The sequence below is a fragment of the Rutilus rutilus genome (assembly GCF_951802725.1).
Source record: "Rutilus rutilus genome assembly, chromosome: 1".
In the NCBI taxonomy this organism is placed as follows: Eukaryota; Metazoa; Chordata; class Actinopteri; order Cypriniformes; family Leuciscidae; genus Rutilus; species Rutilus rutilus.
The window spans coordinates 14,059,044-14,131,132 of NC_140209.1; the positions used below are offsets into that span (position 1 = coordinate 14,059,044).

General features: G+C 38.0%; 1 protein-coding gene across 1 annotated transcript; it reads left to right on the forward strand.

Annotated features, from left to right (window-relative positions):
* The first annotated feature begins 4,456 nt into the window (after positions 1 to 4,456).
* LOC311290672 (uncharacterized protein) lies at positions 4,457 to 56,443 on the forward strand. The gene is made up of 6 exons (XM_084409293.1): positions 4,457 to 4,556; positions 5,479 to 5,554; positions 11,773 to 16,743; positions 54,041 to 54,112; positions 54,864 to 54,965; positions 55,614 to 56,443. The coding sequence occupies exons 1-6, from the start codon at positions 4,527 to 4,529 to the stop codon at positions 55,673 to 55,675; spliced, it is 5,313 nt and encodes a 1,770-aa protein (XP_084265419.1). The 5' UTR covers positions 4,457 to 4,526; the 3' UTR covers positions 55,676 to 56,443.
* Positions 56,444 to 72,089: the final 15,646 nt, after the last annotated feature.

The following is a 72,089-nucleotide window of genomic DNA, read 5'->3' on the forward strand; positions in this document are numbered from 1 at the left end:
TGAGGAGCCTATAGGTTACAATCTTCACATATTAGAAAATTATTTTAAAAAAAAATAAAAAAAAATTTTTTAATGGCTCGTCAAGGTTGTTTCAGATCAACACCTGCAAGTGACCACTAGGTATCACCGTTGAGACAGGTGTCGGATTGATTCGAAGCCTCGAAACAATATGGCACATTTGGTTCAACTGTTTCAATTGCTTCACGAGGCCTCGATCTGGCCATCAACTAGCCAAACTACACAAAACCATAAACAGGCAAAAACAGAGCAAAGAAGTGGTGTGACAACAACAAGGACTCCATAACACATACTAAACAGACAGGGTATAAATACACAGGTGAATGACAATGCTAATGGGGAATTGGCTGAGTGTAATAATGAGTGACAAGGGACAGCTGAGTGCAATGAAGAGACAAGGATCGTGGGGAATGTAGTTCAATTGTGACAGACACCGTGGGGAAGGAGGAACTCTAGTGGTGACCCAGGGAACAAACCCAGACACTGTGACAATTTTGATGTATTTTTTATAAATTATTTTCCCTGAAACCTTCCATTAATGGGGTACATTGATCTTCCAATTATTACTTTTAAAACATAAATATATTCCATTCTTCTGTATTGATTTAACTGAAGCCTTTTTTAATGTGAATGCGGGACACCAGAAACACAAGATCAAGTGACCTTCCCTGTGTTGTAGTTCAAGTTTAAAGTGTCCGTAGAAACTTCACATACTGAAAGTCTAGACTGACTTTAACTAGTGTTGAACTGAAATGTTTTATTAGAATTATCGGGAGCGCTTTAGATTCAAAAAAGTTCTAAAATACTAACAGTATAAATAATATGTCAAATCTCCTGGTTGTTCCCCATTTATTCCCAAAACTTCACATATTGTTCCCTTATACTTACACGCAAGGACTTTATAGGTACACTATAATTACTGAAAGTTACGCTGTAAATTCGTCATAAATACGCTATACTGAGAAATATCCAACATTTGGGTAATTCTTCTTGTACTTTGCGGGCTGTAATCTAAAGCGTTACCAATTTATCTGTCCTACATATTTCACTCAACCTGTTACTTCTGACATGATTTTCCTCTTTTAAAAACAGAGCATTTCTTAAAATTGTGACACTCAGGAAGTGACATCATCTGTCATCGGAAGGTTATGATACCTGATAAAAATAGTCACACTCGTGGTCTTCGGTCAAAAATGACCGACCCATAGGAAATGAATGGTAAATTTACAAAAACACAAAAATTCTCAGAATTTTTGTCTGTACAATCTACAAATCAGCCACGATTCTAAAAAAAAGTACACCGCAGTAAAGGGGTGACACTCTACAACATCAAGAGTGCAAAAAATTCAAATCCCCCCCCACACACACACATAGAAACACACTTTTATACACATACACACCAATAAATTCATATTACAAAAAATCTGTTTTGAATTTTTTTAAATCACAGCTTCATCGGAATGTTACGAAACTTGGTGACTTTTCTGGCATTAGGTATGTGAACAAAAAAAATTTGAGTTCATGATCCGAGCATGCTAAGTGGTTGTTAAAAAATTAGTCACGATTTTGGTGTTAGGTCAAAAATGACCCCCATAGGAAATTGACCAGGGGCGTCACTAGGCCCTTTTTAGGGGGGCTTCAGCCCTCATTTGAAACGGCGGCAAGCTGCGTCAAGTTTCGGCTCCTCCCCTTATCTGGGTCTGCTTGGATTTAGCGCATTTTTCAATCTGCAGTGGCGCCGAGCAGAGCGAACATCAGAGAGTACAAGGTGTGTCGTGAGTGCATTTATTGATAGATTGCTATGATATTACATCTGCATCGGTGCAGTTCTTTGTCATAAATGCATTGCAGTTTACATAATGTAATGTTACTGGAGCATTGGGAGCAACACGGGACGGTTCGGTTTCTCATCCAATACAATACGTTTCGCTGCGTTCACCTTCAGCCCTTATCACAGTGTGATAGTTGTTTTTTATTCCTACAAAAATGAAGCGATTAACACCCATGCAAACATACTTTAGAAAACGATCATGATTTATTTTAATTTACTTTTTAAACTTTTAAACATATTATTTTGTATTTCAGCATTACATTATGCTGCGATGCACATAAATGATTAAAGACACACATCATTGTCTGAAAGCACTAGATGGCCCAGAGAAACATCATTATTATTTTGGAGTTTTTTGGAGTTATTTTGTTTTGTATTAATAAATATAGTTTTGTATTCAGTAATAATGAATCAGGAGGAGTGTACATTAGAGTAAGAGTAGAGTAAAGGGATTTGTGATTTTCTTTTAAGTACTTGATTTATAGAAGTGGCAAATTAATAATTCATGTTGTTATTTTTAATAAATAGAAATAAATATAGAACAGATTAATCATGTTGCCAATAGACAGTTACATTAATACACGTTTAGCTGGTTAGTTAAATGATTTGAAATTAAATAGATTTTCAAGGGGTGACTTGATGAATAACCAACCGTATTGTTGATTACAAAGGCTAAAAAGCTTAAAAAATTAAATAATTTATATTTCATTGTAGATGGACTTAGTTACCTAGCTTTCCTGGTAGCTTTGTCTGAGAAAATGATTCATAAATCAACCTATCAGTTGACCCTATGTTTACTTTCTTCACTGACAGACAAAAATAAAAAGCCTATATCAGTCAAAGCTCAGCTTTAGGAGGGAAAAAGACAGAGCAAGAGACAAACAAAGAGAAAAAGAGTGTGATGAGGTGAGAAAAAAAACAGCTGCCCGCACATGGTTTTAAAGCTATTGTCATCCAATTTTTTTGGCCTTCAAAACATCTTAAAATGCACATATGTAGATCAGAGAAATCAAAATTTTCTTGGGGGAGCATTCCCCCGAACCCCCCTAAATACCTCACATTCGGTACCTCAGTGATTATAAAACCGTGCCATATGCATGTAACTGGATGAATGAATTAAACTACTTAATAATGAGTATTAGACCATAAACTAACTTTTTTTTTTTTTTTTTTTTACATCATACACTCATTGGGGGCTGAGCCCCCCTAAAATGAAAATCCTAGAATCGCCCCTGAAATTGACAAAAACACAAAAAAATTCTACAAATCAGCCACGATGCAGAAAAAAAAGTGCTCAGCAATGAAGGGGTGAAACTCTAAAACATCAAGAGTGAAAAACATAACATAATTAATAATTATAATTAATATATACATATATATATATATATATATAATTAATATAATAATTAATAAAATTATTAAAATAATAATTAATAAAATGTTATAAACCTTGGCAAAAAGTATTATTTGAGAATTTCTAAAAAAATACATTCAATCCACATCTTAAAAGTAAGTAATTTGGTCCAAAAACAACTAGAATTCACAAGCATCTCCATTTAGAGCTATACAGGCATCTAGTGGTAAACCCATGCAATAACATGATTTATTTAATTTCATGTTTAATAAATAGATTTTTTTTTTTTTTTCTGAAAGCCTAGTCTCTATTTTAACCGAAAATACTGCATAAAAAAAAAAAAAAAAAAAAAAAAATCATTATTTTCAATGGCAAAAAATGGATTATAAATATTGCATAAATATTAATAAGTTCAATCAAATTGTCTCAAAATACTAAATTAAAAAGAATAAATATTATAGAACAAAAATAAATTGCATTGTTTTTTACTGGGATGGAGGAAGTTTCATTTTTAGGTGTCCGGTCACTTCTGACCGGGAAGGCCACGAACGTGACTCCTAAACGAAGACCATCAGAGGATTAATCCTCCTCTGCTGAGATCTTTAGAGATTTAAACATCATTTATCTTGAGTTGATTTCATCTAAGGCTGTGGTTGGAAGTCAGTTGTAGTTCTTTCGTTTCTCTTTCCTTCATTGATTCTGATTGTTAACAGCAGGTGTTAATCACTAATGCTCAATACTCACTTTTGTTGAGTTGCATTTATTGACTGCAATGTATATCTACTTTTAGTAAACTCAACTGAAATAATTGCAGAGTACTCATAACTATTGGTTTTATAAACTTAATTGAATTGAGGCAATCAGTGTCCTCAAACGTAATAAGTTAGCTTAACTTATTGAATTTGACTTTGTGTGTGACGTGAGCTAACAGTAACTGCAAGTGCTCTGAGTTCATTTAAAGTTTGTTATTTCACTGTTTTTACTCAATAAAGTGAAGTTTCAGCTATATAAAGTATTTAAATGCAGTGTAAAGTTTAATTGTGTATTAAGAAATATTATTGTTTTAGTGGACTCGATTAAAATAAGTTCAGAGTACTCATAACTATTGTTTTAATAAACTTAATTGAATTGAGGCTATCGGTTTCCTCAAATTAAATGAGTTAGGTGGCGCCATTGACGTATGATCCAGCGGCCAATGGGGAATCTATGTATGTATTATGTCAATGGTGAACCCAACCTGAACATCCACATGATCATGTTCCTCAGGCAGTGAAAAGTGTTTTGTCACAAACCCTGCCCACACACAGGTTTCTTCCTGCTTTGATGAAGGGGATTACAAACATCGGCATGCAGGTAAAACTTTTACTTTAAATACACTCTTTTCAGAGAGTAGAATATAACGTAAATATGATATACAACACAAAAGGAAGATTTTAGTGTAATTGTTATGACTGTAATTAATAACCAGATGCTTCTCCTGCAGAAATCGTTGGTTTCACTTTCAAAAAAAACAAAACAAAAAACACACACACCTATGTAACTCAGATTATGCCTTGAGAATCATAAAATAATTTTCAGTATATTTTTTGTGCAAATGGAACAACTGTTATCAGTTGGTAAGAAGTGTAAATGTAGGCATTAAAATTACGATTTAAAAGATGTTATTGTTGTTTTACAAATTTCTCAAGTGGTTTGTTGTTGTCGTCAAGACAGTTGGTAAATTAGATAAGATATCTTTGAGAATATCAGTGTATGCTTAGATAAACAGAAAAACAATAATTTAGTTATTTTTTTCTTGTGTGTAAAACAAGCTCCCACACAACATATTTTGGATATCACTTTAAAATAAGGTTTCATTAACATTACAATGAACAATACTTCTACAGCATTTTTAAATAGTTAATATTAAGTTCAACATTTACTAATACATTATTAAAATCAAATGTTGTATTTGTTTACATTAGTTAACGCACTGTGAACTATCATGAACAAACAATGAACAGTTGTATTTTTTATTATCTAACATTAACAAAGATGAATAAATACTGTAACAAATGTATTGCTCATTGTTAGTTCATTTTAGTTCATACATTAACTAATGTTAACAACTTAGACCTTATTGTAAAGTGTTACCACATTTTTAAACAACAGAATATTAAAATATCCAAAATGGATAATAATAATATCATCAATATTAAATATTGTACATGTAGTATAGTAAGAATCTTATTACTGATGAAGTAAAATCAGTGTTATCTCTCGCCGGATGATGAAGAGACAGACATCAGGAGTTGGAGAAGATGATCCACTAAAGACTGAAGTTGAACAGAATATCAACATGTCCAGCAGAGGTCAGTAAATATCAGTCAGTCATTTCTGGTTGAGACCCAGCAGGCACAGGATATAGACTACAATGTCGGTCAGACGTTGGATTTTGGTTGAAAATGAAAGTCGGGTTGATGTCTAAATCCAATGTTTGTTCGACATCAAGCTCCAACGTTGGCCAGTCGTTGAATTTTGGTTGGAATAAACCAAACAAAAAGGTGAAATGCATGGCCGTACACTTATTACCAGCTTCAATTACAACTAACCAGATTTACTTTATTTAATTTCCGGTTTAATTAAATCATATTTTGTATTGTAAAGTCACCATGATAGTGGTAAGCGTTTGCTTTAGTTGTGCTCTTGACCCTTGACTCTGTTATATATAAAAAAAAAAATCTCTGACTGCTACAATTGTGTAGTCTGGAAATCCAGATCTAAATCTAAAAGATTAATGGTCTGGCGTCGACTAATGAAAATCGGCCAGCTCAAGGGGCGGCACTGAGCATGCATTTGAAAATCTCACTGCATGAAATTGGATAACACTACGACCAATCACCACAATAAACCCCATACGCTTAACTACCAGTGGAGCTAACTGGTAGATTAGACTCTTACGGTATCTGGTCAGCAAAACAGAAAAAACGTCCTTCTTGCAAAGGAATAATTCAAGCGGCGTCTTCTGTTCCTCTTTTAGAGAAAAATCCATGTCTAACTCATTTATTGTAGCGGCCAAAGCCGTTTCAAACAACTGGTGTTCATCCACAGCCATCTTGCAATGTTTACTAATGACTTCGACGTCACAGCGCTGTCGTCATCTGTTTAACTCGCCTCTGGCCCGCCTATATCAGATAACCTGATGTGATTGGTGCAGCTCAGATCAAGGGGCATATTTAATGAGCATCATTACTCGACACCAGAGTAACTCGCTGAGCAAATTCAACTTGTGCTCTCGCGAGAACTCTGGATTACCAGGGTAATAATTGTGTGTTTATAAAGCACAATTGTTGTAGCTAAAAAAGCCATGAGAAAATGAGCTCAGTTGATGTTGACTGTTTATTGATGATGATGATGATGATGATGATGATGGTGACGATACCATCATGTAATTGCTTGAATCCCTGATCTTATTCAGTGTCTAATGTTTTGATTATATAGGACTTGTGGTTTTAATATTGTTTTAGTCATTACAGAAGCCATTTAATTCTACAGCATATATAGCAGTGTTGTTTATCAAATAATAAACTTTTTTATTTTTTAAAGGGGTCATATAATGCCATTTTTGAACAAGCTAATATGATTCTTTAGGGTCTAAATTAAAAGTTTGTAATATACTTTAATTAAAAATTCTCATTAGTATTGTAAGAAAACACTAATTTTACCTGGTCAAAAACAGCTCTGTTTTCAGCATGCCGTTTCAGTGCATGTGTCTTTAAATGATAATGAGCTTTGCTCACCCCGCCCCTCTGTTCTGTGGGTACACCGTATTAGACATTCTCTGACCGTATCTAACACAATAACCACGTGTTATTCGTTATAAACGTGGGATTATGAATTATATTGAGAACGTCGTACATAGAAAACATGCCGTAATGTACCCTGAGTGTAAACCTTAGACGCATTCATCGTGAAGCCTGCAGCAAGGTTTGCAAATTTCGCAAAGATTAATATAAATACTAATATAAAGGTTAATAAAACATTACACTCACATCTTCTGGAGGTTCAGCAGGAACACGTTGGTACCGATCCGTTTTTTCTCGTTTGTGAAGCTGTCTGGTGTGAAATGATTCGCGCAAACATGAAAGCACAGACGTTCGTGGGGAATCCCCGTGAGGGAATCCCTGCGTCAATCCTTTGGGCATATCGCTTCAAAAACAAAACTCAGCCACTGCTTCTTCAACGGCTCGGATTTAGGAACATCCAAATGACTGCTGTGTTCCTTATTACATCTAAGAACAGAACACCACAATCGCTTAGACGCCATTCTACTCCAGCATATCAACAATGGCGGACTACTATGAGGACGGCTGTCACAGCTTGCTCAGGGCGGGTCTTGTGTTGAAACACGGCTGTCAATCACAATAGCGGGAGGGGCGTACGATCTTATGACGTCACAATATCGAACGGCTTGATTTCAGAGAGGGTCAAACATATAAGGAGATTAAAACAAAACCACTGGATGGATTTTTATCATGATAGGATTGTTGTGTACAGGCACTGCCAACAGACATTTCAGTGCAATCAACTTGTAAAAGTGCATGTACCATTATATGACCCCTTTAAAAACTATTTAGTGCACAAAAACCTTTCATTTAGGCCTAGGGCATTACCTAGACGCACACAGACATCAAGAAACAGCATATGAATCTCAACAATGGTGACAATCAAACAAAATATCCAGATAATCAGATCAACTCTGAGCATAAAACAAGCTATAAAAAATCCAGCTGCATAATTTATTAAAGCCGCAATGCATGCTGGGAGATATGGGTGAGTTTTGATTGGTGGTACCCAGCATGCACTGCAGCATGAAGCATTTCATTGATTGTCACCATTGTTGAGAGTCATACACTGATTCTTAACGGCTAAGTAATAATGTAGAGGAAAAAGTTTAATGCACTAAATGTTTTTAAAATCCTTTATATTATTTGATAAACAACATTGCTCTCATGCTGTAAAATTAGACAGCTTGTATTATAACACAACATTAATAATGCAAGTTCTATATAATCAAAGTATTAGACACTGAATAAGATCAAGGATTCCGGCAATTACATGATGATGAGTTCATCATCAATAAACAGCAAACATCACCTGATCTAACTTTCTCTAGATTTTTTTGCTACAACAAATGTGTTTTATAAACACACAATTATAGCAGCCAGAGAAAATTTTCCTACTAAAAAGTCAAGGGTCAAGAGTCCAACTAAAGCAAATACTGATCTCCATCATGGTGACAACAAACTTTATTATTTTCAATAAAATATCAACAACTAAATTTCTGTTATTTCTCAACAAGAACTTTTGTACATGTATGAAAGAAATAATGTTAAACTGGTTTGTAAACTAATTCACACTCAGTGTGTCTGGAAGTCAGTTGTAGTTCTTGTGTTTCTCTTTTTTCTGTTCTTGTTTCTCTGTCCTTCAGTGATTCTGCTTATCAGGTGTTCATCAGTGTCTCAATTCACTCAATTCATTCACTATGTCAAGTGGACTATATTAGTGAACTAATGTAGGGAATAGTGAATGAGTGTATAGGGTGTGATTGTGAAAACAGCCTCTGATTGTCGACTTTTACAGCAAGGGTTAACAGTGTACAAATCAACCCTCAACATACTTGTCTGGCCTTAAAATTTATAATACAGAATTTTTTTCGCTTCCACGTAGCCACGCAAACCGGAATTATCCCAACAACGCTTTATCTGTAGAGACGTAAAGGGAGGAGAGGGAGGTCTTCACAGGGGAGAGACTAGTTGACATTTCAGGACTGCGCTGTCGTCGCATCCAGGCACTGGTCCTTCATCAGATCTGGATATGGCCTGGATCCGGCAGACTGCGGTAAACCTGGGGATAAACAGAGAGACTAATATTAGCATAGACGCCATTCTTCTTATGATATAACACATACATCAGGATTTATGGGAAGTGTTCCCGGTCCTGGCTGATCTAAACTATGCAGCCTAACATTGACTTATAGATTATTGACTTATGTGTTATGTGAATGCTAGGGCAAAAAGATGTGTCTTTAATCTAGCTTTGAACTGACAGAGTGTGTCTGCTTCCCGGACAATCACAGCAAACACTCCAGTGTTAAATTAACACTCCTGGGAGTTCATATGAGTCCACATAACAATAATGATCAATCATCACTCAATTATTCATTTAATTATCTCATTAACTTTAACACTCTTGAGTGTTAATTTAACCCTCTGGGGACCAAAAACGCGCCCGCGCGTTTTGCTCGTTTTTTTTTTTTAGCAATGAAAATAAACACTAAATGCTCTGTTAATTTTGATCTTTCATTTTCGTGTAATACATCAATCGATCCTGTTCAGTTTCTATTTTTTTTTCTGTATACTCACAATAAAAATAAAGTGTTTTGCTTTTTGACAAATAAAGAAAAATTAAGATGATGCGATTTCTGCCTTCTCTCTGTCAGTAAACTCCCATTTGAAACGCGTTCGAAAATGATCTATAACTCCGCGAAAATTCAGTCAAACAGGGAAACAGACCCACGGGCATAAAGCTTGAGATCGCATCTTTTAAATGAAGTAATTTATATAAAAAACAAATATTCTTAGCTTCTGTAATCTGTACAAAAAGATAGCGACTCCAGTTGAGCTCATTACGAGCCATTCAAAAGTAATTTGACCACTCCCCGGAGAGCGCGTGCTATTCAAATGCAAATTCTGAGAACCATTTCAGTCTGTGAAACGCCCCCACATCAGCTGTAAACAAAGCGTCGCGAGTGAGGCATAATATAGCCTACCTTATGGAGAAAAGATTCCTCAGAACAGTGCTGATATGAGGAGCAATATCTCCTGATATGAGGAGCAGATCCCGCTGAGGAGTGAGGTAGGCTGTTTTCTTTTCTCAAGTGTGGAATAACGTTATGGAATAACGTTAGTGTAGGCCTATGCAAACCGCAAAAAGATGAATCGCATTTCTACAATATGACTCGCCTTTCTGTGAGATGAATGAAGGGTACATATTTGTAAAGACTGTTTAGCCTAAATATGAATCGCGCGTCTGTGTGTGAAAGAATAAACTGCTTTGCTATAGCCTACTGAGATGAGTAAAAATCGACTGGAATATGTTGAAATAAAATGTATTTGTATAAGCAACGTATTAAACTGCAAATTAGCATTTATATGCCCTAATATATCATAAAAACAACGTTACAGTCAGTCACTTGTTGACTAGATTTGGGTACAGTTTTTAGGCTACTGTAGAATATACTGCCACATCAAATAAGCTTTTGTTTAGCAATTTCTGCTCATATCTAACGTTATATATATATATATTATTTTTGTCAAAAATAAAGTCATAGACTAAGATGTTAGATGTTCCAATGTTGGCTATATTCAAACTAATGAATACATATGATAAAATGTAGGCCTATAATCTTTTTTCTTTTCTTTTTTACAAAGAAAGAGTACACTTGAAATATTGTTGAAATTGTAATTATTGTTGTAATTGTAACATTTTTAATAAAATAACAAAACATATTTACAAGAGAGATGTAAGCGAAATCTTAAATGGTCAATATAAGTCTTCTTCTAAATACATCTTTTGTCCTTGCATTGTGGCTCAATCAGTGTCACACCTGAATGAATGGCTAATTATGCAGAGTCATTATGCAGAGTGGGTGGGACATTGTAATCTAAGGTGTAAACTACTCCTCCCCCTCGCATATTGGCTTTCCAAGCAAAACCTGTTTTACACCATTTAAATCAATGTATTTTTTTTTTTTTGTGAACGATAAAGCAAGACTATTTTCACATAATTTTGAAGCTAGAACTCGAAGAGACAACATCCATTAGTCAAAAGTCTTGTGGACACATATTTAATATGTGTTTTGTGGTCTTAATTCAGCAACTTTCATTTTAATTTTTTCCAATAACCACGCATAAACATTATTCTCTTAAAAATACAAACATCTACATACACGTTGCTCGCATATTATGGTAGCCCTGTTTGTGCTATATAGAGTGAATTTAAACCTTTGCCATTAACATGTTTATAAATAACTGAAAAAAGCACAAATGTGAAGGCATGTCAGAACATCTCAAGGACCCCCAAAACAGCTTGGTCCCCAGAGGGTTAACACTCATATTTTAACACTTTACACTCTTGAGTGTGGACTCAAATAAACTCCCAGGAGTGTTAATTTAACACTGGAGGTTTTTTTGCTGTGATGTTAGGAAGACTGTTCCAAAGTTTTGGTGCTAAATAGGAAAAGGATCTACAGCCAGCAGTTGATTTTGATAGTTTCAGTTATGGAAAAGGAAAGAGGCACAGCACTTTATAATTTGGATTGATATAACTGTAACTATAAACTTGTTTGACATTAAAATATTGAAACTGGTGAAAAGGTGAACAATTTGTGAAAAAAAGTTAAATTTCATATCTTCATCTTACCCCAATTCCCCTGTTGATCTTGTCACTTAAATAAATAAAGATGTTTTCTTACATTTCTGTATGATTTGTTTTGTTTTTGATGCTTTTTAATCTTTTACATTTTCAGGCTCACGTAAAAACCCAGATGAACTGAGGATTGTGCTGCTGGGAAAAACTGGAGTTGGGAAAAGTGCAGCTGGAAACACAGTCTTAGGAAGAAACGCATTTACTGCAGAAACATCTCAAGAGTCAGTGACTAAAGAGAGTCAGAGAGAAACATCCGACATCAACGGCCGACATGTTACTGTGATCGACACTCCAGGACTGTTTGATACTGAACTCACTAATGAAGATATCCAAAGAGAAATCAGCAACTGCATCTCCATGATCCTGCCTGGACCGCATGCGTTCATCATTGTGCTCAATTTAGGACAACGATTCACTCGAGAGGAGGAAAAATCTGTGAAGATCATCAGAGAGACGTTTGGTGAGAAATCTTTAATGTACACCATGGTGCTCTTCACCAGAGGTGATTTTCTGAAGGACAAAACCATTGAACAGTGTTTGGGAAAACCTGGATCTCCTCTGATGAACATGATTGAAGCGTGTGGAAACAGATATCATATGTTCAATAATAATCAGACTGGAGACCGAACACAGGTGTCTGATCTACTGGAGAAGATAGACAACATGGTGAAAGCAAATGGAGGGAGCTTCTACTCATGTAAGATGTTCAGACAGATGGAGAGAGAAAAACAAGAACAACAGATGAAGATCCTGATGGACAGAGTCAGAGAAAGAGAAGAACTGGTGGACAAACTAGAAGAAGAGATGAGACAAGAACGAGAGACACTTACAAATGAAATTGATCACATTAGGCAAGAAAAAGAGAAAATAAAAAGAGAAAAAGATCACCTTCAGATCAAATACGATACAGAAACAGAACAACTAATGAACGGAATAGAGGCAGAGAGGAAGAAAAGAGAAGAATATATAGAAAGAGAAGAACAATATAAAACACAAATACAAGAGAAAGTAAGAGAGATACGAGACAAGATGAGACAAGACCGAGAGACATTTAGACATGAAATAGTGCAAACGAGGCAAGAAAAAGAGAAAATAAAAACAGAAAAAGAAAACCTTCAGACCAAATACAACACAGAAATGGACAGAGTGATGAACATAATAGAGAATGAAAGACAGAATCATGACAAAGAGAGAAAGAGAAGAGAAAAAGTGTTTAATGAGAGAGAAGAACGATATAAAACACAAATGAAAGAGAAAGACAGAGAGATCCATGAGATGAGGAGAGAACGAAAGGAATGGGAGAAACAAAAACAAGAGGAAAAGATGAGAAGAGAAAAAGAGAATGAGAAAAGAAGAGAGAGAGAACAGAAAGTTAGTGATGAATTTAATCAGAGACTGAAACAAGAAAGAGAGAGAATGGAAAGAGAAAAAGAAGATCATAAATCTATACATGAAGCAAAAGAAAATAAGATGAAGATCCTGATGGAGGAGAGAGTGGAGAAAATGAACAGAGAAAGAGAAGAACTGATGAAGAAACATGAAGAAGAGAAAGAGAGAATAAAAATGAGGATGATGGAGAAAGTGGAGCAACTGGACAGAGAAAGAGAAGAACTGGTGAAGAAACTAGAAGAGGAGAAAGTGAAAATGAAGATGATGATGGAGGAAGAACTACAGAATCAAGACAAAGAGAGAAAAAGAAGAGAAGAAGAGTTTAATGAGACAGAAAAACAATATAAAAGAGAAATTAAAGAGAAAGAAGAGAGTGAGGAGATGATGTGTGAGGAGTTGAAGAGAGAACGAGAGGAATGGGAGAAACAGAAACTAGAAGAAAAGATGAAAAGAGAAGAACTGATGAAGAAACATGAAGAAGAGAAAGAGAGATTAAAGATGAGGATGATGGAGGAAAAACAACAGAATCATGACAAAAATAGAAAGATAAGAGAAGCGTTTATTGAGAGAGAAAACCAATATAAAAGAGAAATGAAAGAGAAAGAAGAGAGTGTGGAGAAGATGCGTGATGAGATAACGAGAGAACGGGAGGAATGGAAGAAACAAAAACTAGACGAAAAGACGAAAAGAGCGGAAGAGGATAAGAAAAGAAGAGAGAGAGAACAGAGAATCTGTGATTATTTTAATCAGAAACTGAAACAAGAAAGAGAGAGAATGGAAAGAGAGAGAGAAGATCTTCAATCTAAACATGAATCAGAAGAAAACAAGATGAAGATCCTGATGGAGAAACTGAACAGAGAAAGAGAAGAACTGATGAAGAAACATGAAGAAGAGAAAGAGAGATTAAAGATGATGATGATGGAGGAAAAACAACAGAATCATGACAAAAATAGAAAGATAAGAGAAGCGTTTATTGAGAGAGAAAAACAATATAAAAGAGAAATGAAAGAGAAAGAAGAGAGTGTGGAGAAGATGCGTGATGAGATAACGAGAGAACGAGAGGAATGGAAGAAACAAAAACTAGACGAAAAGACGAAAAGAGAAGAAGAGGATAAGAAAAGAAGAGAGAAAGAACAGGGAGTCTGTAATGATTTTAATCAGAGACTGAAACAAGAAAGAGAGAGAATGGAAAGAGAGAGAAAAGATCTTCAATCTAAACATGAAGCAGAAGAAAACAAGATGAAGATCCTGATGGAGAAACTGAACAGAGAAAGAGAAGAACTGATGAAGAAACATGAAGAAGAGAAAGAGAGATTAAAGATGAGGATGATGGAGGAAAAACAACAGAATCATGACAAAAATAGAAAGATAAGAGAAGCGTTTATTGAGAGAGAAAAACAATATAAAAGAGAAATGAAAGAGAAAGAAGAGAGTGTGGAGAAGATGCGTGATGAGATAACGAGAGAACGAGAGGAATGGAAGAAACAAAAACTAGACGAAAAGACGAAAAGAGAAGAAGAGGATAAGAAAAGAAGAGAGAAAGAACAGGGAGTCTGTAATGATTTTAATCAGAGACTGAAACAAGAAAGAGAGAGAATGGAAAGAGAGAGAAAAGATCTTCAATCTAAACATGAAGCAGAAGAAAACAAGATGAAGATCCTGATGGAGAAACTGAACAGAGAAAGAGAAGAACTGATGAAGAAACATGAAGAAGAGAAAGAGAGATTAAAGATGAGGATGATGGAGGAAAAACAACAGAATCATGACAAAAATAGAAAGATAAGAGAAGCGTTTATTGAGAGAGAAAAACAATATAAAAGAGAAATGAAAGAGAAAGAAGAGAGTGTGGAGAAGATGCGTGATGAGATAACGAGAGAACGAGAGGAATGGAAGAAACAAAAACTAGACGAAAAGACGAAAAGAGAAGAAGAGGATAAGAAAAGAAGAGAGAAAGAACAGGGAGTCTGTAATGATTTTAATCAGAGACTGAAACAAGAAAGAGAGAGAATGGAAAGAGAGAGAAAAGATCTTCAATCTAAACATGAAGCAGAAGAAAACAAGATGAAGATCCTGATGGAGAAACTGAACAGAGAAAGAGAAGAACTGATGAAGAAACATGAAGAAGAGAAAGAGAGATTAAAGATGAGGATGATGGAGGAAAAACAACAGAATCATGACAAAAATAGAAAGATAAGAGAAGCGTTTATTGAGAGAGAAAAACAATATAAAAGAGAAATGAAAGAGAAAGAAGAGAGTGTGGAGAAGATGTGTGATGAGATAACGAGAGAACGAGAGGAATGGAAGAAACAAAAACTAGAGGAAAAGACGAAAAGAGAAGAAGAGGATAAGAAAAGAAGAGAGAAAGTTCAGAGAGTCTGTAATGATTTTAATCAGAGACTGAAACAAGAAAGAGAGAGAATGGAAAGAGAGAGAAAAGATCTTCAATCTAAACATGAAGCAGAAGAAAACAAGATGAAGATCCTGATGGAGGAGAGAGTGGAGAAACTGAACAGAGAAAGAGAAGAACTGATGAAGAAACATGAAGAAGAGAAAGAGAGAACAAAGATGAGGATGATGGCGAAACTGGCGAAACTGGACAGAGAAAGAGAAGAACTGATGAAGAAACTAGAAGAAGAGAAAGTGAGAATGAAGATGATGATGATGGAGGAAGAACAACAGAATCATGAGAAAAAGAGAAAGAGAAGAGAAGCGTTTAATGAGAGAGAAAAACAATATAAAACGGTAATGAATGAGAAAGAAGAACTGATGAAGAAACAAGATGAAGAGAAAGAGAGAATGAAAATGGAGGAAGAACTACAGAATCAAGACAAAGAGAGACAGAGAAAGATAAAAGAAGTGTTTATTGAGAGAGAAAAACAATATAAAAGAGAAATGAAAGAGAAAGAACAGGGAGTCTGTCATGATTTTAATCAGAGACTGAAACAAGAAAGAGAGAGAATGGAAAGAGAGAAAGAAGATCTTCAATCTAAACATGAAGCAGAAGAAAACAAGATGAAGATCCTGATGGAGAAACTGAACAGAGAAAGAGAAGAACTGAAGAAACATGAAGAAGAGAAAGAGAGAATGAAGATGAGGATGATGGATAAAGTACAGCAACTGGACAGAGATAGAGAAGAACTGATGAAGAAACATGAAGAAGAGAAAGAGAAAATGAAGATGATGATGATGGAGAAACTGGCCAGAGAAAGAGAAGAACTGATGAAGAAACATGAAGAAGAGAAAGAGAAAATGAAGATGATGATGATGGAGAAACTGGCCAGAGAAAGAGAAGAACTGATGAAGAAACTAGAAGAAGATAAAGAGAAAATGAAGATGATGATGATGATGACGATGATGGAGGAAGAACAACAGAATCATGACAAAAAGAGAAAGAGAAGAGAAGTGTTTAATGAGAGAGAAAAACAATATAAAACGGTAATGAATGAGAAAGAACTGATGAAGAAACAAAATGAAGAGAAAGAGAGAATGAAGATGATGATGGAGGAAGAACAACAGAATCAAGACAAAGAGAGACAGAGAAGAGAAGAAGAGTTTAATGAGAGAGAAAAACAATATAATACACTAATGAAAGATAAGGAGAAGAAAGAGAAAGAGATGTGTGAGGAGATGAAGAGCGAACGAGAGGAATGGGAGAAACAGAAACAGCAAAGTCCAACAAACCGTGAGTAGAAATATTAACTTAATTAGAGAGAGACCATTATTCACAATCATCTACAGCAATCATGTTAAAAGAGCTTACTTGCTGAAGTTTTGCAGGATATTCCTGAGGTACAGGCTGAAAGCAGATTAGACACACAGTTGTAAACTATAGGGCTGCGCTCTAATAAACATGTTTCTAGTCGACTAGTAGATGTTGTAGCAACTCATATTGTAATAACACCACATAATGTAAAACTGCTCATGATGTAATAAGTATAACATTATTCTTGTAATAAAATGTTCATAATGTAAAAACATTATGAGCTCAATATTTTTTTATGTTTTGAGAAAATTATTACCTTATGAGAAATGTATTGCATTATAAATTTACCAAAAACATGCCATATTGTCATAATTGTAATAGCTTTTAAAACATAAAAAAAATATTAGTATTCCCTTACAGTACATTTTAAAACATCTAAATCCAGTCTTAGGCCCAATCCCAATTCTATTTTATACCACTTCGCCTACCCCTAACCCTTCGCCTACCCCTTACCCTTGCCCCTTGAAACAGAGTGGCAAGGCGTAGGAGTGAAAATATTCCCCTAAGAAATGGGATAAATGGGGCGGGATAAATGACTCTTGTGCCAGGCGCAAATCTAAAATGGGTTGGTCTGAAGTAGCTTCATTATTCATAGGTGTGGTTTGGGCGTAACGTAAAAATAAACCAATCAGAGCGTCATCTCACATTCCCTTTAAGAGCAGACGCGCTTTTTCCATAGCGGATTCCTATTGTAACGGCGGATTTGCCAGGCGCACGCTAGGAGCGGTTCACAGCCAAGGAGAGCAACGCTCTCGTCAGGGACGTTGGGGATGGAGAAACCCACCCAAATTAACTTCGGTTAAACAGGCGTATGATAATTTGGGTAAATGTGTAAGCTAGATGCATGCTTTTATAATAAATTGTCTATCTATCTATCTATCTATCGTAATAATGTATGATTTGCAAAAATGAAAACTGCTGCTTCTGTGTAGATGAGAGAATCAAAGTGCATGCGCGTTGTGCACACGCTACATTGATTATGGCCAAGCATGCGCCCTTAAAATAGCATATGAATAACATGCGCAACGCGCCACTGACTTTAATCTATTTTTTCCTGGTTAGTGGTGCAATTGTTTTCTAAACCTGCAAAATAGCATGAAGGAACGTTTGCGCCGGAACACGCCTCCTTTTTTGCGCTGAACTGCCCAGGGAGCGCAAGTTCATTCCCTAGTTTAGCGACGTGCTTCTGTGGAGGGAAAAGCGCGCTTTTCGCGGGTGCAAAATAGGAATGATACATGCGTCGGTGTACAAAGTCAATTGCGCTGGGTGCAAGATAGGGCCCTTTGTTTTCAAATTCAGTTTAGTTTTAATTACTTTTTAAAGTGGGTTTGCTAGTTTAGTTTTAGTTTAGTTTTTATTAGTTTTAGTGTTAGTTTTAGTCTTTTTTTTGTAATGTGGGTTATTTGTCAGGGGCAAGATTCAAAAAGGTCACCCTATACTAAATTTACCCTATACCGTCAATAGCCTACTCATCTGGATTGAAGCAGCAAACATTCAGTGTAAAAGTAAAAAAAATGACATAACATTATTTAATATTTGAATCACAGCTTATATAGTGTTTTGACATCGACAACCACAACCAAAAAATGCATTTTACCTCAAACTTGCGACTAGTTAACTTTCTAAAGGCACAATCGCTTCTCGGGTCGACATTAACACACTGACAAAATTATATTCAGAATTAAAAATATTTTTATACCACTTTTTAATGTGTGATTGTGTAAAGATGTTCACGAGATACCAACCTTTCGCGAACTTGCCTTCAACGTCGAACGAACACTCATGGAGACGCGGTGTGCACGGAGGGGAGGGGCTGTGTGTGTGTGTGTGTGTGTGTGTGTGCGCGTGAGAGAGACGCATGAGTGACAGAGAGACGGAGGGAGAGCAGGGAAAGGAAATGCAGCTGAACGAATACGCTGCGTGTTTTAAATAGCGTTAAAAAATGAAAGACCTTGACAAAGACGAAAACTAAGGACATTTACTCTATAATTTTATTTTATTTTAGTTAGTTTTGCCAAACACACATTACAGTTTTAGTTAGTTATCGTTTTTTTTGTAATGCCTCGTTTTTATTTTTATTTCAGTTAACGGCAATGTTTTTTCCCAGCTAGTTTTCGCTTTTTCGTTCGTTTTTATTAACGATTATAACCTTGGTCCATACGGACCAAGACGTGGTGTCCCGCCAGATATGGGAGGAAGGTTATTAGGGCTAGAAAAACCACTCTTATCTCAAAGCAGTTGATGTGTAGGCATTTCTCAGAGCTCGACCAGAGGCCGGAGGCAGGCCTGTCCTCGTACAGGGCTCCCCAACCGGAGTTGGAAGCATCTGTTGAAATGACCATCCTCTCTGAAACCAAACCCATGCTCACACCCTGCTGATACCAGCTGGTGTTTTTCCAGGTGTCCAGGGCTTTGATACAGCGCTGGTCCACCCTGATATTCATGAGGCCCGAGCGCCATGCATTGGGTGGTACTTGAGGTGTTAGCCACAGCTGAAGAGGTCGCATACGCAGTAGGCCTAGTTGGAGTACTGATGATGCCGAAGCCATAAGCCCCAAGATCCTCTGAAACGTTCGGGAAGGGTACGCTGGAGCCCTCTTTAAACGACACGGCGAGCCGCTGAATTGATAGAGCTCGGTCCGGTGTGGGCCATGCTCTCATATGTACAGAGTCGAGGACTGTTCCCAGGAACGTGATTCGTTGGCTGGGGGACAGTATACTCTTGGCAAGGTTCGCTCTGAGCCCAAGGCATTCTAGATGGTCGAGGAACCAGGCTTTGTGAGTATGGGACTCCGCCTCTGACTGAGTCATTATGAGCCAGTCGTCGAGGTAGTTCAGAATGCACATTCCCTGCTGTCTCAGGGGGAGAGAGCCACATCCATGTTTTAGGGACCCGGCAATCCGGTCGGCTTGTGAGACTGTTGAAACAGTGTGTGAGTGGAGGGGTGCATACATCACAGTAGGCACACACGCTACATTTATTAAACTTCCAGCGTGAGCTAGGTGAAAATTTAAGACTGTGGAAACAGTGGTTGTGTGTAGGGGTACATACATCACAGTAGGCACACGCGCTACATTAGCCGCTTTCCGACCAAGTAGTTACAGGAACTTAGTTATAGGAACTGTCCACTTCTAAACAGTTCTAGGAACTACTCTCCCTCAAACTCGGTTTTGCTGTTTGCGTTCGCACTGGCCAAGTGGCCATAGGAACTGGTAGGAGGGGTAAGGGAGTGACGCAAGCACGGCAACTTTTATTTTGACGGAGCGATGGACCTTTATTTTGGCGGCGCTGAGAACGCCAGAGCAAACAATGCTCGCATTCTCTGTGTTCATTAGTTAGCAATCTGTCTAACAGTACTGTTTAACATGTTATTAGATAGAACTGTTATAGAAAGTAGACATTATATGAAAAAAAGGTTATTAGCCTATGCCGTGTGGTTGATGTCCAGTGTTGCTAGCTGAGCAGAAATACATAATCATGTTTGACTTGGTCCCCTCAGAGTTGCGTTGGATTTTCTCTTCAGCATAAAGGTTTAGAGACCCATCTATCACTGTTTTCCATGTTTGTATAGTTAGTTTCTGGAGTAAATATATAGGCTATAATCTGTGTTTTTACATTATAGCTTTTTTTTAAATGGTGGGTGCTGGTGTTTTGCGTGCGTTCGGTCATCAGCGAACACTAAACGTCACGGGTAGTTCCTATAGTACTGATTTAGACCCTACTCTGAAGTAGGACCTAAATTAGTTCCTACAAATGGAGTTCCTAGAACTAAAATCGTTCCTAGTCGGCGTGTTCTCACCGCAGGAACATCCGGGTACTTTAGCCAATAGTTCTAGGAACTGTGAAAAGGTTCCTCCGGTCGGAAAGCGGCTAATATTAAACTTCCTGTGTGAGCTGGGGAAATAATTGAGACTGTGGAAACAGTGTTTGTGTGTAGGGGTGCATACATCACAGTAGGCACACGTGCTACATTTATTAAACTTCTAGCCTGAGTCAGGGGAATATTGAAACTGTGGGAAACAGTACCTGTGTGTAGGGGTGCACACTTTTTAGTGGGCAAGTAACCTACAGAATAGATCTCCCATTTGTGCTTTATTTGCATCACAGTAAAACCAGCATCTGTTTGCAGGTGTGCGTGTTATGAATAACAGGCCCATTGACTGCAACATCAACATTTCCAGCCACCTGAGAAAAGGGGACTGGGGAATGTAGCATATATTGCTGGGATTACGTGGGGGGCGGGGTCAATTTGAGGCCGACCAACCCCGTTTTTGGACGTTGCCAAAGAGTGAGTCACGCGGGGTGTGGCCGGCAGGAGCACGTTCGCTTTGGTGAAAAGATTCAGCACAGCTGAGATTCAAACTCGGGTCTCCAGCGCAATAATCTCTAATTCCACCACTGCGCTACAGAAGGGGTGTAAATGAATTTGTTTCTGTAAAATCTGAGTCACGCGAGGCGGGACAGTTACATAAGCTTACAGTTAAGAGTGAGTATTATTTTTACCTGCCGCCAGAGCCGGGATTCGAACACGGGTCTCTGGCGCGAAGAAAATTACGATTTCACCACTGAGCCACAGAGGGAAATTACATAAGTTTACAGTTAGACTGAGCATAGAAGAGAGCGTCATGTTTTGTGTCGGCGTTTGTTTGCAGGTGTGTATGCTTTATAACAGGCTCATTTGCTGCAATATTGGCATTTCCAGCCGCCCGAGCAGTTTGTCGACAATGCGAGTAATGACGCGGAGAAGCTTGGCGTCAATGATCGCTCAGGTGTCGATTCATTCAGATCCTGGTGTGGGCGAGGCACACGGGGAGGGACCCGGTGTGCACGCGCTCAGATCACCGTGCTCGTGGATCCTCTGCTCACACCGCCTCCACGTTCGGGGCTCGAGGGGCACCGAAGACGGAAGGTGGGCGGGCTCGCTCTCTGACATAGCGAGAGCGAGTCTGCAACAGGATACTTTAGTGAGCGCTGCCTTGGCGTGCTCAGGGCCGAGATAGACTGTAAGACACGGGGGAGCGCATTTGCAACAACGCTCTCTGCTCTTTTAGAAATGGAAGCGTTTATAAAGAATATTCGCCGGATGCTGCAGGGAAACTTTCAGCTGGGAGAGGTCTGCCAGGGCGCTGAAGCTGTTCCGCTGAAGGGCTGTTCGACAGCGAGAGAGGCTTCTGAATCCGGAGAAGTTAGCGACGAGGTAAGTCTCAGAGCTGAAGGAGATAAAATCTAAAGTCCTTTGGTTGGAATTTATACTCTCCAGCCGCGTCCAAATTGGCGCACTCGAGGTTGGCAGGGCGCCATGCACTCCCATTGGACCGCACGCCACTACTAACTCGCCATAGATTCGTGCAGTTGCTGCAGCACAGCCAATCAGCTCGCTCAGACGAGCTATGTTGTTCTTGCTGTGCAGCTGCAATGTGTTTTAAAATAAAGGCTTCAATATTCTTGAGAAAAGGAGTTTTCCCACAGCGTTTGCAACGCAGTACGAGAGAACGTTCTCGTAAGGGAACTAGAAGTTTCTAAGGACCCCCAAGCTTGTGCCAGGCTGCAGCCTTTTCTTTCCATTCACCAAAGATACTCTGACTACCACTGGTTCTCTCTCATCAAGACCACATCAGCAAATATTAACTGGAGCCTCAACAAATTGCATCAGGACAGTTTAATTCAAATGGGCAAGACATGCAAGTATCAAACTTAATCTCATTATTTGATACATTAAATATCCTTTACCCCTTTTAAAGAAGGGCGAGTTAGAACTAAACTGATGGTTTGCTCAAGGCTGCTGATCTGCTGAATTTCAAACAATGCTATAACTTATTGCTTTCCTGTATTCTACTTTAGCTCGCTTTTCCTTGGTAAACTCTATGCATGTTTGTGTGTGTATGTTAGAGTAGTTTAAGTGTTTAGCCTAGTTAATAAAATCTTGTTCATGTCAAACATAAAGTTGTCCATGTCTCAAGCTCATATCTGGAGTGACTAATCATATAGATCTTGACTATTTGCTCTTAGTAGTACTGTAAAGTAAGAAAGACACTTTTTTTTTTTTTTTTACATTTATCTGACGCTTTTATCCAAAGCGACTTACAATTGCTATATATGTCAGAGGTCGCACGCCTCTGGAGCAACTAGGGGTTAAGTGTCTTGCTCAGGGACACATTGGTGTCTCACAGTGGATTCGAACCCGGGTCTCTCACACCAAAGGCATGTGTCTTATCCATTGCGCCACACCACCCAGCCACACCACCACTTCCCATGCCCCACAAATGTATATTTCTTAGAATTAATAAACAATTAACCCTGAGTGTTCATGGGACAGACAGGTTAATTGATTGTAATATTAATTGACGACATTAAGTTAATTATATTAACTGACCCAAATATTCATAATCAATTATAACCAGTTATTATTGATTATTGATATTTCATAAAACTAATTTGCTACAACTACTACTAGTAGTGATTTTGTTTAATTTAAACTGATTAAATTAAATTGACAACTTAAATTGTATGCTTCTCGAACCATGTTTGGAAAACTATTCCAGAGTTCTAAATGGGAAAATTATCTACAGCCTGTGGTAGATTTTGATATTATAGGTATATCAACTGGCCGGAATTTTGAGATCGCAGTAGACGTGAAGGACTATAATGCGTTAAGAGCTCACTCAAGTATTGCAGAGCTAAACCATTTAGTGCTTTGTAAGTAATCAGCAATATTTTGAAATGTATATGATGTTTAATAGGGAGCCAATGCAGTGTTGACAGAACCGGGCTAATATGGTCATACTTCCTGGTTCTGGTAAGAACTCGATCTGCTGCATTTTGAACTAGCTGTAGTTTGTTCATTAAAGGGGTGGTATAATGCCCCTTTTCATAAGATGTAAAATAAGTAATGTCAAAAAATAAGTAAATAAGTAATGTAAAAATAATGTCCCCAGAGTGTGTATGTGAAGTTTTAGCTAATTTTATAAAGCATGTTAAAGTTGTCACTTTTTGAGGGTGAGCAAAAATGCACCGTTTTGTGTCTGTTCCTTTAAATGCAAATGAGCTGCTGCTCCGGCACAGAGGGCGGAGCTTCAAGAGCTTGTGTCATTTTACCCAGGGGGTCAATCCAGCACTCGAAAACCGTACCACCCCCAGGGGCCGCCATTGGCTAACAAGCCATCACCTGCTGTTAGCATTCATTGACTACCATTCATTTTGGCATCACTTTGAAAGCGAATAACTTTACATCTAAGGCGTTTAAAGACTCCATTTGTCCATTATTTATTTCTAAAGAAACACGACTATGAATAAAAGGCTCCATTACCTTGTATCTTACGTTATGGTCCCGTAGAAGCAGTTTTTGTAAAAGTAGGCTAACGATTGCATCATAACCACGCGACTCTCTGGAAATTACCGTATAGACAGGAGGAGAAGCTCGCAGTCAATCGGGGGGACGTGGAGGCATAAAGTCCGATAAAGTCAAGGGAGAAGCCCATAGAGTCATAAAGTTGCTCCTGCTCCTAGCTCATGGGCAGCTCCAACTCACGCTCTCTGTCTCTGCAAGTTTCGTAAGGGAATGATTCAGATTTTGCTTGGCACAGCTACTAGAAGACTTACAACTGTCAGACAGGCTGCTCACGTCATAGATATCATATATAAAGGCTAGATGTCTCGTGCGCACTGCTGGCCAATGGAGGTCGACGTCCGCACGTGGCGGCCATCTTGCCACAGTGTACTCGCTCACTACTTCAATGGTGCATGTACTTTTAAATAACCATAACTTGCTCATTTTTCTACCGATTTTCAAACGGTTTGGTTTGTTATAAACGTCAGAGATGTAGTTATGACACTGCATACATACACTGCATACATATGAAAAATTATAACATACATGTTCAAGCATTCGGAATTATAGCCACGTTAATAACGTTTGTAAGAAACCAAACCGTTTGTAAATCCGTCAAGATTTCAGCGAGATAAGAGTATTTGTGTGCGTGCTGATCATTCACCTTAATGCACAGAGCACTGTGACAAGATGGCCGAACGATGATGCCTGAAGTGACTTCGCCATAAGACATCTAGCGTTTATATATGATATCTATGGCTCACGTCACATCCATGTCGTCAAGCTCAGTTTGAGTCTGCGCAGTACACTCAGTTATCAGGAAGTGAGTGCTTCTAATTTGCTTCACTTTTCTCTGTTGAAACCTATGGGGTCGCTGTGTCCAGTTTATATACTGTCTATGATTTTACCCCACACAGACATACACTAAAAATTGTTTAATTTTTAAAGTTGTTAAAAAAACGATTTATTAACAAAAACGATGAGCAAATATCTCCCTTTGCTTTGAACTTTTTGAGCATTGTAACTTTGCAGATGTTGTTTATGCTCAAACAGCAACATTACACCCTAACTAAAGATAGAAAAGTGAAATCATTATCAACCACCCCTTTAAGCATGCAGGGCAACCACCCATAAGAGCATTACAATAATCTAGCCTTGAGGTCATGAACTAATTGTTCCGCATGTTTCATTGAAAGCATATGTCTTAATTTAGATATATTTTTAATATAGAAGAATGCGGTTTTACAGATACTAGAAACGTGGCTTTCAAATGAAAGATTGGTATCAAAGAGCACACCCAGGTTCCTAACCAACGACAAAGACTTGACAGAGCAGCCATCAAGTGTTAGACAGTGCAAGCCCGACTCAATCGGCCTAATGGAAGCATCCGATCAGCGCGTGAAGGTCTCTGCACGTTACTGTCCTTTTCCGTGGCAAATTTGATTCAATGAAATACATTTTTTCAGATGTATTACCTCATAATTTCATCTGACTCCATAATTGAAAAGGTTTTAATGATATGTGACCCCGCCTGTGAAACCCCGGCTAAAGTCGCAGAATCGAATTATGAGTTAACGAGCGTCAAAGTAGTCATAGCCATAAAAATGACAAAAATAGTCCATGTGCGTTTATTGCTGTAAATGATAGATTATACCAATAGTTTTGAGATGCAATACTTACATTTTCATTTATAACATGATAAATACTGAAATTAATGATTTTATTGACACTACGTTGTACTTTTGCTCAAAAAAAAAAACCGGACGTGGGCTTCCTAAACATTGATTTCAATCGTCTCTGGGTTTATTTCGCGCAACAACACTGCTGATTCGTATGTCATTCGGTTCAGGAACTTGTTTTCTGTGTCTTTTCTATTAGAAAGAGTAAAGACTTTAATATCAATCCGCGAGCGCCGGTAATCAGGTCAACACAATGAAAAAAAAAGAGAGATGTCAGCCGCGTTTAGATGTCTGTGGTGATTTTTTCTTGTCATAGCCAATTTTTTAAGAACTGCTTATTTGTTTTGTAGCTTGGTATTCTGCCAATAATATTAAACTTATTTGAAAGACATTTTTGGCCTGCTACGTGTTATTTGCTGGATGGTAACGTTAATGCGTTGTTTTGACATCTGACATGGCTATGGCTTCGCCGGCGACACCGAAGTATGAGCACAGCATGAACGGAAAAATAGCTGCTTGCTTAAACAGCTTGCTTGATATTAATCTCGGTGGAATTGCCCCAAATTATGATTTAACCGGTTTTATTGCGGATTATTTTCTGGAGGATGATTGTTGTGATGATGAACAGGACACATTCTTTGACGAAACTGACGAGGAATTTGACGGTAAGTTTTTTTTTTTATGCTAAATATGTAAATGTATACTGTCAGTGTCCAGCGAATGTAATGCTAACACATATCTGTGATGCAAAAATAGTGGATTTAAATGTTTATTACATTTGTTGATGGGGATTGAGTCAGTTTAAATTACGTTTATGGCATGATGTGTATTTGTCTCATTAGGCTACACTCTGAATTGAAGTCTGCTTACCACCTATAGGCTGTTTCTTATTCCTATGCCCTCCCCTCAATTAATCAGATCCAGTCTGACTAAACTGAAAAAATATTTTCTGATATTTTCATATAAAATGCTTCATTATCCATTTTAAATGTGTAATTAAACCCACTTCCAATTCTTGCATGTTACACAATCATGTTTTTAGGTATCTTGCTTTGAATTGAAAAAAAATGATCTTTGCTTTTTCAGGCAGTGACCAAGATGATGAGGAGGACAAGCCAGTTTTGGTGATTGAACCCCAAGCTATTTGTCTGGCGAACATGAATAGGGAACACCAGCAAGAAGAATTTGCTTCGAATGCTGGAAGTCCAGATGTGAAACTGAAAATCAGTTTCTCTTGCAACTGCAAGTATTTCAATTAAATGGGGAAAAGTGTTCTTTATTTTTCAAGGAGGGAGAGTTGCTGTCACTCAGGATTTTATTTTGCATCTAGACAATTTTAGAATGTGTACAAAGTTTGAGACTGACCTGTTAAAGGGATAGTTCACCCAAAAATGATTTACTCATACTCACCCTCATGTTATTCTGATCCTGTATAAGTTTCTTGCTTCTGTTAATAATAAGATATTTTAAAGAATGTTGATAACCAGACAGTTGGCGGCACCTATGGAAGTCAATGGGTGCCGTCAACTGTCTCATTACCAACATTCTTTAAAATATCTTATTATTAACAGAAGCAAGAAACTTACTGTATACAGGATCAGAATAACATGAGGGTATGAGTAAATCATTTTTGGGTGAACTATCCCCTGAATTTTTTTTTTTTTTTTTTTTTTACTCAGTTACACCGTAGGCCAGTAAGAGAATGATAATTTCAGAGAATGAGAAATGTTATGTTATTTAATTTATATATTATTGACATTTCACTGATATTACATTTTACTAATAAAGTTATACAAATCATTCCACTGAATTGACATGGTAATTGTTGCTACGATCAAGCTCTTGTGGTACCCCCATTCGTTTCAATGTGTTTATGCTTTTTGGACATGCACATCATAATAAATAGACCTGTTTTACAAAACTTTAAGAATTTTTCCACTGATGTGTCATATATCACTAAAAAGGGGAGAATCTCAGCTTTAATGTGTTATAAGGCACATATGCAGGATAACTATGGATCAATTGTGTTGCAGTTTTAACAAATAACTTTTTTTTTAAATTGGAATTTCTCAAAAATATGATTTTCTGAGCCCGAACTTTAGCAAATCTTTGACATGGCCTTACTCAGTCAATATTAAAGATATCAAGGTTATATTTTCACAGAATGTTCTTTACATTATGTAGGATGATTTTATGTAGAAAACATTGAATCACAAAAAAATGACTTTAGCTGGGTTTTCACAGGCAGGGTCACATATTGTCACGAGTGAACTCAGGTTGACAAGGACACAGTAGGCAGAAGACTCTGTTGTGTGAGTTTATTAACCAATATAACTCAGACAGCTACAAAAAGACTTGGAACACGCTCAAAAACAGACTAGGTATAAACAACGACCGACAAGGACAGATAAAACAGAAGGAGACTAAATACAAACACTAATGGACAGAACCAAGTGACACAGATGAACTAATAAACAGGACACAGGTGATAAAACTGAACTGATGACGGTTGACATGGTAACAAATTAATGACACAGGGGATTAAACTGAACTGATTACTGTTGACATGGTGACAAATGAAATGACAGGAAAACAAGGACATGAGACTAATGAAAACAAGACTATGAACAAGACAGATGAACATAACGTGACAGATATCTGTGCATCATTAAATGTGAGCGAATGTTTGACTATTATTTTTAACTCTTTACTGAAAATAATGTCAGAGTCAGTTAGAATAAAATCAAACGTTTATAATTCATTATGACAGGTAAATGTATCATGCCAATTTCATAATCATTTCAAAGATAATAGATACAAAACATCAAATGCTCTGGAATATAGAGAGAAGATGTAAAACCTTGACATTATAAAATACATGATGCAAAGTATTTTGCATACACATCATGGGCTGGTCTGGGTTACAGAATTGCCCTGAGCCTCTTGTTGCATATCATTATATAGACAGAAACTTCTTTCACATGGAAACATTTGCTAACAATGGGAATTTGCATTCAGAGTTTACACCTTTTGGGAGCTGGAGGCCATTTGCCTGGAAGACACACCCTCCTTTGTGTACAGGTTATCCCTAAAACTCTTAATAACTTATTACCTTTTGGTTTACCTCTTTGGGAATGAGACATTTGTACCAGTCACACTGAGACATTTCAAATAATACCAAACATGTATAATACTGTATGATAATTATTCACATTAAACCATATAGATCTTTGGGTGATTTTTGGTGATCTCAGCATGAGGGAGAAGGAATGGGGGAAGAGGTGAGGTGAGATAATATAATTCATAATTCTGAGGTGAGACGTGCATCTTGAATGGTGATGCTACCTTCACAAGAGTGAGTTCAAATGTTAACTTCTTTTGTTTTCTCAGAGAGTAGCCCTCTCTTCCAGTTCTTCAAGTTTTTCCAGTCTTACAACAGTATTCTAGGTTATTACGTGCGTCTAATATCTCTTGTTGCAGGCACTTGACCACTGGCTTTTCTTTACAAAGAACAATTGAAATAAAACTCAAGGAACTAAGCATATTTGTTTTTTATTAAACATTTAATGAAAAGTTTTTTTTTTTTGGCAATGTTGTGTAATATGGCACACGCAACAATGTCACAGGCCCTGTCAGGTGTGCAACCCTCAGACTTCTCAGACACTGAAATCTTCCCTTTAGTTAGCCAAAGTTCATTTCATTGTGTGCCCTTGTCCTGGCTAGAGCTGCATTGTAACTGGTTTGGGTCAGGGAATGGGGTCATAAAACACCTGTCTGCAGGCAGGAACATGTCATAATCACCTATGAAAAAATGCAGTTCTGTTAGGATCAGCATAAGTGTATGTAATACAGTGAGCTTGATATTTAATTGTGGAACTTTCCTTACCACTTTCAAATAATGTGCATAAATGTGAATCTCTGAAAATTCTTAAGTCATGCACAGATCCTGGCCATTTTGCTTTCACATTTGTGATATGGAAGATTTTAGTCAACTGCCTTTTTATTTTATTTGGTATAATATTACTAATCTGGAATATTAAGAATCACAATAGTAACTGGGCAGCACATTTACATTGTGAACCCCCTTTCTGTTCACACAATCCCCTTCATTGAGGCCTTGATGGCAGTCTATAGCCTATAGTCTATGGTACCAATCATGTTAGTGAAGCCTGAGTGACATATACTGTAATCGGCATGGTCATGATTGCATGATCTTCATTAAAAATTATGATAGCCAAAAAAAACAAAAAAAAAACAGCTTTAAAACATTGGGTCTTAAGTGGCTTGGAAATGCCAAAAAAAAAAAAACTAAAACTGTTTTTTAAACCTAAAAGCACCAGATAAACTCGACAGACAGCACTTTACATCAAGTTCTCTGCATCTCCAATAGTGTAAAGGAAAGAGCCACTCGCAAATAATATTAGGGCAATGCAAACAGTTTGTGTTGTAGTTAAAGCCTGACTCCGACAAGTCGAAAATAAATGTGCGTTTCCAACAAATTAATAATGTAAACGACAATGCTGCTCGCGAGCAGGTTTAAGATTGCGCACCTGTTGCTTTGACAGCAGGTTCAGGATGAGCGTCGAAGAACCAAACAATCCAAGATCATGCCAAATCGCCAACAATCAAATCCAGCTAACTGAGTTAGCGACGTACGAAGAACGGGCCCCTGGTTACTTTAGTGTGGCCGGCTACGCAATACTCGTTCCCTACTCTCAGGGAACTGAGGTTACGATACGATGAGGTTTGAACGGTCACTTCGTATTGCGTAGCTATATGCAGTGGGGACTCCAATGCATAACGCCGCACTATAATTAACTGGTTGCCTTCTGCAGCTCAGGACCCCTGAGCTCACAGAAACAAGCCAGAACTCAAGTATATGAACAGACCGGACACTGTCGGGTCTAGTAATGTCAGTAACTTAACCAACAAGATGGCACGGAATGAAACAGGACACAGGTGATAAAACTGAACTGATGACGGTTGACATGGTAACAAATTAATGACACAGGGGATTAAACTGAACTGATTACTGTTGACATGGTGACAAATGAAATGACAGGAAAACAAGGACATGAGACTAATGAAAACAAGACTATGAACAAGACAGATGAACATAACGTGACAGATATCTGTGCATCATTAAATGTGAGCGAATGTTTGACTATTATTTTTAACTCTTTACTGAAAATAATGTCAGAGTCAGTTAGAATAAAATCAAACGTTTATAATTCATTATGACAGGTAAATGTATCATGCCAATTTCATAATCATTTCAAAGATAATAGATACAAAACATCAAATGCTCTGGAATATAGAGAGAAGATGTAAAACCTTGACATTATAAAATACATGATGCAAAGTATTTTGCATACACATCATGGGTTGGTCTGGGTTACAGAATTGCCCTGAGCCTCTTGTTGCATATCATTATATAGACAGAAACTTCTTTCACATGGAAACATTTGCTAACAATGGGAATTTGCATTCACTCGTTTGGTTCAACCTCCTAGCTCCTTTTAAATAACCGTACCACCAGGTTGTTTCTTCCTAGTCAAGTCAAGTCAAGTCAAGTCACCCTCAAGTACGATCATTTGTTATTAAATTAGGGGCCGCTAAGACGACACCATTCTCTCTACACGCGAACCTGTGAGAAACGCTGATGGCGTTCACATGCACATTAAGAATTGGTTCTATAGTTATGTGCGTTTAAATATATGTGTGCAGGTTTGTAATTCCCTACAAACCAAGCCTAAACAAAGTAGGCCTACTGGTCTTTCCTTATAAATTTTGATACAGAATTTTATTTTATTTTGTCACTTCGGGGTAGGTACGCGAAACGAATTTCCCGAAAACACTTTATCTGTAGAGTGGTAAAGGGATCCTCCATAGGGAGAGACTAGTTGGCACTTCAGCACTGCGTTGTCATTGGGTCCAGGTGAAGGTCATTCGTCAGATCTGGATACGGCCTGGATCCGGCAGGCTGCGAGAAAACCTCGGGATAAACAAAGACACTAAAATTAGCGTAGATGCCAATCTTCTTATGATGTAACGAGTACATCTGGATTCATGGGAAGTGTTCCTGGTTCCGGCTGATCTAATCTATGCAGCCTAACATTGAATTATAGAAGTCTATAATGTATTATGTGAATGCTAGGCCAAAGAGATGTGTCTTTAATCTGGCTTTGAACTGACAGAGTGTGTCTGCTTCCCAGAAAATGGTAGGAAGACTGTTCCAAAGTTTTGGTGCTAAATAGAAAAAGGATCTACCGCCAGCAGTCGATTTTGATATTCTAGGTATTATTAACTGGCCGGAATTTTGAGATCACAATAGACGTGAAGGACTATAATGCGTTAAGAGCTCGCTCAAGTACTGCGGAGCTAAACCATTTAGTGCTTTGTAAGTAATCAGCAATATTTAAAAATGTATGCAATGTTTAATACGCAGCCAATGCCGTGTTGACAGAACCGGGCTAATATGGTGATACTTCCTGGTTCTGGTAAGAACTCGAGCTGCTGCGTTTTGAAATAGCTGTAGTTTGTTTATTAGGCGTGCAGGGCAACCACCCAGTAGGTCATTACAATAATCTAGCCTTGAGGTCATGAACGCATTAACTAATTGTTCCGCATTTGTCAATGAGAGCATATGGTGTAATTTAGATATATTTTTAAGATGGAAAAATGCGGTTTTACAGATACTAGACACGTGACTTTCAAATGAATGATTGGTATCAAAGAGCACACCCAGGTTCCTAACCGACGACGAAGACTTGACAGAGCAGCCATCAAGTGTTAGACAGTATTCTAGGTTATTACGTGTAATGTAATGTAATGTAATGTACTTTATTTATATAGCACCTTACATCGACCGATAGGTGAACCAAGGTGCTTTACAACAGATTAAACAACAATTTAAAACAACACACCGAAAAACAAGTACAGTAATAAATGAGAGAATAAAAATACAGTAAAAATAGAATAAATATAAATATAAAAGTGCCACCACACTACTGGGTACTAAAAGCCATTTTAAAAAGATGCGTTTTAAGTCTTGATTTAAAAAGGCCCAGGTCAGTAACGATACGCATCTCACTGGGGAGCTTATTCCAGAGCTTAGGTCCAGAAACTGAAAAAGTGCGGTCTCCCCAGTGTTTAAGTTTTGACCTGGGCACTTCCAACATAAGTTGATTGGACGACCTCAAAGTCCTACCGTAACGTGAGGAAGTTTTTTTGTCCAATAATTAGAATCTCTTTTTTTTTCAGAGTTAAGTAGTAGGAAATTACTAGTCATCCAATTTTTTATATCAGCTATGCATTCCGTTAATTTTGTGAATTGGTAAGTTTTGTTTGGGCGTGAAGAAATATAGAGCTGAGTATCATCAGCATAACAGTGAAAACTAATGCCATGCTTCCTAATGATATCTCCTAAGGGTAGCATGTACAGAGTAAACAGCAACGGTCCTAGTACTGAGCCTTGTGGTACGCCATACTGAACTTGTGATCGATAAGACATCTCTTCATTTACTGCTACAAACTGATAACGGTCAGATAAGTATGATTTAAACCATGCTAATGCAATTCCACTAATGCCAACATCATTTTCGAGTCTATTTAAAAGAATGTTGTGGTCGATAGTGTCAAATGCAGCACTAAGATCGAGTAACACTAATAGCGAGATACAACCACGATCGGATGATAAGAGCAAATCATTTGTGACTCGAATGAGAGCTGTCTCAGTACTATGATACGGTCTAAATCCTGACTGGAAATCCTCACAGATATCATTTCTTTCTAAAAAGGAACATAGTTGTGAGGATACTGCCTTTTCTAGTATCTTTGACAGAAAAGGTAGATTCGAGATCGGCCTGTAATTGACTAATTCTGTAGGATCAAGTTGTGTTTTTTTTTATATAGAAGAACACTGCACAGTGGGTGTTGGTTCTCGTGGTGAAAAGGTCGACTTCAGCCTCGCAGAACAAACTCCATATCAGACGGTACGTCTGTGAGTTCAGGGACCTAGGGGAGTGTTGCCCCGTGAGAGCATATCTGCACCCAGATTCTGTGCGCTGCCCTCAGAGAACTCAGATTGGTCTATGCCCACAAGAGGAGGTCTCTCGCTATGGCGTACAGGTTGCCCGACCTGATGCCACCCTGGCTATTTATGTAGGCCACCACTGACGTGTTGTCCGTGCGGACTAAGATGTGGTGACCTTTGAGGTTTGACAGAAATGCTTTGAGGGCCAAACAAACTGCTTTTTTAATATTTTTTGACAGTTGATATGTAAGCTCTGCTCTGTGCTCGACCAGAGGCCGGAGACAGGCATGCCCTCGTGCAGCGCTCCCCAATCTTGGATGCATCTGTAAAAAACACTTTCCTCCTGGAAACTACTCCCATGGTCACTCCCTCGCGGTACTAGTCCTGAGCCCGCCAGGGAACAACCGTGATTCACCATGATCTGCAGGCTGCCTGACTGCCATGGATACTGCGTTGACACGCAGCGTTTGAGCAAGTGCTGCAGCAGGCGCATGCGCAGTAATCCCATACAGAGTACTGACGATGCTGCTGCCATGAGACCGAAAAGTTTCTGAAATTTCTTTAGAGGTGTGCGCTCTTCCGCCTTGAATGAGGCTGCTAGCGTTCGCACAGAGAGCGCGCACTCTCTTGTAAGCCGCGCTGTCATCGTTATAGAGTCGATAACTGTGCCCAGAAAGACCACACTCTGTCTGGGGGTCAGTTTGCTATTGGTTACATTGATTTTGAGACCCAGACATTTCAAATGGCCGAGAATCAAATCCCTGTGTGACAGTAGCTCGGTTCTCGACTGTGCCAGCACCTGCCAGTCGTCGAGATAATTTAGCATGCGCTGCATCAATGCACTTCGTGAATGTACGGGGTGCTAGGGATAGGCCGAACGGCAGAATGGTGTATTGATAAGCCTGACGCTCGAAGGCGAATCTCAAGAATCGCCTGTGACGAGGGTTTATCTGAATGTGAAAGTATGTATCTTTCAGATCCACCGTAAATAACCAATAATAACCGTAAATAACCGTCTTTTTTCGGGACTAGAAAATAGTGGCTGTAGAAACCTGAGTGTTTTAGCACGGGGGGGACTAGCTCTATCGCCCCTTTTGCTAACAGATTCTGTATTTCGGCGGGAAGCACGTGACCCTCGTTGAGTCTCGACAACCGCCTGAAACTTTGGGGGTCTGCGAACGAATTGGAGCGAGTAGCCTCGCTTTATTGTCTTTATGACCCAACTCATAGGGCACATCGGGGATGGCTTGCCAGGCCAACACACGTGTGGCTAGGGTTTGACACACAGTTTGGGATGGGCCGCCTAACACAGGGGGACCTGATACCCTTACATTGTGATTTGTGCACATACTGAGTGTTGGACTGACTGTACAGGATTTTGTCTGGGGGAAGTCAGTATAACAACTGGGAGGAGGCCGCCTAGTGAAGGGGGACCATGAACCCGTGTGTTGTGATTGTGAAACATATTCTTTTTGTGCTTTACGTGGATCGCTGTGAGAACTGTGTTTGTTTGTAGAGGCGCGCGCAGTGCAGCGGGCCTGTTGACTATAATAAAATCTCCAAATTCACAATTCAAAAAAAAAAAAAAATTCAAAATTCAAAAAAAAAAAAAAATAATATATATATATATATATATATATATATATATATATATATATATATATATATATTATGTTTTGTCAAAAATAAAGTAATCAACTAAGATGTTATTATAGTGTTTGTTCCAATGTAGGCTATATTCAAACTAATGAATCCTTAACTTTGAAATAAATATGATAAAATGTATACTTTAGTTTTTACAAAGAAAGATTACACTGGAAATATTGTTACAATTTTAATTGTTGCTGTAATTGTATAACCTTTTTAATAAAATAGCACAAAAAAAATAATAAAATATATATATATATATATATATATATATATATATATATATATGTAAGGATAGATGTAAACAAAATCTTAAAAGGTCAATATAAACCTTCTCTTTAAATAATTTGTATTGTGTTTTATTAGTGACACATTTGGGTAGAGAATATATTCCAAATCTGAAAATACAGTATGAGAACAATTAACTGCACAATTAATAGAAATGTTTACCTTGGATATTTTACAATTTGCAAGCACAATTTGTGGATAAAAAACAATTGTGTTTCCAACTGTGAACCAATTTTATATATAGGGCTGTGAAAAGATTAATCGCGATTAATCGCATCCAAAATAAAAGTTTGGAGGGGATAAAATCATGGAGGGGTCTGAAATTGTCATCGTAGGTGCATGTCCACTGTGAGAGACATAATCTAAAAAAAAAAATCCAGAAATCACAATATATGATTTTTTAACTATTTATTTGTATGATACAGCTGCAAATAAGTATTTGAACACCTGTCTATCAGCTAGAATTCTGACCCTCAAAGACCTGTTAGTCTGCCTTTAAAATGTCCACCTCCACTCCATTTATTATCCTAAATTAGATGCACCTGTTTGAGGTCGTTAGCTGCATAAAGACACCTGTCCACCCCATACAATCAGTAAGAATCCAACTACTAACATGGCCAAGACCAAAGAGCTGTCCAAAGACACTAGAGACAAAATTGTACACCTCCACAAGGCTGGAAAGGGCTACAGGGAAATTGCCAAGCAGCTTGGTGAAAAAAGGTCCACTGTTGGAGCAATCATTAGAAAATGGAAGAAGCTAAACATGGCTGTCAATCTCCCTCGGACTGGGGCTCCATGCAAGATCTCACCTCGTGGGGTCTCAATGATCAAAGTGAGAAATCAGCCCAGAACTACAAGGGAGGAGCTGGTCAATGGCCTGAAAAGAGCTGGGACCACCGTTTCCAAGGTTACTGTTGGTAATACACTAAGACGTCATGGTTTGAAATCATGCATGGCACGGAAGATTCCCCTGCTTAAACCAGCACATGTCAAGGCCCGTCTTAAGTTTACCAATGACCATTTGGATGATCCAGAGGAGTCATGGGAGAAAGTCATGTGGTCAGATGAGACCAAAATAGAACTTTTTGGTCATAATTCCACTAAACGTGTTTGGAGGAAGAAGAATGATGAGTACCATCCCAAGAACACCATCCCTACTGTGAAGCATGGGGGTGGTAGCATCATGCTTTGGGGGTGTTTTTCTGCACATGGGACAGGGCGACTGCACTGTATTAAGGAGAGGATGACCAGGGCCATGTATTGCGAGATTTTGGGGAACAACCTCCTTCCCTCAGTTAGAGCATTGAAGATGGGTCGAGGCTGGGTCTTCCAACATAACAATGACCCGAAGCACACAGCCAGGATAACCAAGGAGTGGCTCTGTAAGAAGCATATCAAGGTTCTGGCGTGGCCTAGCCAGTCTCCAGACCTAAACCCAATAGAGAATCTTTGGAGGGAGCTCAAACTCCGTGTTTCTCAGCGACAGCCCAGAAACCTGACTGATCTAGAGAAGATCTGTGTGGAGGAGTGGGCCAAAATCCCTCCTGCAGTGTGTGCAAACCTGGTGAAAAACTACAGGAAACGTTTGACCTCTGTAATTGCAAACAAAGGCTACTGTACCAAATATTAACATTGATTTTCTCAGGTGTTCAAATACTTATTTGCAGCTGTATCATACAAATAAATAGTTAAAAAATCATACATTGTGATTTCTGGATTTTTTTTTTAGATTATGTCTCTCACAGTGGACATGCACCTACGATGACAATTTCAGACCCCTCCATGATTTCTAAGTGGGAGAACTTGCAAAATAGCAGGGTGTTCAAATACTTATTTTCCTCACTGTATATATACATACATACATATATACATATATATATATATATATATATATATATACACACACATTTATATATATATATATATATATATATATATATATATATATATATATACAGTGCAATGCATAAGTGAATACACCCATGCTAAAGTTGATTAAAAAGAGGAATAAAAAATCATATTTTGGAAATTGAACTTAATGCCTTAATTAAAAAAATTAGGAAAAATCCAACCTTTAAGGACACCAATTTTCTTTGTGAATGAATAATGTATCGTAAATAAATATAAAAATATTGTAAAAAAAATGTAAATTTTTTTTTTTTTTTTTAGGATACTATGCATCCTGATAAAGTTCCCTTGGCCTTTGGAATTAAAATAGCCCCACATCATCACATAGCCTTCACCATACCTAGAGATTGGCATGATTTTATTTCAGTTAGCCTAAAAGCTAGTTTGATTTGCATTGAGAGATGATCTTATGGAAAGTACCCCATGCCAATCTCTAGGTATGGTGAAGGCTATGTGATGATGTGGGGCTATTTTAATTCCAAAGGCCAAGGGAACTTTATCAGGATGCATAGTATCCTAAAAAAAATAAAATAAAAAAAAATACTTAAAAATAAAAATCTGCCTGCCTCTATGGGAATTTAACATAGGGGTGTACTCACTTATGCACCATGTATTTTAAGGAAGAACATTTACTTATTTACAATACATTATTCATTCACAAAGAAAATTGGTGTCCTTAAAGGTTGGATTTTTCCTAATTTTTTAAATTAAGGCATTAAGTTCAATTTCCAAAATATGATTTTTTATTCCTCTTTTTAGTCAACTTTAGCATGGGTGTTTTCACTTATGCATTGCACTGTATATATATATATATATATATATATATATATATATATATATATATATATATATATATATATATCGTCGCTGTCCGATGAAAACCGTGTATGTCCATTTTGCCGATTTTTCGACGGATAGAATGTCCAGGTTCATTTCCGTATACAGTATGCTTCACATATCTAAATTACCAATGAAAAGTTGTGAAATCATGTCATCTGATTTTCACGTATATCCATTTGGTGTCAAAGCTGTCAATCACGCCGCGTATCTTCCGCCCTGTGGAGGCATCTCGCCGGTCTAAGCGTCTCTGGAAGTTCAGCATTGGATAGCCGAATAACTCTGTGAGGTAAAGTATCAGCAAACGTTTGTTTTTGACAACTGTTCAAGTTTATTATATATTCGCAATATATTCACAACTGTTATTTACCGGTAAATGGTCTATACGAAGTAATCGTCACTGTTAATTGTGGAGATGTTAACGCACGGGTCTGTTAACTTAAGCAATACTTTTAAGGTAGTCTAATATTTTTCTGACTAATAAATTACTGACACAGTAAAGGGTAGATTTAAATAAAGAATAACGAATTTTAAATTAATAAAAACAAAATTTAAATAAAGAAAAAAACAAAATTTAAAAAAAGAAAAAGAAATTTAAATAAAGAAAAAACGAAATTTAAATAAAGAAAAATGACATTTAAATAAAGAAAAAACGAAAATTAAATAAAGGAAAAAAACGAAATTTAAATAAAGAAAAACGAAATTAAGTTAAATTAAAAACGAGATTAATTTCGATTGATAACGGGTAAAAAGGCTAATAGCGTGTACTTTTTCGTTCATTCAATTTTCTATTTCGGAATGAAAGATGAAATGTAAAAAAAGGGTGCAGTTTGTTTTTTTGTTTAAAGAAAAATACAGAAATGGCTGTATTTTTTGTACATATAGCATAGCCATGTTTGTTATATTTTTAGTATCATAATGATTAATAAATTCACGCACAGTTATCCGTGAACTTGATTTGAAGATTTGAATTTGAAACTAGATCAGAATTAAATGAATGTGCAGCAATTTGTACAAATAGAGTCTGTAGGTCTACTGTTGAAAGTATGAAAAGTGAACAGCACGAGTAATAGGATCCACAATTTGAGACGGGTCAGACATGATTTTGACCACTTCATTAAGTTTTGTAGAAAGCCTTTCTTTAAAATGAATTTCGTTTTGTATAAATTGTATCAGAATTTTAATAAATTTTTCATCAACCAATTGCCTGGAGTGGATTTAATAAATAAGTTGGAATATATAGCTGACAATATAATTATGGAGGCGCCCGCGCGGTCAGTTGCATTGCACGTTAAGCGCATCTCATCCTAACTTAACGAAACTCAGTGTATGCCTCACACAGACATCAAATACACAAAGCTTGAAAAGTCTTTAAACGAAATAATTCAAAACGAAAAGAAAAAGGCTACTCTCTGATTATGTATGATTATATGATCAAATAGCCTAGCCTATTTTTGTGAATTGTTTATTCCCGGTTGGCACACATTTTGCTGCCCTTACAAAAGTGCCGCTCTGGCAATTGCCTAGTTCGCCTATGGACGCGCTGGCCCCCCGGGTCAGCAATGAGTGTATTGATTCATTGTCCCTTCATAGTTTGCAAGAGACATTTAATAAACTGAGCGTATTTAATAAACTGAGCGTAGCCTATTCATCTGTCAATATGAAACGCGACTTGGCCATTCTAATCGGAAGAACGCGTATCGACCACCGTTACTGTAAAATATGCACGTATGTCCATTTAAACTCGATTTTGGTCAAATATGGATTATATCAGTACACTGGCAAGAATATGGTTACATTTAAAGATGCCGTACCAAGTATGACAACGCTACGTTCAACTGCTTTTGAAATACAGTGTTTTTTTCACTTCCTGAAAAGTAACCGTTTTGGACATACGTGAGTTTCATCAGGCAGCGACGATATATATATATATATATATATTTGTCCTTGCATTCTTTCTTGTGGCTCAGTCACACACCTTAATGAAAGGCTCATTATGTATGCAGCCTCATTATGCGGGCCATTGTCTTCTCAGGTGTGAATCACGCCCCTGCGCATATTGCCTTTCCAAACAAAAAGTGTCTTACAAAATTTAAATCAATGTATTGTTTTATGTGAATGATTAGGCAGGATGATTTTCACATCATTTTGAAGAAAAAACTCAAGGCGATTTTTAGTTTTTTCAATAACCATGCATAAACATTATTTTCTCAAAAATACAAACATGTACATACATGTTGCTTGCATATTACGGTAGCCCTGTTTGTGCTAAATAGAGTGTAATTATACCTTTGCCATTAATATGTTTATAAGCAACTGAAAAAAGCAAATTTCAGGCCATGTCAAAACATCTCAAGGACCCCAAAAACACCTCAGACCCCAGATGGTTAACGGGCCCCTAGACTGCAGCTATAGCTCTGTTAGAATTGTGATTTAACATGACTAGTTGGCCATGCTTCGTCCAATTGCACTCATGCTGGGTTTAGATGGGGAGCGGGGTCAAACGTTGAGCCCGACCAACCCCTTTCCCGGACGTTGCCAAAGATGGTGAGTCACGCAGGGGCGGGGCTGGCATGAACTCGTTCGCTTTGGTGAAAAGATTCAGTGCAGCTGAGATTCGAACTCGGGTCTCTGGAGCAAGAGTCTCAGAATCCACCACTGAACCACAGGGGGGGATTGACAGAGAAGAACTCTTGAAGTACTTAGAATGGCGGCTTGTTCTTGCAGTGAGAGAGAACGGTTTCAGCATGATTGATTCCAGGCATGAAAACCGTACTGTTGTGTCTGAATCACGGAGAAGGTTCTGTGCGATGAACAGAAGGGAGCGGTAGCTCTCTTGTGTTGTAAAGAGAGATAGCCGCGTGCACATCTGACCGTGCGCTTCTTCCGTCGTTGCTCAATGGGCGAAGGAAGCTGGCAAGCGCATGAGAGAACATTTTCAGAGAAAACGCGCTTCTGTGTGACGTGCAAAACGGAGGATGGGGTAGCTCTCTTGTGTCGTAAAGAGAGCTAGCTGCGCGAGCATCTACCTGCGCGCTTCTTCCGCTGAGACTCTACGAAGGAAGAAACGGAGGGAGCGCGAGAGGCAGTTTGCTGTCCCAAAGGAGAGCTAGCCGCGAGCGCATGATGTAATAAGCCCGTAGGCCTCGTGAAGATGCATCTGCACGTGGCACAAGAGGAGTGAGGCATTTGGAACAACAATCGCGCTGTTTATAAATCACAGTGATAATTGAAAGGATATGCGTTGATGCCGGATGACCACAGGAGAACAGCGACAGGAGTAGTCTGCTGTATGCTGCTCGCTCAGGCTGATAAGGGTTTGTTTCAACAGCGAAGGCTTTCAGAGGATTCAGAGACATGAAGTTGTTGCTGAAGGAGTAAAATCTGCTAAAATTGCGTTTTTCGGGGATTAATATGGGCTAAGACCGCACCCCCTTGGCGGGCTCTGACGTATAATAGTGTGATGTTAGCTCATTGGCACACACATCAGAGGCGCCCGCGCCATTGTATATGCAGTTGCCGCAGCACAGCCAATGAGTGAGCCAGATACTCACTGTGCTAGCTGTGCAGCTGCAAAATGCGTTTTACATTATAGGCTTCAGTAAATCGAGGAAAAGGAGTTTCCCCACTGTGTATAACTACGCAATATGAAGTGACCGTTCAAAAACTCCTAGCGTATTGTGAGGGTGGATTCCTGCAGTGGTTCAAGCTGCAAGAACTGCCGAATGACTAAAGAAACATTATTAGCAAGATGGTAGAAAACTGCACATTTCTTATCTATTCCACCCACTGCCACTTATACCAACGACAGAAATAAGTGCAGTTACAATAGCTTAATATTTGTGGGAGAGCGTTGCTATAGAGAGTGACGATATTGTATTGCAATATGTAGCACTTCAAAGTCAATACCAAATCAAAACTAGTTAGCACATTAGTTGTAATTGAAAAGGTTTAATGACAAAATATGGTTATGGTTACACTTAGAATAGTTACAAAATAGATGTATGAGATGATGATAACTTATATTATTAATTGTACCCAGCATATATGAAAAATGTTACCTGAGAGATAGAGAGAGAGAGAGAGAGAGAGAGAGAAAGAAAAGAGGAGGCAAAAGGAGAGAGCCCCAAGAATAAGAAGAGAGCCAGAGCATCAAAAAGACAGAGCAACAGTTTCAATCTTGTTTTATGCTTTCCTTGACCATGTGACTAAAACCCAAATGTGAGACATTCAAACTGACCGATCAGCACCGTACTTAAGGTGTGACAATTCATCAACCCCCAAAGTACAAACAAATTTTAAGAGTCATGAATTATCAATTGGCACAGACAGAAATTTAAGCAAAGCACCTAATAAAGCAAAAAAAAACAAAAAAACATTTGGTGCATAGCCATACGTTTATTGTTATTCTCATAGCATATCATGAAAGTGAAGTGTGGAGGATTCGATATTTACTTTACAGGAAAATAATTTCACTTCCCATAATGCCACAGACAGCAACGTCATACGCAAAACTACCTGTTGCGTACGGTACAAAGTGTTGAGATGTGTTGATGGAGAAGAATAGGACAAACCCGAAGGAAAAAGGGCATTTTTCTCCAGATGGAATAGAAACATCACCAACGGAAATTGATAGCCTGCGTAACTGTTACACCTAAAATGTAACCGGACTTGATGGATTATTTTGTTTGGACCTAACTGCATGGGATTCATAGGACCAGCTCATTTTGTTTGGAATTGACAAAGTTTTTACCGTGACCAGTAAGTGACAACACTTCTCTAGCTTTTGCCTTTATACATGGCAAAAAATCTCATGCGATCGTAATCTGGGCTTGTGCATCAAGAGGATTTAGCTCAAAGGAAGTTTTCGAACGCTGTAGCTACAACAGTGAAGGGGCGAGAAGTTGTCTCGTGTGTATTTTATGCTTAAATTCTGCAAACAGAACAAAGTTGTGTATGATTATTGAACTTTTTCACCCTCTAACAACGCTCACATCTACCGTTGTGTTTGGTCACTGATGTCAATGTTTATGTTCGCAGAGATGTGAAAACACGTCAGACAGTTGTATTTGGAGATAATAATGGTTTACTTGCCGCTGTGTCTTTGGCGTTTTTCCTCTTCGTCTTTCTTTCTCTGTGTTTTGGAAAATCCTGAAAGGTATGAGCGCTTCATGATGACATTTTTAAATTTAGATGCCCGCGTAGCGCTGAGTGTGGGAACGACAGTTTCTCTTCCACTGACAGCTAGTGGGGGACCTGATGGGGGGGTGCGCGACGGTGGATGTCACTTCAACATTACAGTGATTAGGACACTCATACTGTTTGTCGTTGCGGGGAATCCCTCTAGTTTGGGGGGCCCCTCTCACGGAGCAGTACTGGAGAGTGATATCGCTGTCTCACTGTGGTGGTTTGTTTACAGTGATTGATACTGTTGTTGACGAGGGCAGATACACAACCTAAACGACCGTGCGGCCATCGGGGGCCCCCTTCAGCTGGGGGCCCTAGGCAGCTGCCTACCTTGCCTACGCCATTGCGACGGCTCTGGTGGCACTCCATAGTGAACTTGTGATCGGTTTGACATATCTTCATTTACTGCTACAAACTGATAACCAGGGCCGGCGCTAGCTATAGGCAGAGCAGGCGATTGCCTAGAGCCTCGGGCTTTGAGGAGGGGCCTCCATAACCGTAACATCCCCTATATATATAGTCCACCAGTCAAGACGGGCAGAAATACTAGCCTCATTGTTCATTGGATATTGTTGAATTGTCACTCATTTGCAGTTAAACCAATTAATGTTTCTGTTTCAAAGCGGGTGCCGGCTTCTGAAAGTTTGTGTAATGAACGCATTCATTAGGTGCTATGAAGCAAAAGCCTAAATAGGTACGCAAAGAAGCACAGCTTGTAATGCAGGTGTGTGAGTTGTCATCATCTATTTTGGAGTGATTGCAATGTATTTTAAATATAAACTTGTACTGTAGATCAGCATCATTTCTGGAAAAATCATTCACCGCTTTGTTAGCCTACGAGTTTAAAAGAGCGTGAGCGTCATTAACATGCCCCGACGCAGCGCTTTGAATTTGCGCGTACAATGAATAACATCACGTCGGGAACTGACTAGTAAAAAAGCTACAAAAGTAAAATACAAGACGTTTATATTCAAAGTTAAAAAGCCGACACACTACAACATTTTTAAATGTTTAAAATAAAGGATATCATATCTATGGGTCTATCTTCTAAATTCTGCTGATGATTATAACCTGACATCATAGCCTACTTGAGCCAGTAATATTAGTTTAGAATTTTTTTTTCTGCTCAGTAGCGGTCGTGTCTTTCTCTTCCACTTGATTTGTGTATAGCATATTTAAGGTAACAATGCAATACTTAATATCATATTACTGATATTAATAATATGACAATATCTGCAGTCAGTATTGATTAAATAGGAGGGAAAAATCCTGCCCATACTGCAGCTATGAACAAAAATTATAAAAGCACTTATGTTCATCTACTGAAGTGGTATTCTGGAACTGTGAATAAACTGAAAAAAAAAAACAGCAAAATAACAACAACAACAACAACAACAATAACTTCTTCTTTAAACAAAAAATAGATTACCTTAGATAAAGTTTGATTAATATGTACATATGTACAGTACTGTGGTGAGTTTATTGTTGTTTTGTTGGTTAACTGGAGAAAAATAAATTGTAATTCAAGAAATGTACACTAGAGGGAAATCAAAGGCTGCAGGCAGTAGCTGACACCATAGATATCATATAATAAAGGCTAGATGTCTCGTCCTCACACGGCGGCCATCTTGCCACAGGGAGCAACATTGTGTTTTAATGGTGCATGTACTTTTAAATAACCATAACTTGCTCAATTTTCTACCGATTTTCAAACGGTTTGGTTTGTTATAAACGTCAGAGATGTAGTTATGACACTGCATACATATGAATAATTATGTTCAACATGTTCAAGCATTCAGAATTATAGCCACGTTAATAACGTTTGTAAGAAACCAAACCGTTTGTAAATCCGTCAAGATTTCAGCGAGATAAGATGAGTTGTGTTCATGCTGATCACTCACCTTACTTCAGATACCACAGAGCTCGCCAGAAAGCTTCCCTGTGGCAAGATGGCCGCCGGTGATGCCGTTCGAGACTCCGCCTTAAGACATCTAGCCTTATATGGATATCTATGGCTGACACAAACTATGTTGTGCGTCACAAGCTAATACAGCTTGACGCACAGACAACAACGAGTCTGTGTCTTCTCCTTTATTAATGTCTATTTTCCCCTTTTCCAGCTATAGACTAATGCATTTCTGTCACGAGTTAAGACTATACAGTGGTTGTAAATCTGGTTATTTCTCTGAACATATATGAAAAATGTGAGGTTTGATAGCTTAATTATCATGTTTGAAATGCTAACCACAAGGAAATTGTGGGCAAAACTGAATGTATGTTATGTCCTTGTCTAACTGTAATGTAAAAGTTAACCATTTAATAACTGAAATGGTTAGGAGCAAATGAGCAAATGTTATGTGGAACATAGTCCATGTTGTTTTTTTGTATTTCATGGTTAATCTGTTTATTGGTAATTGACTGCTGAAATAGAGTTCCATTTTATTTTAGTGTCAAAGAAGTTATAGAAAAGTTGATAAAGGACTGAATATTAAAAATGCAGGTTTAGTGCTTATACAAATTCACAGTTATAAAAGTGAAGTTATAAAAATGTGTACAAACATGTATTTAAATTACAGTTATGGTGACTGTTGTGATACATTGTGATACATTGAAAATACATTGAAGCATTGCTGATCTCGTCTGCATATTAATGTGAACTAATATATTGATGTATACATTCAATTCTCTATTATATATTGTGGTGAAGAAGAAAGAAATTAGTTCACAAGCCAATACAGCTTGACACACAGACAACAACGAGTCTCTGTCTTCTCCTTTATTAACTTCTATTTTTCCCTTTTCCAGGGGTGCAACATTTTGGAGGCCCCAGCGAGGAGGATGGTCCCTGGTCCTGCCTATTGATGTAGTGCCAGATGACAACATTCCACCTTGCAACCACAACCATCACGATAGAAGGCTGGCGGTGTGCAGTAGTCTCACTACTGGACGGGCAGAAGTGCGAGTAATCTGAGGTTCCTTACCCTAACCAGGAGAAGCTGCAAGTTCTTCCTGCCCAAGTAGACATTCTGCTTTACACTGACACTGACCATTTATTCACAACCAACATGGACATGCTAGAGGACTTGGAACTTGAAGTAGTTGGGACATTTTATACACTGAGTAGTGATCAGTTCATGGCAGTGTGTAACTTTCTACATATTGTTGGTACTGAACTTGAGAATGTTTTGGAGAAAAGTCGTTCATTTCTAATTGCACACATTGTGAAGTATATAGAAAGAGATGAGGTAGAGGAACTTGAGGACCAAGGTATGTCTCTCCTCCTTAACCTGAAAGACAAAATTGTTGAAATTCAACTACCAGTTCAGCCGGCAATTCAGAATTCTGTAGAGCCGCCACAAGTAGGTTTCAGAACAGGAAATGCTGCAAAAACAGATTGAAGCATTGCAGTTAGCTTTAAAATGATCACTACAGCAAACACAAAGTGAAACAAAACATAAAGTAAAGCCAGTGAGTCAAACAAACCAGAACAGTAATCCCATAAGAGATCTCACCCAACCATTTGTGTGGCAAAGAGAGTTTAAGTTCAACATCGGCCGATTGAAAATCAGAGTAAACGCAGTCCTGACTTGCTAAATGAACTCAGAGAAATCAAATCAGACATGGCACTATTAAAGAACCTTAGTGCTGAAGTGTCACAAATCAGAGAGTCGATTCAACTGCCTCAAGCCAGTGCAGCACAGAATTTGTCTTCACCTGGTTTACAAGACGACATACCAGCTAATCAGTTTAAGTATTCATCTCCTGCATATTGGCCAAAATACAGTCCAGGACAGAGAGGAAGGACCACTCAATTTCAACAAGGATCTGCTCCTCAACGTCATTTCATGCAGCCAAGGGGTCAACCTAGGAGATGTTTAAACGATAGATGTTGAAATCAATACTTATTGTACACACTGCTACAGATGTGGAAGCAGTGAGCATTTCCTGGCAGGCTGCAGGGCAAGAACAACAAACTTACCCAGAGATGATCATTTAAACGAGGGAGGGTTACTTCCATTGGACAGGAGGTGACCTGTCAGATGTTAAAGTCCCACCAACAGTGCTCGTGTTGTGGCGTGAAGGGGGATTCCCATACATTAAGACTGTGTACATCATGCCATAAGTCCCTTTACTGCTCTAAGCTATGTCAGGCTCATCACTGGAGTGAACACAAGAAAAATTGTAAGCGAAATGAAAACAAAGATGTGTAAGAATTAAGGGTGAAAACAAGAACAAATTCAAACAAAACATTGAGTGTGGCCACCTTAGTGGGAAAACAGTGTCTCATTGACTGTTATATCCATGGAGTAAGAACAACAGCATTCTGGGACACAGGTTCTCAAGTTTGTATCATTGATGAGTGGTGGTTCACTATTATATAATATATTAAGGATTTCTCAAAGATTCCTGGACCACTATATGACTTACTCAAGGGCACCCCAGAAGAGGAAAAGATGTGCCAAAAATCAAGACAAAGCAGACTGAAAAATAGAGGAGTGCCTTCTAATCAACCAATATTTTGGAAAGCTGAGCACCAAGAGGTTTTGGAGATATTGATCAACTATCTGGTCGAACCACCTATCCTCGGCTTCCCAGATTTTACATTGCCCTTTATTCTTCATACGGATGCCTCAAACCAAGGTCTGGGGGCAGTATTGTGCCAAAAGCAGGATGGTAAACTCCATGTAATAGTGTATGGCTCTCGAACACTCACGACTGCCGAACAAAACTACCATCTCCATTCAGGTAAATTAGAGTTTCTCGCCCTCAAATGGTCAATTTGATTTGATTTTTTTATTTGATTTATTAGACAGTAACAAAAATAAATGCATAACAAGAAGTCATCACAGTGACATTATACATTAATCAGAATTGTTGAGGATAACACAAGAAAGTTAGAAACTTATTTCCATTGTGTTCCTCATTGTAGTCTGATTAAGATGGCCAGGCAAGCTACAGATGACTAAAAGGTACCTTGTACATTCAACTACATCCAAAATAAAAATAAACAAATACATACACTGCAATAATAAATATTCCTTAAGATCACATAAAAAATGTAATCTAATTAGCATTTAGCAGCTGAGCTAGCCGACTTCCATTTTTCGACATTGAAGAGATGATAGAACAATATACAGAGGAATTGTCATCAGACTGTATTGCAGAGACTGCTCAAGCAGTGGAAGAACAGGAATATTCTTCATCATGGGTAGTATCTGATCCTCCATGTCCATCAGATCGGGGTGTCAATAGTTCTAGATTCAATAGATTCAATAGATTCAACAGGCCCAACGAGAGGATTTTGCACATTGGACCTGTATTCAAATGTAAACTGACCAGTGTGATTCCTTGTGGCTACCAAATTAAGTCTCTTACCACTAAGAGTAGATGTCTTCTTCAGGAGTGGGAGAAGTTCCATGTAGATAAAGATGGGATCCTGAAGCGGAAAACATCTACAAAGAACCAATTGGTCCTACCTGAAAGATACAAGACAGTTGTAATGAACGAATTGCACAATGAGATGGGACACCAAGGCATCGACCGTACAACATCCCTAATCAGAGACCATTTCTTTTGGCTTCATATGCAACAAGAAATCGAACATTATGTTGCAAAAAGCTGTCCTTGCTTAAAGCAAAAGAAGCCTTGTAAGGAAACAAGGGTCCCTCTCACCAATATCATCACTACGCAGCCCTTTGAACTTGTATCTGTAGACTTCCTGCATTTAGATAAATGTAAGGGGGGATATGAATATATATTAGTGGTAGTCGACCACTTTACATGGTTTGCGCAGACATACCCTACAATGTCAAAGTCTGCTAAAATGGTAGCTGATCACCTGTTTAATGACTATGCCCTGCAATTTGGATTCCCAAAACAAATACACCACGACCAAGGTGGTGAATTTGAAAATCAGCTTTTAGCCCAGCTGACAAAGACTTGCGGTGTCTTTATTACTCACCAAAACAACAGCACGGTGGAGAAGGGTGCAACGAAGATGCGGATGAGTTAGAAAGGGGGGCGAGTGGACTGGCCGAGCAGATCGAGAATATCGCCGAAATCGGAGATCGAATGGACACTGCTGGGCTATCAGAGGACGGAGGCCCAGGTGAAGAAGACTGTGATGAGGAACTGATTCAAGCTGAGGATCCCTTTGCTACTGGACAAGAAGGAGAGGAACATGTCGAGATCACATTATCACCTGAGCAATGCAATGATTCAGTTGAGAGACATTCTAGACCTCAGAGTAAAAGACGAGCCCCTCGACTGTTCACTTATGATCACCTTGATACTCCAAATTGCCATAATACAAGTTGTAGTCGTGAGGTTCAGCAGTATCAGAATATGCCTTACCTTGGACACCAAACGAGTGTTGTTTTTGGCGGCCTGTTTTCATTTTAGTTTTAGTCTAATTTTTGTGTCAAGCTGGCATTTTAGTTTTTATTAGTTTTAGTCATGTTCATACTCTTTTTAGTCTATTCAAGTTTCAGTCGACTAAAAGTCTGAGCATTTTAGTCTTATTTTAGTCAGAATTATCCATGACTATTTTCGTCTAGTTTTAGTCGACGAAAACTGATGACATTTAAAACTGATGAGTTTTAGTCAATGAAAATTGTATTTTAGTCTCTTTTTAGTAATGCAATTCTATTTAACCCAGTCAATATAGTGTACCTCTATGGAAAAATAGCAAAAATAGCGAACAGAAAAGTAACACTCGTCTCATTCGTGGAGGTTGAAAAACAAGTTCTTTGTGACATCCAAGATTTATTGAATTAAAATGTAAATGCAAAAGAAAAGGCATGAGAGTTGGCTGTTTTTGTCAATTTTAAGTTTAAATTTAAAATGTCTGCGATTTTAATATAACTATATGGCTAAATATATTACCACTTGCTTATAAATCTAGATAAAAGTAGTGCATTGAATAATACGTTGTTTAAATTGTGCTTAAAAATGAATTACGTCTATTACAGAGTGTATATGTGTACAAAGAGAATCGCAATGCTGACAATTTTAAAAAAAAATAAAAGTAGCTGATAACTTCTGGATTTGAAATAAAAATAGTGAGTATGTGTTTCTGGTATAGCGTGGATCAGTTACGCACTTCAAACGCAGCATATGTGAAAGCACTATAGCGCGTGCTGCTCCTGCACTTTGTCATTTTGCCTCCTCCTCCCCCCGATTGCCCGCGAGCTTCTCCTCCTGTCCATACGGTCATTTCTCTACTGTGCGACAGAGAGTTGCGTGGTTATGACACAATCGTTAGCCTATTTTTACAAAAACTGCTTCTACAGGGCCATAACGTAAGCTACAAGGTAATGGAGCCTTTTATACATTTTCGTGTTTCTTTAGAAATAAATAATGGACAAATGGAGTCTTTAAACGCCTCAGATGTACAGTTATTCGCTGTCAAAATGAATGTGAGTCAATGGAATGCTAACAGCAGGTGGGGGTCTGCTAATCAATGGCGGCGCCAGGGGAAGCTTCAGTTTTTTACGAAACATTGGCCCCCTGCTTCTAAATAATGCCGCGAGTGGGGCTTGAGGAAGTGACGTCACCTGCGTCTGCGCAGATCGACCTGATGCAGCCCCTGAAGTGAGCCACGGGAAACAGAAATACTGCAAAATAATAATAATGCGACTAAACGAGACAAAATAACATCATAACATTTCGTCTCATCTCCTTTTGGTCAACGAAAATAAAGAGACATTTTAGCATACTTTTTATTTTGTAAACCACATTTAGTCTCGTTTTTATTCGCCAACAATATTGCATTATAGATTTAATTATAGTTATCGTCACATGACCAGCATTTACGTTGCGTCTAGTCTCGTTTTCGAACCCGTGATAAAGGTTCGTTTACAACGATATTTAGTCATAATTTTCATTGACGAAAGCAACACTACACCAAACATTGGCCAACCTGGCCAAGCCCAGGGCCATTTTATAATCCTTACCCATATATTGGATATGGATATAAGGGATAGACTGTGGCTTAATACAGGCTAAGATGTAGTAAAAGCAGCATAGTCCACATGTCCACATTATAGTAAAATAGAAAACCATTATTTTAAATTTTAATAATATTTCACTATATTATTTTTCTGTATTTTTGATCAAATAAATCCAGGCTTGATGAGCATAAGAGACTTCTTTCAAAAACATTAAAAATAGTGTGTCCAAACTTATGTACTGTGTAAGTAAAAATAGGTGTTTGGTGTTTTAAGCCCCCAACGGTGCCTTCCAGGCAGCGAGGGGGTGGGTAGGTTTAAGGTTGAGGGTAGGGTTAGCTGCCTCTAAGGAGCCATTGGGGGCTTAAAACACCATCGAGCGTAAAAATAGAACCGGCCCTGCTGATCACGGTCAGATAAGTATAATTTGAACCATGCCAATGCAATTTCACTAATGCCGACATAATTTTCAAGTCTTTTTAAAAGAATTTTGTGGTCAATGGTATCAAATGCAGCACTAAGATCAAGTAACACTTATAGGGACACAACCACAATCGGATGATAAGAGCAAATAATTTGTAACTCTAATGAGAGCTGTCTCAGTACTATGATACAGTCTAAATCCTGACTGGAAATCCTTGCAGATATCATTTCTTTCTAAAAAGGAACATACTGAGGCTTTGTGAGGATTTTTGCATGCATTTTGAAGGAGTTTCCCGTTCTGACGCAACATTTTTGGGGGGGAGTATTTAAATGAATCATGCAAGGTACTAAGGTTTGCGCCAGTTCATTTAAAAAAAAAAAAAAAACATGTCTTAAACCATAAGCTAATTTGCATTGATCTTGGTAGATTGTGTTGGCCATTATGGAAATGATCCGGCTGCATCTGTGTTCTTTAATTTGCATGTCGCCAGGAGATCACGCACAGAACGTTCCACTCCCAACTGTGCTTTTTCATACAACACAGCTGCACTGTAAAAAAATTGCCAGGAATATACAGCAAAATAATGCTTACATTACAGTAATTTACTGCTCTTTTTTTTACAGTGAATTCACATGATAAAGTTGTCTTTAACCCTGCTACTGTAAGAAATTATATTGCTTAGTACTGTAATTGTTTTGAAGTCACCATAATGGTGATTAGTGTTAAATTACCTCTGGATCTTGGACCTTGTATTTTCATATTCAAATTTCCCATCTAGCCAAGACAGAAGTGTGACAAATGAAATCATTTGTTTAAACAATTAAATGAGCAAGAATATAAAATTAGCTAATTGGCTGATTTTAAGTTAGTCAAACTATACCACTAGTAACGTTATCTCAGCATAAAGATTTAACAATATCTTGTTTCAAATTCATATTTGTTTGTAGATAGATATTTCACAATAGTAAAGCAGCTGCTGAGATTGATGTCTGATGCACAGACATCAATACTCGACATACAAATCACAACAATGGTGACACTCAACAAATAATAATAATAAAAAAGATACATTCTGAACATTACGAAATAAACAAACAACACAAACTGCTAAAAGTGAACCAAATATATGTTCAGGAGCACAGTTAAAACCAACTAGAATCAAGAAACTCCACAGCATAATCTATGCATGCAGCACTGTATGCTCGGTTCTTTCATAGTACATATGTACTGTAGAAATACAGTATGATATTGTTTGTTTACAGTATTTTTGAGAGTACAGTTAGATACAAGATAACCCTGTGGAATTACTGTGAATTATATAATCATCCAATTATTAACCTAGAATATACTGTAATTTCACACTAACATTTTTAACAGTGTGGTGTATCATTAATTCAACCCAGGCTCATTGGAAATACGTTACTCTGACTACATTTTTGCAGAACCTGAAATACGTAGGGCCTACCTCCTTTCCCTGCACTTTTCGGGTGAAACGTCCACTAGAGGCGCTAAGGGGTATACATTTTTCTCCATTCCAGATGCGTGTTTATTAAAAGGTTATAAAAGCGAAAATATGAGTAAATTATGTTCAGACTTCTCAGTATACACTCATTTTATTATAAATTAGGAATTATTTCCACGCTTTTAAGGTGCCACAACAACCCAGTTTCACGGCAGTTCTTGAAATGGTCACGTAATTTAGTCTATTGATTCGTGACACGGACACGCGTTTATTTCGTTATTTTCGTGATATCAGGATGTTTTTTAAACTAATATATTTAAGTGTGAAGCATCTTTCGTGATCACAGCACGATTCTTTCTGCCTGTCGGGCTGCAGCAGAGAAGCTGTTTAATCAACATTTATTCACGAGATCTTATGTTATCATGGTTTATGTATTTTTATTGACATTTTTTTAAGTATATTTTATCAGTAGGAAATCGCGCTGAAGAAGTCTCGTTCCGATTCATCACGATATTTGGCATCAGTTCATGTGTGGCAGATGGTGGTAAGTAGTAAATACGCTGTTTGATACAATGCCTTTTCTGTTTGTCGATATTAATCAGATTAGCTCACCTTCAGTCACTGCATTATATCTGTCATCGCCACGGAGGCTTTGCGTTTCATTGCTTTCTAATTCAAAACAGGGTGATTAAACACTGTCTGTCACGTGACATGCTATAATAAGCCTTCAATCAGTTAATCATATTCATATCAGATTTAAAGTAGTACAATTAGTTCCAAAGTTGTATTTGTATTAGAAGCACAGTAAAACAACACTTACCATCCTTTTACCACAGTAACATTAGTTTTAGCCTACTGTGATAAGTGTAGTAAAAAGACAGTAATCAGAAAACTTACCATGCTTTTACCACACTATTTGTAGTTTTAATGAGATACACTTATTGTAAATGCACAGTAACCACAACACTTACCATGCTTTTACCACAGTAACCCTAGTTTTACTGTGATTGGTGTAGTAAAGGACAGTAATCACAAAACTGACCATGCTTTAAACCTCAGTAACCTTAGTTTTACAGTGATTGGTGTAGTAAAGGACAGTAATCACAAAACTGACCATGCTTTTATCACAGTATTGATAGTTTTAAAGTGATATTTGTTGTAAATGCATATTAACCACAACACTTACCATGCTTTCAATGCTTTATAATATAACATCCAAAATTTGTAAGGTAAATCAGTACTTTTTCTTTTAAATAATCCTATATATTATACATAACGATATTTAATTTTTTCAGCTGAAAAGACCAAAAGGACCTTTCGGACTCAGTCAGCCCATTATTGTTTGAGGAGAAGTAAACGGAGGAGACGGACAGCTGCAAAGGCAGATATTCACAATGGTATGTATGTGTTGGTTTTAACCCTAAATCAAACATTTTATCAAGCATTGGTTGTTTCTTACACCTTTTCTCACAAAACCCATAGCCCAATCAGTACGAACATAGTCTGAAAGCCTTAATAATTCACAAGATTTAACAAGTTGTCAAATTCGTATGATACTTGTACGTATTTGTATACTCGTACACAATCTTGCAGCTACTCCTAGTGCTGTCATTGGCTACTGCCTCAATTCCTGTACATATTTATCGCAATATTTGTAAATCAGTTGCGCCCCTTCTTGGAAAGTAGTCGGATGTCCCGCACACTGTCAGAAAGTTTATATTAATTGCAAATTGGTCCCCGTCTGTTTATGTTCCAGTGATACATGATGTCTCTCCACACCTCATAACCTTCCTCTGTTTGCAAGAGTGGAAAAGCTTATCTGACTTGTCACATGACATCAGATACTCGATTATTTTGTCATAATCAGATCAGTTACACTGCTGATAACTGTCCCGTTTGCATGTTAATCATGTTATTTTTAAACAAGTTCATATGATTATTGCTTGCTATTAAAGACATACTTTTATTCATAGAAATGCCCACATATCAGTGAACTTATTACATAAAAATGCTTTTAACATTTAATTATGCAACACTCTTTACAGAAAACATATCCATCCCACAGTTATGGATAAACTCACAACACCATCATCAAGTGCTGTGCTGAGCACGTTGGGCAACAAGTATCCTCCAACGTATTCGATCCGTGGCCAAGTTCTCCACATCTTCCCATGGGACACTGACATTCTTGTCTGTCTCCGTGTCTTCCTTGGTCTTCCCTGTCTCCTGCATCCTCCTGGCGGTGTCCACTTCATCATTGTGTTTTGGTGTTGTTGTTTGGGCATGCGTAGGATGTGTCCAGCGAGGTGCACCCTTTGCTCTGTCTCAGTTTCTGAAAGTCTTCATGTGGAGTCCTACTCCTCCTCAGGATCTCTATGATATATGCAGAACCAACATTGAAAATAGTGATTTATCTTTTTCCATATTGTTAAAGCATTTTGTTTTCTCTTTTCAGCTTCATAAACTGTACTTGATGTCTGCCTAATGCCTTTATCAAAAAAGTTTCAGTGCTCATCAGGTGTTTTGCTAAAGGACATATTCATTGCATAGTTACAATAAAAGTGACCAATAATCACAAGGATATAGAATGAAAGTTGAGAATGTAAAATGTTGTGCTTACGGTTTTGCCTATTTGTTCTTTAAAGCGAAGAAACAAATGTATTTTCACATAACAAAGTTGAATCTCATCTCTTGGTTTGTAAAAATATAACTTCATCATAGCAATTTTTTTTAACGTTACTGTATGTGTCACTATAATGGATTACCCCTGTATCTGGATATTTTTTAATTAACTTATTTTTATACTGTTGTGCAGTAGTTTTGGGGCTACATTTGTCTTTAAACAGTTTGGCATTAAATATTGGAATATGCTTTCAAAATTGTGCATTCATTGTGCTTTTGTTACATTTATTTGAATATAATTGATATACTATACATACACTGTAAATGTTAGAAGCACTTTAGTAGTACATGTAATTATCTTTAATTAAAATACTGCAAAACTACCCTACTGTAGGCCATTGCTTAGAAAAAAGTTTCTCTTTCAAATTTATGCATAAGCAAATTTGTGTCATTGATCATGTGAACTCGTTTTGGATGGTAACCACACAAAAGAGTCTTTTGTTTTTAAATATGAGTTTTATAATTTAATTAGAAGGAATACATGTTTAACAGCCTAAATATAAAATATTTAAGGTATCTATCCCTGCAGCCGGAACCAGGAGAGATCTGTCATCATTTACCATAAATGGGCAAGTAAGTGCATCTGTTCAGCTGGGTTGTTATTGGCTGTGACTTTATCGCAGAACTCGCTGTGATTGGACAATCGTTTAACCCATATAAAACGGCGCTTCATGTTCCAAAGTATGTTTTGGTGGTATTATTACGTTAGTTATACATTAAGCTAACTATAAAGTGTCTCTATGTTGTGATAAATTACTCCTTTACCGAGATCCTAAACCTAACCCTAAGCATGTCTGCACATTTCAATGAACTACATCACAATGTTTCCTGTTCCATTGATAGAATGACAGAGATATGTGGGTAATGTAGTTTAAAACGTTTAGTAATGAAACAATAAGAGTTAAAGTTGCTGTATGTAGGATCCAGCGGCCTCTAGCGGTGATGTTTCAGATTGCAACAACAGCGCTCGTGCTCGTGAAAAGCAATAAAGTTACAACTGTAGTCTTTCACATCAGATAACGTTAGCAAATGGTCGGCGTTAGCTGGCGAACTAATGATGTCTAACTTGAGCCAACTAAAGCACAAAATCACAATATATTTTACATGCTTTGAAGTATTGTTAGCTTACCTGTCCAAAAGGATGAAAGCCAACTCAGGGTCTGTTTTATAGCCTACCTAAAACAAAGCGGAGGTCTCTCCATAATTCAAACGCTCTGCCAATGTTGATCCGTGTTTTCGTCCTGAGTCGATCCGATTGACGTTTGGCCTGACGAGCTTCAGCAGATAATTTATTTATTTTATTTTTTTTTTTTGGAGTTTGTGTTGGAGTCTGTGTTGTGCTGGAGGCAGGTCGTTTTTTGGTGTTATCAGACTCCATGTCTTTAGCTGCAGTGCCGTCGCAATAGACTGTATATATAAAACGGAGAGGCTCGGGAGCGCGCATGCACGTCACATCCGGTGGATTTCGCAGAAAATCCGACCCGGAGACTTCACATAAAAATAGGAATACTGGCCTTCAGAGGTAATAGCAAAACGCGAAAAGTGGATCATTGTAATGTGTGATTACAACCCCTTCACAGACGGGCAATAAAATAAGGATTCATTTTATAAAAAAAGTTACATACAGCACCTTTAAATAAATAATATATTTAATGGACAACTGGATATCTAAATTTGTTCATTGTGCAAACCTTTATGACAGGGGTCACCAATCTCGGTCCTGGAGGGCTGCTGTCCTGCAGAGTTTAGCTCCAACCCCAATTAAACACACCTGAACCAGCTAATCAAGATCTCACTAGGCATACTGACTTTCAAACAGGTGTGTTGGAGCTGGTTGGAGCTAAACTCTGCAGGACAGCGGCCCTCCAGGACCGAGATTGGTGACCACTGTTTTATGACATATATGAGGGACAGGCTGAAATTTGATATTTTACTGTGAGCACTTGCTCTTCCCTGTACAGTACATGTCTCTATCGTGTTCATGTTCTTCTTCCTCGTCTAAACAGTTTGTTCAGTTGTACCCTACAGTACAACAGATGAACAGAAGATGTGATCACTGATGTGGTGTAGCTTTTTCTCAACCAGAGGAATAAGTCTCAACATCCCATCGTCAGGTGTTCTCCAGTCCTGGTCTGAAAGTAAAACAAAAAACAAACCATTCAAATAAATTTGTTTAATGGACAGTCAGGTCAGCTTATGTTCTGCGTTATTTAAAGCAGTGATGGTTTATTCTGGCCCTCAGCGTCCACTGTCCTGCAGATTTAGCTCCAACCTCAAACCGTCCTGCCTATTGTCTAGAAGTAAACCTGAAGACTTTGGTTAAAATTTTCAGGTGTGCTTGATTAGGGTTGGAGATAAACTCTCAACTTCAAAAAGTAGATTGCAAAGGGCCAGAGTTGCCTCACTGTTCCTTATTTAAATTTACAAAGCAGCAGTCAGTACATACATATACACATATATACTCATTGAAATATATATATATATATATATATATATATATATATATAATATTGCAGCACATAATATAAGCTAAGTACTGAACAAAAACAGTTTTACCCATATCAACATTAACCTATTTTAAAAGATCTTTAAGAAAGGCATGGTCTCTTTTGAGCCTTTGCTAGTGAAGCTCAATACTTTCCAGACAACATACACTTCTGTCACTTGTTTCAAGAGCTTCACTTGGTCAAACCAAAAATTGTCATCAAATTATGTACTAAATATTACAGCATTGTTTCAATACAAGACATACCAATGGACTCGTGCACCTTTCTGTCTTCTTTGGCCACCAGATGTTCCTTCCTCACCCGAAACAAAGGACTTATTCGATTAGATTGCGTTGATATAAGGACTGGTCTTCCTTCTCTGCTGTAAAACAAGAAAGTCTCGACTTACTCTGTGTGCAATTACTATTGTTCTTTAAACATAAATTAAGACAGTTATAAATAAGTTAATTTATTGACGATTCAGGAGAGAGCATTTGATGAGTAAATACTGATTGAAATATTCTAGAAATTTTACCTGGGAAGGGCTGATCACGGCAAGATTCGCCGCGACTCACTAGTAGCTCTTGTGAGGGTTGGCTCTTAAGAGCTGTTGAGTTTGATATTGTAGAGCTTTTTAAAAAAAAGGACTAAGTAATCCTTGTATTGGAAATTTTACATTTAGATGTGTTTTTTACTTTCACAAGTGTGCAACTTGTGTTAACGTTGAACATTTATTTTTACTCATAAGCATTTAAAGAAATATAATCATATAAGCTTGCAGGAACAAAATGTTTTGGGTAGCAAAGAGACTATGTGTACTCAAAGTGACCTTTTGTGTACTCCAAGTGTGAAAAGTATGTGCGCAGCTTTGATAGAAATAGAGATAAGCAAAATGTGTGAAAAAGCTGCAGCTAAAAACAGGAAACTTTTGCAGACGTAATATTGTTCTGTCTAGATAGAATTTACGAGTTGCCTTTTAAGGTAACTAAGGCGATCTTTTGAGACAAACCAGGATGTGTTTTGTGTATATAAGCTGGGCAAAAAGCAGAAGTCAGGGCCCTTCTCATATCAGACTCTGACTGATGTGTGAACAGCCAATTTCTTGCAAGAAATAAAGCTGATCTTTGTTAACCTTTGAAATCTCCTACTGTCTTCCAATTATTATTTAAAGTTGAGAAGAGAATTTCCACAACAAATGGCGACGAGGATTGGGAATCGCAAAGCTGATGACCTCCGTGGACGAAGCAATTGATTGAACATCCCAAAGACAAGAAGTCTCTGGCTCCGATACCCCAACGCTAAAAATGCAAGGGACGGGAGAATTGTGGACACCACGGCAGGCCTAGGTGGACGCGATCCCGAATAAAAGAACCAAGCTGCAAAAGCACGGTGAGAGAAAATTATTTATGTGGTAAATAAGAAAATTATTTGCGTATTGAATATTTTCCTAAAAGGGTCAGGATTTTGGATTTGGAATAAGCCTGAAAGTAATTTCCAAACAGGGTTTGAGAATAAGCCTGATAGTAATTTCTCAAACGTCCAGACAAGGTGCTGTTTGAAATAAGCCTGATAGTAATTTTCGAACATTTAAGAAGGCACTTGTTTGGGAAAAAGACCTAGCATCGACGGATGTGGGCATTTTGAAAGTCCTAGATTGACGAATTTAGGCAGGCGTGGTGGCCACGCTGGGGGAAAGAATTAACACAGTGAATATAGTACGTGGTGACCACGTGAAGGGAAAGGATTTAAATACGCAAATACAAATACTGTTGAGTAAAATTAGTGCAAAAATGGGTAATGTTAATGATAAAGAATTGGAGACAGTGGATTTCTCAAAAGGGAATTATTGTTCCATGACCATGAAAAATGGAACACAGTTAAGGTGTACGGATTTAATGTCTGTTTAATGTCTGAGTGTAAGCCATCTGCAAAAGACAAAGGAAAATTGGGCAAAAACAAGTCCAAAAAGAAAGGAAGAAAATATAATTATGACTTTTATGGTCGAATTATAGATGTATGGTTAAATGAGGCAATTACCAGACAAAGAAGACAGATAAACGCAGCATTAGCACCATTAGAGAGTGCAAATAGTAGAGAGACAAAGGCAGAGGAAGCCAGAAAAACTTTACTAAACTCTGTTTCTAATTCTTCCGAGGAAATGAGATGCACGAAAACCCGCCTGGCTGAGGACGACCGCTATCCGGCTCCCTACTCCCCCTACCAACCACCACCAGCAGTGGCCCTACACGAACCACAAAGACAACCAGGAGTAATGGGAGGTCAAGATCCTGAGGAAGACAAAGAAGAAGAGGGAACGAGTCTGCAAGCAAGACCACCAAGACACCCTGAACATCGAAGCTTGCTAGGTTCGACTACCCTGCCCTCTGCTCCTCCAGACTACACTCCTCCATCTCCAAAATTCGTAAATGTTCACCAACCCAAAGAGAAGCACAGGCCAGACAATCAAAGATAAGTACGTATGAAGAATATCTGAAAACTGTTTTTTCTGGACGGTCTGGACCCTGAAATAGGGAAAAAGGTCAAAACAGCTTGTGTGGGGTACCACCAAGCGCGGCTGGAAGAAATCCGGCGACACGCAACGCATCATCAACAGCTGCTGAGAGACCAAGCCAAGGACAAACAGAAAAAGACTGACAAAGACACTCAACTGGCTCTGCTGAAGATGGGCTCAAGAAGAAGAGGAGGAGGAAGAGGTGGCAGAAGAGGACGAGGCAGAGGAGGAAGAGGACGTGGAATGGGTGACCGACCCGCAATGGACCCTGAAGCTTGTTATAATTGTGGGCGAAAAGGACACTGGAGAAATGACTGTCCGGATCCTCCAAAGAAGAAAGGATTCCAACAGCCACCAGAGCCACAAGGAGATTGAAAGAAGGAGGGGGAGGGGAGCGACGGTGAAGGGTCTGACTCCCAGGTGGTAAATATGTCTAATCTTATCTCTTTTTCTGCTCCTTGCAATGAAGAAAATATGCTTGCTGTTTCTTGCAATGAAGAAAATTCGCTTGCTGATACTGAACGAATGTATAAAGCATTTGCAAAATTACCAATGATTGATATCAGTATCGAGGGTAGGAAAATTAAGTTCTAAATTGACAGTGGAGTGAATAACTCAGTAATTAAAAATGAACAATTGCCTGATTTAACTGTATTATCTGGAAAATGGACAACCTCCAGAAGTGCCACAGGGCATCTGGTAAGGGAACCATATACAGCAGATTTGTCTTGTCAGATTGGTGATCACTCATTTTCTCATGCTTTTCTTGTAACTACTACCTGTCCTTGTAATCTTCTGGGAAGAGATTTGATGTGTAAACTAAAGCTGAATTTGTATTGTGATGACAGTGGCCTCACTGCTGATATGAATATGGTGCGAATGCCAACTGAAACATTATATGTTTTTGAATGGAGCACTCCTCAGTGTGGTCTGCAAAACAAAGCCACAAATAGGATGCCTCCTGACCATGATTTCATGGAAGAAAGTGATTTGCATTGCACATGTCATGTTTTCAGTTCCTCAATCTCTAGTTCAGACCATTTTACAGCAAAAATTTAATCTGGCTCACTGCTAACATCAGAGTTAGTTTGGTCAGATAAATGGTGTGCTGTAAAGGTTGAATTGACTGATAGCCAAGCATCACTGTATGATGTGGAGGGGGGCCGTCCCTCACATCTCTTTAGCTAAACCACAGACTGCAGAGTGGAGAGAATTGGGGCTTTTTGTGAAACAGTGTGACTAAAAGATGGTGGCCAACCACTGACAAAAATGTGTGGCAATCTGAGAGCACAGGGTTTTACAAACAGTCACTATAAGAGAAAATATTAAGGGAATCAGAACTCTTAAAATGATGAATAAATAGTACTATATGAATTGCACGTGTTTAAATATTATACTTTTTATATGAAGGTGTCTAGAATTTGTATCCCGTTATCCCTGGGAGACAGTGTGGAAAAATGGTTTTGATCTATGAGATTCTAAGAGTCAATGGTTTACTGTATGTTTAACTAAGATACTTTTTTTGTGCATTGTGCATATGAGAATGAGATTGGGTGACCAACGTTAAATATAAATTGTGATTTGACAAAAATATTGGTCACTCCATTTCATTTAAAAGGTAATTTTCTAGATTCAATAGAAACAATGTTTTCTAATTATAAACATTTGAAATCACATGCTGTCATCATCAGCGAGATAGAAATGTTTTTTTTATTTTTGTCCATGGATCAAAGATTGTGTGAAGATTTCTAAATCTTCTTTTAAATAGCTTATGAGCAACAACAAAAGGTTGGAAAATTGAAATTGTGCAAAGAATGACAAATTGCATTTGAGAAATTAAAACGGATTCTCTCAACTGCAATTGTAGGTCTATACGATATCTATTTAAAGTGTTTAATCTATTTGATTTTGAAAAGTTAGGTTTACGTTCACGGTGTAAACTCAAACACGTGACGACTGCATCGGACAACTGAGAATTGATATCGTAACGTTCAGACACTGTCGCAAGGGGAATGCCACAGTGTGTCTACGTTCAGTAGTTTGTCGTCGTCGAACTTTGTTACCGTTCATATTTGGTGGTATTTAGGGCTGCAACGATTCATCGAGTTACTCGATTTACTCGATTACAAAAATTCCTCGAGGCAAAAACTCTGCCTCGAAGCCTCGTTAAATTCCTATGACGCGCACTATACGCGCAGGGATCTGATTTCACACGGACCGTTGTTCAGTGTTCAGAAAGCACAATAGCGCGTGATACATTTTGAATTTAGCTGGCGCGATGGCGGAGAGTAAAGATGTCCATAAAGTTTGGGATCGCTTCCTTCCAGCGTCGCTGAAACAAGGTAACGATTCTGTCCCCCGCATTTTTTTTAACCCAGCGCCAATATTTCCGCCCGTGCCGAAGCCTATACATTGATGTTCGCTGATTTTAATCCCATACTGTATTTGTAGTGATGTCGTGATGCGGTTTGACTAGATATGATGTTTAGCTTTGATGTTTTAAAGTAGTAAATGTATTCATGTTCAACTGCAAGAGAGTATAGCCTAAAAAAGAACCCCTTCACACACACACACACACACACACACACACACACACACACACACACACACGCGCCAGTCAGACCAATTGCGGCAATGCATCACATATGCTCAAACTTTTATGTAGCCACGCAACAATAATTTCAGCATGCATTCACTGTATACACCGGGACGTGATGGAGGAACAAATATTGCATTGCAGTCTTTGCGAGACCTTGTTTGTCACGTCTGCCAAATAGTTACAGACAACAACAAAAAATGAAACTCCCCAGCCTGCTTCTCCAAATCCACTCGTACTTTTGGGGAAGACATAATCGGCTACCAAAGTAATTGAGCATAGAACATTTTCAATTAACAAAAAAATATAATACTACAAAACGTGCTAATATACTTCAACTAGCCTAAGTGAGAAACAAAATGCTGTTCTTTTTAACATATTTGCAATAAAACATTCCCCTTTTTAAAGCTACACTTATTTTTTTATAAATTGTATACATTGTGTACCTGTTTGGCTTGATATTTTATATTCATTTAATTTATTTTTGTTCTCCGGTGGGTAATTTGCAGAAGGTGCAATCCTTTTTTTGTAATGTTGTATTAAGAAGACAAAACTAAGGCCAAATGGCCTTTACTATTTAAGTTTGTATTCATAGTTTTACATGTTATACATGTTTTACAGTAAGTTGACTTAACTGTATTGTTATATAATTGTTGGCACTGGCACTTATAAACACTAAATGGGTAAAAAGTACAATAAATAGGCTTAGTTTTGGAACCAAATGTTGGAGTTGGAATAAATAGCTCTGTTTTTTTTTTTTTTTTTTTTTTTGAGAAATAAAAGCCAAATGCTTGATTATTTTAAGTCAAGTCAAGTCATTTTCATTTATATAGCGCTTTTAACAATGTAGATTGTCTCAAAGCAGCTTCACAGAGATAAATGTATAATATAACGTAAGATTGTTTTGGCTTTATAGCGGTTCTTTAATAAAGTTATTTTCCAGCTAAAGTTAGTTTTGATTGATTCGCTTCCGTCGCAACGATCATTTGTTTTTAAATTAGGGCCGCCAAGACGACACCATTCTCTCTACACAGACTTTAGCGAACCTGTGAGAAACGCTGATGGCGTTCAGATGCGCATTAAGAACGGGTTCTATAGTTATGTGCGTTTGAATATATGTGTGCAGGTTTGGAATTCCCTACAAACCAAACCTAAACAAATTACTGGTGTTTCCTTATAGTTTTGATTCAGAATTTTATTTTATTTTATCAATTCGGGGTAGATACGCAAATTGAGTTTTCCCGACGACGCGTTATCTGTAGAGTGGGAAAGGGATCCTCCATAGGGAGAGACTAGTTGGCCCTTCAGCACTGCGTTGACACCGGGTCCAGGCGAAGGTCCTTCATCAGATCTGGAAACGGCCTGGATCCGGCAGGCTGCGGGAAAACCTTGGGATAAACAAAGACACTAAAATTAGCGTAGATGCCATTCTTCTCATGATGTAACAAGTACATCAGGATTTATGGGAAGTGTTCCCGGTTCCAGCTGACCTAATCTATGCAGCCTAATATTGAATTATAGAAGTCTATAATGTATTATGTGAACGCTATGTCAAAGAGATGTGTCTTTAATCTAGATTTGAACTGACAGAGTGTGTCTGCTTCCCGGACAATGGTAGGAAGACTGTTCCAAAGTTTTGGTGCTAAATAGGAAAAGGATCTACCGCCAGCAGTCGATTTAGATATTCTAGGTATTATCAACTGGCCGGAATTTTGAGATCGCAATAGACGTGAAGGAGTATAATGCGTTAAGAGCTTGCTCAAGTACTGCGGAGCTAAACCATTTAGTGCTTTGTAAGTAATCAGCAATATTTTAAAATTGATGCGATGTTTAATAGGGAGCCAGTGCAGTTTTGACAGAACCGGGCTAATATGGTCATACTTCCTGGTTCTGGTAAGAACTCGAGCTGCTGCGTTTTGAACCAGCTGTAGTTTGTTTATTAAGCGTGCAGGGCAACCACCCAGTAGAGCATTACAATAATCTAGCCTTGATGTCATGAACGCATGGACTAATTGTTCCGCATTTGTCAATGAGAGCATATGACGTAATTTAGATATATTTTTAAGATGGAAAAATGCGGTTTTACAGATACTAGACACGTGACTTTCAAATGAAAGATTGGTATCAAAGAGCACACCCAGGTTCCTAACCGACGACGAAGACTTAACAGAGCAGCCATCAAGTGTTAGACAGTATTCTAGGTTATTACGTGAGGAAGTTTTTTGTCCAATAATTAGAATCTCTGTTTTTTCAGAATTTAGAAGTAGGAAATTACGAGTCATCCAGTTTTTTATATCAGCTATGCATTCTGTTAATTTAGTGAATTGGTAAGTTTCGTTAGGTTTTGAAGAAATATAGAGCTGAGTATCGTCGGCATAACAGTGAAAGCTAATGCCATGTTTCCTAATGATATCTCCTAAGGGTAGCATGTACAGAGTGAACAGCAGCGGTCCTAGTACTGAGCCCTGTGGTACGCCATACTGAACTTGTGATTGATAAGACATCTCTTCATTTACTGCTACAAACTGATAACGGTCAGATAAGTATGATTTAAACCATGCTAGTGCAATTCCACTAATGCCAACATAGTTTTCTAGTCTATTTAAAAGAATGTTGTGGTCAATGGTGTCAAACGCAGCACTAAGATCGAGTAACACTAATAGAGAGACACAACCACGATCGGATGATAAGAGCAAATCATTTGTTACTCTAACGAGAGCAGTCTCAGTACTATGGTACGGTCTAAATCCGGACTGAAAATCCTCGCAGATATCATTTCTTTCTAGAAAGGAACATAGTTGTGAAGATACTGCCTTTTCTAGTATCTTTGACAGAAAGGGTAGATTCGAGATCGGCCTGTAATTGACTAATTCTGAAGGATCAAGTTGCATTTTTTTAACAAGCGGTTTAATCAAAGCCAGCTTAAAGTTTTTTGGTACGTATCCTAGAGACAAAGAGGAATTAATGATATTAAGAAGAGGATCTATGACCTCTGGAAGCATCTCTTTCAGTAGCTTAGTCGGTATAGGGTCTAGCATACATGTTGTAGATTTAGATGATTTAACGAGTTTAGTAAATTCTTCCTCTCCTATAGCAATGAATGAATCAAATTTTTCCTCAGGGAGACTACAATGCACTGCCTGATGCGATACTGTAGTAGACGGTTGCATAGTTATAATTTTGTCCCTGATATTATCAATCTTATAAGTGAAGAAGTTCATAAAGTCATTACTGCTGTGCTGCTTGGAAACTTCTGTGTTTGAAGCTTTCTTTTTCGTTAGTTTAGCCACTGTTTCAAATAAATACCTAGGATTATGTTTATTTTCTTCTAATAGGTTTGAAAAATAAGCAGATCTAGCAGCTTTTAAAGCCTCTCTGTAAGCAATCGAGCTCTCTTTCCATGAAATGCGAAATACCTCTAGTTTTGTTTTCTTCCAGTTGCGCTCCATTTTTCTGGCTGCTCTCTTAAGGGCCTGAGTGTGCTCGTTGTACCACGGCGTTGGATTATTTTCTTTAATCTTCTTTAAGCGCAAAGGAGCAACTGTGTCTAAAGTGCTGGAAAAGAGAGAGTTAAAAGTTTCTGTTGCAATATCAAGTTTTTCTAAGCTATCTGAGATGCTGAGATGATGAAACTGATCAGGAAGATTATTAATAAAGCAATCTTTAGTAGCAGAAGTGATAGGTCTAACATATTTGTAACACGGAGTCGGCTTTGCAGCCTTGGCTAAATGTAATTTACACGAGACTAGATAATGATCTGAGATGTCATCGCTCTGCTGCAGAATTTCAACGGCATCAACATCTATTCCGTGTGATAATATTAGATCTAGAGTATGATTACGACGATGAGTAGGTCCTGACACGTGTTGTCTAACTCCAATTGAGTTTACAATGTCTTTAAATGCCAATCCCAATGCATCTTTTTCATTATCGATGTGTATATTAAAATCACCAACAATTAGTACTTTATCTGCAGCCAATACTAACTCTGATAGAAAGTCCGCAAATTCTTTAATAAAGTCTGTATGGTGCCCTGGTGGCCTGTATACAGTAGCCAGCACACATCTCAAACGTGATTTATCATTTTTACTATATATTTTTACATTAAGCACTAACACTTCAAAAGAATTATATTCGAAACTTGATTTCTTAGTGGTTTTGAAAATATTACTATAAATTACAGCAACACCACCCCCTTTGCGTTTCAGACGGGGTTCATGTTTATAACAGTAATCTTGCGGGGTGGACTCATTTAAAGTAATGTAATCGCTTGGTTTTAGCCAGGTTTCTGTCAAACACAGCACATCTAGGTTATTATCTGAAATCATATCATTAACAATGAGTGCTTTTGAAGTAAGCGATCGAATATTCAGCAACCCAAGCTTTATCATTTGCTCATCTGTATTATAGCTGTTTTTTATTTGTTGAACATCAATTAAATTTTTAACCTTAGATAGGTTTAAACATTTTTTGGATTTCCAAAATCGGGGAACAGACACAGTCTCTATATGATGATAGCTAGGTGAAAGAGGCTCTATGTGATGGGATTTATCTGACCTGGGTGACGCGAGGCCGCTAGCAGACGGTTGGTTTAGCCAGTCTGTCTGCTTCCTGACCTGGTGCCCAATTTGTCATGTTTGAGCTCTAAGACTATGAGCCATATTACTAGATAGAAGAGCAGCACCATCCCAGGAGGGATGAATACCATCTCTTTTCAACAGGTCAGGTTTGCCCCAAAAACTTTTCCAATTGTCTATGAATTCTATATTATTACACGGACACCACTCAGACAGCCAGCGATTCAGTGAACACAATCTACTAACTATCTCATCACTCCTGCGAACAGGAAGGGGGCCAGAGCAAATTACAGTGCCTGACATCGTACTTGCAAGTTCACACACCTCTTTAATATTAATTTTGGTGATCTCCGACTGGCGGAGTCGAACATCATTAGTGCCGACATGAATAATGATCTTAGAGAATTTACGATTAGCATTAGCCAGCACTTTTAAATTTGCTTTGATGTCAGGCGCTCTGGCTCCCGGCAAACATGTGACTATGTTCGCTGGTGTCTCTATTTTCACGTTCCGTGTGATCGAATCACCAATTACTAGGGCACAATCAACAGAATTCTCAGTGGGTGTTTCACTGAGCGGGGCAAATCGATTTGTTGTGGTAATCGGAACGGAAGAGTGGTTTTTTGATCCGCGACTAGAGCGATCCCTCACCGTCACCCATTTGCCCGGCTGCTCAGGCACTACTTCAGCTGGAACCGAATCATGTAAAGAGTTCACTATGCTAGGCGCATCCAAAATAGTATCTAAAGCTCTAGCACTCTTACTATCCTCAATTAAAGTTTGGATGCGTGTCTCTAATTCTGAAATCTTCTCTGTCAGCCTAACTGTCTCCTTACATTTATCACATATAAATCCTACATTGCCAACAGAGAAGTCTATGCTAAACATGTGACATGAAGTGCAGGTGACAATAACAGGACAAGACATTACTCACCGTGTTTGTTGACTGATTATTACTTACCTGAGCTTTTATGAACTCAAAGGCGCGAGCGCGCGCGAGAAAAAATAAATAAATAAAACAGCTGAGCGCACGGGTGGCGCGTTAACAGGCTAGCAGTAGCGAATTAGCGTGTTGTGTTAGTAGTAACGGAAGCTAGCGATGTCAATCTGAGATGTTGGGTAAGCTGTATTTAGTATAAAATAGTATTTTACAGCCACATCATTTTCGTTATGCATTATTTGTTTTGGTTGTTTAAAAACACACAATTTTTTTTATCCGATTACTCGATTAATCGATCGATAAAGTGCTAGATTAATCGATTACAAAAAGAATCGATAGCTGCAGCCCTAGTGGTATTCCACTCCTAATATATGTTCCCCATTCAGTTCATAAACTGCTAAGGCAGACAAAAATGAATGAATGAATGAATGAATCTCTGGCCAGAGAGGGGTGTGTGGAGTGTGTGAAAGTGAGTGTGTGAATTATGGTGTTCAGAGACATAAATGATGTCAATCAAAACAGCTGTATCAGGTAAAATATGACCCAACAGGGAAGAAAATATTCCCAATAAAATAACAACCATGGATGAATTTGGCTAACTATCGTGGTATGGGTTATTGTTGTTGTGGCAGAAATAAAAAATGCCACACCTGTGCAGCGTATAACTTTGGGAAGGCAGAGAGCAAGCAAGCTTGCCCTGTCCACCCATACTTAACTTTTGACTTTTTACAGGATGTCATGATGGATCTCATCGAACAGAACTGATTCTGTTCCAAATGTATAAAATATTGTCTTGTTACTGTTTAACATGAAATTTCACAGGTCTCATCAAAAAAAAAAAGGACGACCTGCCAGACAAGCAGATGAGTCTGGCGACATGATACATGTTGTCACTAACAAAAATACGGTTTAAGGTCTTAAGGTCTCCATTCACAGGTTGTTCTTGTGGTTCACTCCACAAACAAGGTCCAATCTGGGGTGCAGTGACACCTCCGTTCAAGCATATCGACTTAAACTACACCAACCAGCCCTCAGCAACCCCAAACGCAGACACCAACGACAACGCACAGCGTCAAGTGGGGGATCAAGGACGTGCTAGTTTAACGTACCTCCCTTGCCAGCGCGGGAAAGCCCATTGCAACGTTTCGCAAAGAATCACCCTGGTGAAGATGGAACGTCCAAGGGGCAACGAGATGATCAACACATCTGGAGGAAGATGTGGACCAACTAATGGTTTAAGCTTAGCATGATAATTAATTGTGTGTTATGTCAATTGATGTTTTTATTCAGTTCAATCAAACTGTGCGACTGAGAATTGATATAGAACTCATGATTTGAACAATTACTAATTAATAGGTACATTCAGGTACTCGTAAATTAAGAAGAGGAAAATGTCTTAATTCTGTAGAGTATAAGGACTCTAAATAGGTACATTACTGTAAAGATAAAAATAATCTAGGGACTATTTTTGAAGAAACTTGAGGGGTTTAGAACCCTAATTCAGATATCATAGATGCTAAAAAAAAAAAAAAATTATAGTTGTAATAGTTGTTCTCTAATAAGAGAGGATAAGTTACTTTGCTGGACTAGGTCCGAGTAGATAATTGGGTAAACTTCTATAGCGATTAATTAATGACTAAATTAAATATTTTTTAGGTGTTTTCCATTTGTTAAAATAGCAAAAGAAAAACTTTCAAAAGGAGATTGATTTTTGGAAACATATTTAATTTCTGGATTATTATTAGTTAAAGAAGTTACCAGTGTGATTATTGAAATGTTCCTTTCATGTATTGTCTAATGTCTGTATTTGATATCTGAGAGGTGACTGCAGGTCTAGTCAATCTATGAATACAGTAACAGTGCTTGCTTATTTAGCCCGGTTTCCAGAAATGAAATATGGACTTGTTTTGTTGAGTAAGGTCATTAACGAATTAAAAATAATTATGTAGGGGGCACAAAGTTAAAACCTAGACCAAGAACAATGTAACACTTTTGAATTTGAATTTAACACAGTTGAAATGTTAAATTTAAACTAAAATGAATCTAAACAGTTAAGACATTTCAGGGAAATAGAATATTTGCTCATAAAGCAAAATTCTAAAAAGCTTTCTTAATTCAAAATGAAGTTACAGATTTAATGATCTGGATCAATGGATCCATTATGAACTATTCCGCATTGCCAACAAATAGAGGCAGGACATGTTATGTCCATCGGTTAATTCTGGAAAAATAGGATTTTAGGATAGGTGATTAATGATTAAATGGCACATCAGCAGCTAAAGCTATTCTCATGGCAACAGCTGGGTGAGAGTTAATTTAAAAATGAATGACATTGTTTGAAACAAAATAATACAATTATTGATATTTGTGTTAAGGATAAAAATGAAAGTATTTTAGAACTTTTTGGTTAGATTTTATTACACAGATCCTTAAATAGATCTGACTAAGTAAAACAATCGCCTACTTGAAATAAAAGCTAGCAAAATAAGGTTAAGAAAAATGGTTAATCAGCAGAATCAGCCTGTTAAAGGCCTAATAGATCAATGTGATTCGAAATTTAGCAAAGGATAATGAAACTTGATTCAAAGTTAAAAGGCAATGTACTATGGTATGATTAGTTTTTTTTTTTTAAATAGAATTAGATTTCTTGAAGATAGAATGTTGGGAAGAAGATGAAGTTGAGGTTACAGTGCCTGAAGATGAGGTATACGAGAACGAGAGCGAACAT

Coding starts and splice junctions, on each gene's coding strand:
- LOC311290672 (XM_084409293.1), top strand. CDS start 4,527: ATGAAGGGGATTACAAACATCGGCATGCAG. Junction 16,744..54,040: donor ACAGCAAAGTCCAACAAACC/GTGAGTAGAAAT, acceptor TTTTATCAGTAG/GAAATCGCGCTGAAGAAGTC. Junction 54,113..54,863: donor TTCATGTGTGGCAGATGGTG/GTAAGTAGTAAA, acceptor TAATTTTTTCAG/CTGAAAAGACCAAAAGGACC.